General features: G+C 46.6%; 1 protein-coding gene and 1 long non-coding RNA gene across 3 annotated transcripts; both read left to right on the plus strand.

Moving 5' to 3' along the window:
• The first annotated feature begins 14,698 nt into the window (after window positions 1-14,698).
• Window positions 14,699-21,607, plus strand: LOC134367349 (uncharacterized). 2 transcript variants are annotated; one of them, XR_010022407.1, is made up of 4 exons: window positions 14,699-14,828; window positions 15,972-16,147; window positions 17,273-17,417; window positions 19,522-21,607. It is a non-coding gene; the product is annotated as an uncharacterized LOC134367349 (long non-coding RNA). The 2 variants fall into 2 exon arrangements; XR_010022408.1 differs by lacking the exon at window positions 14,699-14,828 and adding an exon at window positions 15,691-15,800.
• A 10,117-nt stretch (window positions 21,608-31,724) lies between these two features.
• Window positions 31,725-32,099, plus strand: LOC134367746 (large ribosomal subunit protein uL11-like). The gene has a single exon (XM_063084465.1). It carries the CDS (start codon window positions 31,725-31,727, stop codon window positions 32,097-32,099), a length of 375 nt encoding a protein of 124 aa, XP_062940535.1.
• The last annotated feature ends 39,522 nt before the right edge of the window (window positions 32,100-71,621 follow it).

Consider the following 71,621-nt stretch of genomic DNA (forward strand, 5'->3'; position numbering starts at 1 on the left):
CCAACAAACGTTTGTGGAGGACGATAATGCTACTAACAGCTACCATTAATTGAGCACCTATGTGTGCCTGGCACTTTCTATAGATGATTCTATTTAATCTTTTTGTTTTTGATTAAATAAATGTTACATATGCCATACTTTAATATGTTCTTTTTATAAAAAATAAAATTTAATGCATAAATAGTGAAAGTCTCCCATTCCACCCCGCATCCCCTTTACCCCACCACTTTACTCCCTAGAGATAGCCATCCTTAATAATTTGATCTACCAGATCTTTGTCTAATATTTATATACATATATACATATATGTAAGATATACATATAAGAGGGTACTTCAAAAAATCTATGGAAAAATTGAATTAGAAGATAATACGAATCTTTCCATGAACTTTTTGAAGACCCCCCTCACACGGTTAAAAATATATGTATGTGGAATTATACCATATGTACAGTGATTCACAGTTTAAACTTCATGAAAATCTTAAGAGAAGTACTATTTTTAGAGTTGAGAAAAACTGAAGCTGAGAGATTAATTACCTTTTTTCAAGGGCACACAGGCAGTTAGTGGATAGGCCAGGATTTGACCATGGCCTGTGCTTTACATTTGAGTTACTGTGGGGTTTTAGAGTCTCCTCTGGACTGCCTGTGTCAGAACACTTGGGGGGCTTATTCAATGTACAGATTTCTTTCTTTTTTTTTTTTTTTTTAAAGATGACCGGTAAGGGGATCTTCACCCCTGATTTGAAGCGAGCCATGGGCCGGCCCCTAAATGTGCAGATTTCTACCTGCTCCTCAGCCCTGGGTTCTGATTCAGTAGATTCAGGATAAGGTTCAGGATTCTGAATTGTAACAATCACCTCCAAGTGATTCTGATGTATGCAAAGGTTTATAAAAAAAACTGTGAAAGCATCCAGGGAAGACTCTTGCCTTCTAGCACCTGTCTATGCTCCCCACCTGCTAGAGGGACAGCCAGGGGCAGTAGAGTGGTGGTGCTGCCCTCGTGAATCAGACCACTTAGGTTCAAATCTTGGTCCTACTCCTTCTAACAGTGTAACTTGGGCAAATTAATTAACCTCTCTGGGCCTCAGTCTCCTCATCTGTAAAATGGGCATGGTAAATAAGAACACCTCACTCATAGTGTTGTTGTGAGGATTAAGTGAAGTTAATGGACATAAAGCACTTAGAATAGCACCTGACAGAATAACATCTATACCCATTGCAGCTGTTATTAGAGCTAAACTACTCTGGAAGCTTTCTGGGGAGGCCCTTAGGTCTCTCAGGCCAGTGTTTGACAGGAGGGTCACAAGTTGTGGGTTCTCAGTGGCATTCTCAGATTAGGTCTTTTTTGAGGGCAGCTGCCCAAACATCCTGCTTGTGAAACTGCCTAGAAAGAGCCACTTGAATTGAAACCATTCCCTGTGCTTCCACTCTAGCAACAGGCAGCTAGAAGCGGCTCCAGCCGCCTCAAGAGTTTTTTTCTTGTGTCTCTCCTACTTCTCTCCTGCTGTTGTTTCAGAGACCAGCCCTCCTTGGGTGCCGTCGTTGTCCAGCCAAATCCCAGAAGAATGGCTTCCAGTTTCAGCCTTCCCTGGGGAATTGCTCTCTGCCTACAGGAGCGGCCTCACCCAGGGACAGCAACTTGGGGCTTATGTACCCCATTGCCCCCATGAGGGTGGCCTGCAGTCAATCAATGACTGACTGATATGGGGGATATAAAGGCCTGGCCCCTTGTGTCAAGTATGGGGATGAATGGCACTAGGATGCCACTCATACTCCAGAACACTCCAGGCCCCCACTCCTCCTACTCTGCTTCTCTCCATCCTTCTCTTTCTCTCCTGAGAGCCCCCCTCAGTCAATCATGTGCACAGAAATCCCTGTCTGGAGCCCTGCTTCCAAGTAACCTGACCTAAGACACTGCTGGTCACCATAGTCTGCAGTAATAACCATCACAATGCATGGAGACTGTTACCAAGCCATTGCCTGGCCTCTCTGTCCCCCACTTAAGTAATTAGTTCCCTCTCAGGGCTTATTTTCTAGCCCTCTAATCAGAAGCTGGCATCAGAGGGAAAGAATGATAAATGAAATAGGGTTGGGGGTGCAGCATGAAGCTGAGCAACGCCGTCACCTGGGAGCTAAGAACAGCTGCAAGCTCATTCTCCAAAGCCAGTGTCAGGACCACCGGCTGAAGGCACTAATTTGCCTCTCCTTTCTGCACATTTGCACCCTGAGGTCAGGAGCCTTAATGCCAACAAAATAACATTAGTTAGTGCTACTCGCTGGAGATACATTAAAACCAACATAGTGAAGGCTGGATACGTGGGGGGTACAGAAGAGATGTTTAAACCCGTTCCTGCAGTTGCAGCATAGCTTAGGAGGGGCAGGAAGGAGTTCACGTCCACACTCCACATGGGCCAGGCATGTATAACTGCCTTGGTCTATTACAGAAACAAAACGGCTGCCAGGAACGCTGTCCTGCCCCACTGCCTCTTGGTTGAGCACTTTCTCGATAGATATCTATTGACATGAGAACCTTCGTGTTTCTCTCTGCAGTGCAGTTCCCTAACACTATCTCTCCAGACTGTTTTGTAGGCAGGTGATACCGCTGTAATGGTGGGCATTTGGTTTTTAACTCCTTTCACTAGTTTTCCGAACAAGGCAAAGTGATATGTGGCCTATTCCTTACCTAGGATGTCAGGATCTGCCAGTGGCTGGGGGACCTATGGCCAGATTTACTGCAATAGGGTAACTAAGAAGGCTTAGAAAAGGGGATGCCAGGTACAACTAAGGACGCTTTGATTCTCTGTGAAAATTACTTATGATTTAAATGCAAAATATGGTACACCAATTAGGGCAAAATGCCAAGAAACACAAACACCCAGGGGCAAATGTAGCACTTTCTGTGTGAATTTTAACTCACAAATAAATGCTTAGCAGTCTTCTAATTTTTCTTCTTTGGCTTCTAGGAGAAACTTTAATTTATTCCCAACTAGGTTTCACTGAATTTTGAAAAACGTCAGGCCTGGATAAATCTTCCCAGTTCCTTCATAACTGGTTGTGCATGTGTGGATGGTCCAACATTCATTCGATTAACCAAGTCTGTATACATGAGGGGTCTTCAAAGAGTTCATGGAAAGATTTGTATTGTCTTTTAATTCCATTTTTACACAAAGTTTTTGAAGTACCATTATGTGTGTGTGTGTATATATAAATATCTTAGTACTTCAAATGTATATAAACGCGCAAACACACACATGCATATATATGACTAATAGATTTCATTTTTCAGGGCAGTTTTAGGTTTACAGGAAAATTGGGCAGAAAGTTTAGAGTTACTGCATACTGCCCCCAGTTCCTGCTATTATTAACATCTTGCATTAGAATATTAGCTCCATATTGACACATTATTATTAACTAATGTCCATAGTTTATATTAGGGCTCACTCTTTGTTATATGTTTTATGAATTTTGAAAAATGCACAATCGCCATTAACAGTATCATACAGAGTAGTTTCACTGTCCTAAAAATCCCCTGTGGTCCACCCTATCCATACATCCCTCCTTGACCCCTCAGCCCTGGCAACCACTGATCTTTTTACTGTCTCCATAGTTTTGCCTTTTCCAGAATGTCATATAGTTGGGATCACACAGTAGGCAGCTTTTTCAGATTGGCTTCCTTCACTTAGTAACATGAATTTAAGTTTCCTCCATGTCTTTTCATGGCCTGAAGATAGCTCATTTCTTTTTAGTGCTGAATAATATTCCACTGTCTGAATGTACATACCCCTTGCTGTATACTAGACATTGACGTGAGTGCTAAAGAGATCCAGAGGAGGCTAATAATCAGTCTTCACCTTCGAGGAACTTCTATTCAGTTGGGGAGAGAAGACGTGCACCCTTGCAAAGTCAGCTAATAACATGAAATAGTAAGGCAGACATGTCGGAGGACACACATGGCACAAATAATGGCTGCAACAGTTAACGAGGAGGGGGGGTCATGGGGGGTTCAGGACGGGGTGGCGTGAGGCAGAGGACAGAGAGGGGAGTCGAGGAAGGCTCTGAGTGTCTTGAGGCGTTCTCAGCTTTCAACCCTGTGTCCTTTTACCCAGGTTGTCGACAGAAGAAAAGGGAAATGATACGCCCACAGTGTGTCCACTTCTCTGGCGTGAGCAGGTCCCCACACGGAGGTCCGCTGGCAATTAGCTTGCAGGTGGGTGGGCTCACTCCCTCTCTCAACAGGCCAAGGACAGCAGCAAGGAAGCCGGTGTCCTTGTTAAATTCCATGCCTAGGAAGCAAAGCCTCTCAACTCTAGCTGTGTGTGTGTGTGTGTGTGTGTGTGTGTGTGTGTGTGTGTGTGTGTAGTATGAAAGTTTACTTTAGAAGAGATCATTTTTATACTACTTTTTATTGTGGTAAAATATGCATAACATAAAATTTACTATCTTAACTGTTTTTCTTTTTTGGCAGCTGGCCAGGATCGAACCCTGGATCTTGGCGTTAACAGAACCATGCTCTAATCAAATGAGCTAACCAGTCAGCCCTATTGCAACCATTTTTAGGTGTATAGTTCAGTGGCATTAAACACATTCACACTGCTGTGCAAACATCACCACCACCCATCTCCAGGACGTTTTCTTCTTCCTAAACTGAAACTGTCCCCTTTAAGCACGACCTCCCCATTCTCTCCTCCCCCCATTCTATTTTCTGTCGCTATGATTGTGACTGCTCTAGGTACCTCATATGAGTGGAATTATGCAGGATTTGTCCTCTCGTGACTGGCTCACCGTTTTCTGCAGTGGCTGCACCATTTCACACTCCCACCAGCAGTACACAAGGGTTCCAATTTCTCCACATCCTCTCCAACACTTATTTTCTGTTTCTGTTTGTTTGTTTATTTTGGTTTTGATAATAACCATCCTAATGGGTGTGAAGTGACATCTTGTTGTGGTTTTGACTTCTTTAGCTAAACTTGTATTTGCTGGGGAAGAAGTTGAGAGATGCTAACTGTAGCAGACCCTGCTCTGCACATCAGAGGCCCGCCTTTCCACCTTCTCAGTTCATGCCTCCTCTGGGGCCTGTTGTATAAAATACGTAGAAAATGTTAAAATTCCTTCCCCAACCCTCCCTGTACTGCATTCTCCTTCCCCAAGGGTAATCAGTGCTATCCGTTCATATGTAAAAAGTTCTTCTTAATATTTAAATGCACATATATATTCACACATAGTTGTGTTTTGTTTTTTGTTAATTCTTTTTTTTTTTTTTGTCTGCTGGCTTATACGGGGACCCAAACTCATGACATTGGTGTTATAAGGCTGCTCTCTAACCAGTTGAGTTAACCAGCCAGCCCTTTAACTGATTTTCAAAATGGCAAGCAAGTTCAGAATACAGGGGCCCCAAAGCCTGGCTTGGAAGGACTGGGCCACCCCAGCAGAAGGGCGCGGAGTGCTGGAGGTGGAGGACGAGGGGACACAGAGTTGGGAGCCGTCCTCCACGTTTTCCTTTCTCCCACCTCCGGTAGCAAGATTTTGGTTTTGGTTTTGGTTCTTGCAACACATTCCAGTGTCTGTTGTCAAGCGCATACAAGCCAAGGCCAAGGCCTGGCTGATTTGGCTGGTAAAAATGCAGTGAACCATTTTTAGATTTGAACAGTTTATTACTTAAACAAACAGTGAAAGGAAGATTAGCCAAAGGTGCCAGCTCCCCGGGTCCTTGTCCCATACCAAAAAGGACGACACTGAAACGAAAGACACCAGATGAGTGCAACACAGGTTGCAGCTACCTGGCCACTGAGGGCTAACTGGAGACTGCGGTATAAAACCAGGCAGTTTATGGCCTGCAGCTCCGTCATGAGGGGGCGGGACAGAAAACCTCATACCGCCCCAGAACCCAGGGGAAACAGGGAGGCATTATGAGCTGAATTGTGTCCCCCCCACCCCCAACGCAATTCATACTTCATACGGTGAGGTCCTAACCCCCAGGACCTTGGAATGTGACAATGTGACTGTATTTGGAGACAGGGTCATTTTAGAGGTAATTAAGTTAAAGTGAGCTCGTGAGGGTCGCCCTAATCCAATGTGACTGGTGTCCTCATAAGAAGAGGAGGTTAGGACACAGACATGCACAAAGGGGTGGCCATGTGAAGACACAGGGAGAAGGCAGCCATGTGCGAGCCAAGGACAGAGGACTGGGACGGATCCTTCTCTCATGACACCTGCTGACACCTTGACCTTGGACTGCCAGCCTCCAGAACTGTGAGAAAATAAATGTCTGTTAGGCTGTGGTGCTTGGGTATGGCCGCCTGACCTGATGAATATAGGAGGCAAGGGGAAGATGGCCTCAGCAATTCCTCATAGGCCTCCTATCTTCTTAGGCTCTGCCGAGACTCAGATTAGCCGCGGTTCAAGCCTTTGCCTGCGTGGCGCATGTTGGATATGTGCAAGGTCACTAGGGTGCCAGGGTGGAGCCATTCCCCTATCTATCTGTTACCAGCTTTGTGGATCGGGAGAGAGAGTCTGCTAACTGTGGCTTCCAAATATTCCCATGCACACATATATTCACTTCTGTTTTAACTTTTTAAGATTTATTTTTAAAATGGAGCTATATGAGTACTATACCTACTTTTTGCACTTGACAGTCTATCATGGTCAGTCTCACAGTGACCTCCTGACCCCTGGTTCACAGCTGCGATAGTGTACTCTTGAGGCCACCATTTTCACGGGCTGTCCCCTGATTCCACCTGCCCCCACCTTCCTGATGGAGGCAGCGATGACTTGAGCTGAACCAGGAAAGAGATCATTGTATTTTCAACACTATAGTTCGTGGTAGCTTAATATAGGACAGTGGTAATGAGGGCGGAAAAATTTGAGATCCACACAATATATGTAAAATCTCTCCCCTCTTCTACCCTCATGAATTCCCCTTCCCTTGCTCATATGTGAAAAGGCCGTTCAAATATTTAATGCACACAAATCTCTACATACAAAGTTCTGTTTTATCTTTTGTCTGTTTACAAAATGGAATTACATTTATACCTATTTTTTTGCAGGACGCTTTTTTTCTCTTGATGATGTGTGTGCAGCCTTATGTACCAGAGCACACACTTGTTACTTGTTATGCATACTTGATACTTTTTTATCAGCTGCATACTATTCCAAGTCAGGATGAAGCATTAGATTTTTTTAAAGTCATATCATTACTAATGAGCACAGAGGTTGACACCACTATTTTTTAATGTTACAATAAACACCCTTGGACATGCAGTCTTGTGCTCGCAGGTGTTTCTATAAGATAAATCCCCACAGTGAAAGGGTTCTTAAAAGGTCTACACCCAGCAAAAATGTGTTTCTACAGGCACAAAAGACACATACGAGAATGTTCCTTGGAGTACTATTTGAAATAGTCCCAAACTGGAAACAACCCACGTGCTCTTCAACAATACAATGGAATAATAAAGTTTGGTCTATTCATGTGATGGAATTCTATGCAGCCACGAAAATGAACATTCTGCTTCATAGAGCTACACAGATGAATCTTAAAAATATAATATTGAGTGAAAGAAGCCGGACACAAAAGAATAGATATTATATAATTCCAGTTATGTACTGTTCAAAACCAGGCAAATTTTGCCAGAAGTCAGGATAGTGGTTACCTTTGGGGGATTTCCTGCCTGGGAGAGGGCACAAGGCGGGGTTCTGGGGACTCATAATGTTCTCTTGATCTACTCGAAGGGTACATGGGTGTGTTCAGTTTCTGAACCACACACACTTAGGATTTCTGTACTTCTCTATGCGCATGCTATACTTCAATAAAAAGTTTACCTACATTTCTTCATATGTATTTAAAATAATGATTGGAACTGCCAAATCACCCTCCAGAAAGTTTGCACCAATCTACACGCTCACCAGTAACACACGAGTTCTCTTTTCCCCCCATCCTCGCAACAGCAGATGCTATAAAGTTTTCTGGTTTTGTGCCAATTTGATGGCTTTAAAAAAATGTATCTTATTTCCATTTGCATTTTCCTGATCTTCAGTAAGTTGAGTACCTCTCATGTTTATTGACCATTTGAACTTCTTTTTTTTTTATGACTTACCTGTTTATACTCCCCCCCCCCCTTTTTCTATTGAACTGTTTGTCTTTTTCTTATTTATATAAAATGGATATTAACTTTTTGTTGGGTGTGTAACCGCATTTATTGAGTGCCTAGTGTGTGCTACGAGCTGTGCTAAGCACTGCATATATGCGACCTCACCTCCTTTAATCCACACGCAGCCTGTGAGGTAGGGCTACAACCGTTAAGTGATGGGGCCCAGTGTGAACCAAGCAGCATGCATAGCCTGGCCTCTCAATGTAAATTCCAGCTCAGTGCTTTCTGCGCAACCCCCCCACCCCCCGCGCCTCCCGCCAAGCAAGGCTGCCCTCCATTCCAGAAGCCCCTCAAGCCGGCCTTGCAGAGCCTTGGTCCCGTGTCTCCGCCCACGGGAGGCGTGGAAAGCAGTCCTGGGTACTGACTGCGCAGGCTCCAGGCTCGCTGGCCCCACCCTCTTATGCCTTGCTTCGGGGGCCCCGCCCCTTTTGCCTTCTCGCTTGGTGCTTCTCGTTTTCCATCTCTCCTCTGGTTGAGGGCTAATGAATGAGTCCCGAGACACTAGCTAATAATCCAGGTGTGAACCAATAATGAAGGTGCTGGATGGGAAGGGTTTTAAGGTGTGACTTCTCCAGGCCACTTGCGTTGGTAAAAAGCGGCACAGACAATACAGTTTATTTTTTCATTATGAAAGCTATTCATGCCCTTCACAGAGAAGTCAAAGATACAAAAAGATATAAAGGAAAAAACCTCATCCTACCACCTGGAGATAATCATTGTCAACATTTTCTGATGGTTCTTGCCAGTCATTTTCATATATTTTCTATATATATAATTGTTCAAATATATATAATTTTTAAACAAAATTGAGATCATTCTAGCAATATGCTTTTAGATCAGATCTTTCCACACATTGTATCACATGTGAGCACTTCTAAGAAGGACCCTTTGAAGGCAAAAATGTCCTTCTGGTCAGGGGTGGAATCAAGGGAAGGGGAGGGTTTAGGGTTTTTTTCCAGCTAGGGGGTTCCCTACCCGACCCAGGGCATGGTTGTTCCCGGGCCTCTGCCTGGGTAGATGGTGATGCTGTCTGCTTGGGGTGAGAGTGAGGGAAGATCCCTCTGCCACCCTCTTCAGTGTCACTTACCAGTTCTGAGGAAGGTGTGGAGCCTCCCAGTAACATCTGCCTTCACAGCAGGGTCACACCCCACCCCCATCCCCATTGTTAGCCAGCCCCCCCCGCCCCCCCCCCCCCCCCCCCCCCGTATACTTTGTATGTGTGTGCTTGTGTGTAGGAAGGCTGTCTTATGGAGGGACAAATGGGCTGGCTTCTGGTTCCTTGAGGCGCTCCTGTGGTGGGGGCAGGGCACCCTTGGCTGAGGCAAAACAAGCCGCGTTTTGGCTGTGACCACCGTGCTTCTGACCCCCATTAGCTGTTTTCCTAGAAGTGCAAATGGATTCGCTCTGGGTTCTGTTATCCCTTGTGACCCAGGGCTCACGGAAGCAAGGCCAAGAGCACAGGACTGGCCACCAAACGGAGCCATCCTAACCCACCCTTGTGAGTATGAGCACAGGACTGGCCACCAAACGGAGCCATCCTAACCCACCCTTGTGAGTATGCCCCCTGCTTCCCTCCTCCAACCTCCTGACAAAGACAAATCTCTAGAAACGTGAGGAGGTTTGGAGCTTCCCTGGAGAGCCGTCCATTCACTGGTGCCAGTGGAGGAGGCCCTGCTAGACGGTAGTGGTTAGAACCTGAGAGAGTCTCAGCTCTGACCTCAGCTGGGCCACCTTGGGCAAGTTACTTAACCCCTCCGAGTTCTGCTTTCAATTACATACATTCCACATCTCCCACAGTGCCTGAAACACAACAGCTGCTCCATAAATAATAATTGTTATTGCATCTTAAATTTACTCCTCATAACTCTTGGTAGGCAGTATTATTACCCCATTTTATGGAGGGTACTGCTGAGGCTCAGAAAGGTTCAACAGTGTTTCAGTTCCTTTTTTACTGTGTAACAACCATCCCAAACCTTAGCGGCTTAAAATGACAATGAATGATAATTTCTCATGATTCCATAGATTAATTGGGTAGTTCTTGGGCACCGTGTGGTGTCAGCGAGGATATTTCATGTGGATACAGTCAGCTGGCAGCTAGATTGGGCTGGGAAGTTCAAAGAAGGCCTCTCGCAAGACTGCGGCCTTGGTGCTGGCTGTTGGCTGAGTGGCCATGGGCTCTCTACCTCATGACCTTTTCACCTGGCTAGCTTGGGTTTCCTCGAGCATGGCAGCTGGACTCCAGGAGGGAGTGTTCCACGAGGACAAGCCTCAGTATGCAAGCACTTATCACTCTTCTGCTTTCCATCATGCTTGTTAATGTCCTACTGGCCAAAGAAAGTCACCTGGCCAAACCCAGAGTCAACGGGAGAGGGCACAAATACTGAGAGGCCTGGCACCTGGGTGAGGGATGCCCTTTTCATGGCCCTTCCTGCTCGCAGTCCATTGTTGACAGTGAGCACTGCTCACTTTCCTATGGCTGGAGCCCCACTCTCCTCTCCTCTTAAGGCCTCAAGAGAGTTAGCCATCTATTCAAGAACTTATCGTGAGATGACGGCAAAGCTGTGGCCTTGAACCTGGGGCATTGTCTTCAGCCATTATTCTTGCAGGATTCCCAATTCCCCCAGCTTGCATTTTTGGAGTCTGAGCAGGGCCCTCAGCTCCACAGCTGTTCTGCCTCAGCATGGAGTGGAGGCTGATGAAAAGCAAGGCCTCTGGAGAAAGAGGAAATGTTTTCTGGATGTTGAATTGGTGACCTTGGGGAGGTATTTGGCAGGGGTGGGGGGGGTGTCTGATTTGTGCCCAAAGAAAGGTCATGGTCAGTGAGAAAGTCTTTGATGGGAGACAGTCTGAGATGGAGCCCAGGAATATCTTCATGCAGCTGCCCAGAATGGACACGGGATCCTCTGTCAGACCAGGCCAGTTCTCTTGGTGTAAGATCAACAGGCCAAGGTCCTGGGATATGGAGCTCTCAGGAAGTGGACTGGGATGCCTGAGGTATCTAGGAATTAGTGGTGTCCTGTGTGGTCTTGCTGAAGGAAGCCAGGCAAAATCTGGCAACTCAGCTGCAACAGCCAGGACTCTTGGCTCCAAGCGACAGGAAGCAATTCTGGTTTATTTAAGCAGAGAAGGACTTTATCAAAAAGTTCTTGGGAACTCACAAAATAACCAGGAGGGCTGGAGAACTGGGTTTGGAAAACAGGCCAAACAAAGGAGGCTGCACGGCGGTCAGGACCATGGCCAAAGTCAGGCCAATCCAGTGATGACCCCGCTGCCAAGTCCAGGATGCCCAGGCTTACACTGCTACCTCTGGGCATGGGTGTGGTTCCTGCCACCCCAGGAAATGGAATGCCATTGACATAGCGATTGCCACCTTCCACCAGAATGGACTCCTGTGCTCCTTGTATCTACATCAACAGCTTCTGATCTCTGGTGGGGGCATCTGATTGGTTGAGCCTACATCAGGCACTATGCCAATTGCAATGGCAGCTGGGAAAGTGCCTATCTGGTGTTCTTTAGATTCCTCAAGCATGGTAGGAGAGGTTGGATGCTGGTCAGCTGTGCATCTGCCTCACCTGGAAAAATGTACAACAACCATCCCCAGTGAGCGTTAGAGAACCGTATGTCTCCAGGGACAGCCTGAGCTTATCTTCCTCTTCCTCCAGATGGTGATGGACGTCTGTGTGTGTGCACGTGTGCACGTGTGTGTGTGTGTGTGTGTGTGTGTGTGTGTGTGTGTGTGTGTGTGTAAGGAAAGGAAGTGCACGATGTGGGATTAGGAACCCTGGGTTTGATTTTGAGTCCCCTCTGCCTGTCCACCTTAGACAAGCTGTTCACAGGCTTGGGGCCTCAGTTCTACATCATCACCTGCTGTCCAGCATGCGATGGTGTGTGATAGGCTCTGCTGTAGTCTGGGCAATCTGGCCAAAGGATACCCCAAGACTGCCAAAGCCCCAGATGGAATTGAGGCCGTTGCTTCTGTGCAGTGGTTGAGAGTGCAGGTTTCTAAGTCAGTGAGATCAGGGCTCACCAGCCATGTGACCTTGGGTGTGTTCTTTAACCCCTCTGAATCTTAGTTTCCTTATTTGCAAAATGGAGGTGTGGTGGCAGGCCCTCGGCTCCATTCCAACCCATAGCGCCTCTGCAGTCTGCAGAGGCTGGAAGGCTAAAAACTACATATCCCAGATACCTTTGCAGCTGGGGCTGTGGATGAGAATTCCATTTCACCAATTAGATGCAGTTGTGTGAAGTTAGGAAGGCAGACCTGAGGCAGAAACTACTTGTGGGCTGCCCTGGTTGTTGCTGCTGGAGGCGCGCATGCGCGCGCGTGTGTGTGTGTGTGTGTGTGTGTGTGTGTGTGTGTGTGTGTGTGTGTGTGTAGGGGGGGGAGGGAGGGAGAGAGAGAGTGTATGAACATTCTAGTGTTTGCTCAGTCACCAGCTTTGTGGGTATTGAGAGGGGTGTGGTGGCAGTGGCTTCCTGATCCCTGGATTACAGTTACAATAGTATACTCTGGAAATCAACATCTCTGGAGGCGGAGCCCCTCACCCCCACCTTCCTGGTAGTGGCAAATGACGGCAGCAATCTTGGCAGACCAGTTCAGTGGTGTTGTTTTGAGAGTCTGAAGACTGCTCCTCCTGCACCCTTCCAATAATTTTGTAAGCACCTCATTTCCTGTATTAAATCTCTTCTCACTTAAAATAGCCAAAGAGGTTCTTTCTTTTTTTTTTTTTTTTTTTTTTTTTTTTGTCCTTTTTTGTGACCGCGCTCAGCCAGTGAGCCAACCGGCCATCCCTATATAGGATCCGAACCCGCGGTGGGAGCGCTGCTGCGCTCCCAGCGCCGCACTCTCCCGAGTGAGCCACGGGGTCGGCCCAAAGAGGTTCTTTCTTTCCTGCAACTGCATTGTCTCTGCTACAATATCTGCATTGTATCTGGGGTTGTTGATGAAATGCCATGAGATGGTGAGCTCAGCTTTGTAAACTGTAAAGCCTTTTACGTATGCTCGGTGTTTTTCAAGGAAGGGTATCTCTTTTCAGAGGAGACTAAATCTGATAGAACCCTTGTGAAGAGCTACTCTAACTTTTACAAGCTCCCAGTCAATTGTTTTACATAAGGTCACTAGGGCAGAAAACAACTTGAAAGAATTCAGGTTATTAGGGTGGGTTGCCTGCTTTTGAAGGCTGAACAGGTTCTTGTATGTATTTGGGGGAATTCCACCTCTCTGGCCACCATTAGAGCAAAGTGGTACCACAGGCATGCCACAGGCCGCTGGGAAAGGTGACAGGCTTCCTGGTGTGAGCCCAGAAGGCCAGTTGTGCCTGTGTTCCCACCATTATCACTACCAGTTTGTGTTAAAGCACATGTTTAATTCCTTACCCTGCCCAGTCAATCTTTGCACATATTTACAAAACCTTCGCCTCCTCTCTCATCAGATTTGAAGAACAAGCCGCCGAAGGATCTCTCCTTCTGTGGGGAATAGTGTTTTCATGGCTAGGGCATTGGTTCCGTGAATTAAGGGTTTCCAGAGAAAACACTGAGAGACTTTAAATTCTGTGGGGGCAGGGTGTGTGGGACGGAGTTCAAAATACAAGGCTGGACTTGAGGCGACTGGGCAACCCCAGCATGGGGCGCTGGGTGCTAAGGGACACAGAACTGGAGAAAGGGCATGAGAGTAAAGGGGGAACTTGAAGAGCCCTGTTCAGCAGACAGATTGCTTTTCTACCCTCCTAGATCCAAATCCCTCCTCTCCCCACCTCACTCTCTTGCTCTCCCTCCTGATCCCTATCACGAAACGGGGACCCTCTGTGGAGTGAGGGGCCAGGCAGGTGGTTCTGGGGGCCTTGAAGCTAGATGGAAGCTGGGCCAGGATTGGCTTCCAGAACAATCCAGGCTCCACTCCAGCCCATCAGGGGCCTTGAAGCTGAGTGAGCGAGATAAACCGTGGTTTTCAGGAGCCCTAATCAATTGCGAGGCAGGGCGAAGCCCTCCGCAGACAGATAAAGCCAGCCCTGCGCTCCCTGCCCGGTTGGGGTTTGAGCTTTTGTGTGGTTTGGACAAGTTCGCTGGGCTTTGCAGGAGCGGTTGACTCTGTTTCCAAACTGCAGTGGAGACAGGCAAACCGCCTTGGACACCACACGCCATCCCTGAAATGAGATAGGTGGCCAGTCCTCTCTGCCGCATCGTCCCACAGGCTCAGGGAAGAGAGGCCGGGCAGGTCCGGGCCACCCCCGAGCTCCCGCATTCCGCTAGTGGCGCGGGCTGTGGACGTTTTTAGAAACGCTCCCTCGCCCGAGGCAGGCGAGACCTTGGCGTCGGGGAGGTGAGCTGCTGCAGGTTTGATCGTCTGCTCCTGCTTCCAAACTAGAAAGACGAATGCCCACTTTCAGATACCATCTTCGGCCGCGGACGCCTCCGGGACGCGCAGTCGCCCGGCGCAGGGGAAGCCCGGGACGCTGGGGACACCGCCTGGAGCCTCTGCGCATAGCACCGGGGCGTCTTTCCTTCCAGCTGGCGGCTTCTCCTTTAACCTCTAAGGTGCCAGAAGATCCGCAACGCTCGCGGGCCGCTCTTTGGCTGGCCCCGGGAGAGGCTGGGTCCCCCAGATCCGAGCGCTGCAGATGTCTGTGGCGCTGTGTGCGGGAGAGGGAGGCTGCCCGGCGAGGCGGAGGAATGCTGGGCCCGCAGGTACCCATCTGACAATGCTCTGTCCCCTGGGAAGCCGGTGCGTGCCAGCCTGCGGGGGCCACAGCAAAATAGAACCAGGAACATGTGCTGCTTGGGAGGGAAGCCAGGGCGCCTGGCATATCTCAATGGTGCTGGCACCCTCCAGGGACCTTCCTGCCCCCACAGAAGGTGGGGACAGAGGGGGAGGCGAGCATGGAGAGAGAAAGGGAAGTGGGAAGAAATTGGTCACGGAGGAGGCTATTTTTATTCTTTGCTACAGCTGCGTGCATTTCTCTGACCAACTAGGCAGCGAAAATTAGACTGGCGCTGGCTGAAAACAGGCCCTAAACTTTACGGGGTGGGGGTGGGGGGAGGAGGAAAAGCAGTGGAGTGGGGAGTGGGAGGCGCACAGGAAAGGGGCAAAGAGCGGGATATGCCTGAGGATCCGGCAAACCACAGGCCCTCACTGCGTAGAACAAGCCCCCTGCCCTTCCCCGCCGCACATGCTTCAACGTTCCCTTTGGGTCTCAGAGGTGGGGCACCCTTTCCCCTCCGTGTGACATCTGGGGCATGACACAGCCAAGATTGGGGATTTGTTCATTGGTGTCTTCCGCTGTTAGACCTCGGAGGAGAGCCTGATCCCTTCTGGCAGGGGACAAGACCTCCTGGCTGGTGTCAGTCACCACTCAGTCACTCCAGCACCTGGAGAAATGGCAACTGTCCCAAACAGGAAACCAAGATTGGGTATGAGGGCCCTAGAGTCAGAATCTTTGGGGGCTATGATTGTCTAGGTCAGCAGTTCCCAAAGTGGTCCAAGGATCCCTGTGGTTTCACCAAGACCTTTTCAGACCGTTGTCTTTTCTAACCGCAAAGCTCCATGAGGCTGGACTTTCTACAACCAAAGCAACATATCACAACAGATGGAATGCCAAAACAGCTATGAGAAAGCAGTTGTCTTCTATCAAGCCAGATATTAAAGAGGTTTATAAAAATGTAAACCGATGCCACTTTTCTCCCTAAATTTTTTTTTTTGTTTTGGAAAATATCTTTATTTTTTCATAAAATTGTGTGTTGGTGTTACCATGTATATTAGTTATCCATTGTTATGGATAATTATACCCAAACTTTGTGGCTGAAAACAACTAACATTCATATCTCACACAGTTTCTGTGGGTCAGGAATCTGGAAGTAGCTTAGATGAGTGGTTCTGGCTCAAGGTGTCTCAGGAAACTGTAATCAAGGTGTGGCCCAGGGCTACAGTCATCTGGAAGCTCAACCAGGGAAGGATCCACCTCCAAGTTCATTCATGTGGCTGTTGGCAGACCTTGATTCCTCTCCAGGTAGGCCTCTCCATGGGCTGCCTCATGACAAGGCAGCTGGCTTCCCCCAGAGAGAGTAAAAGAGAGCACCCAAGACAGAAGCCACAGTCTTTTTATAACCTAATTTTGGAAACGACATCCCGATAGGACAATAGATATCCTGTTCTGTCTATTAGGAATGGGTCTATAAGTCCAGCTCGCATTCAAGGGGAGAGGGTTACTCAAGAAGATGAATGACAGAAGGTGGGGGTTATTGGACACCATCTTAGAGGCTGCCTACCACACATGTACTAAATTTTTTATTGTTATTTTTATATCAATTAATATATAAATATTTTAAAAATCTGTTTTCATTTTTAATATGGGAAATATTGATAGACATAGCTGATATAAATAAAAGCTTTTTGGAGTCCTCAATAATAAATAAAAAAGTAAAGTGGTCCCAAGACCTAAAGGTTTGAGAACAGCTGGTCTAGGTGTTATGGTATTTACAGGAGAAGTTCTTTGGTACTGTGTGGCAGCTAGTCCATCCACCCATCCATCCTCTCACCCATCTAATCCATTCATCCATCCATCCTTACTTGTATCCATCTACCCACTCACCTATCCACCTGTATATCCAATCAAGATGTTCCAACAACTGGGCTAGGGCTGGCGCTTTAACAGTGAAGACTGCCAGTGACTGCCCTGTGGAGCTTATAATATTTTAACAGATGACACAATTAATGATTTAAAAATAATAACTTCAGGTTGTGATAATTTGGGCCCCCAAAGCCTAAAGCCTAGGGAAGCAGGTACTCTCCAATTGACACCATTTTGGAGGGTGACATCACAGGTGGCTCAGACTACAGGGTCCAGGGAGAAGGGGATGTGTCCTAGCTGTGGTCAGATGGGTGTGAGGCCCTGATGAGCCAGAATGATTTGGTATATCCCAGGTTCTTCATGCTTTGTTCCTTTTTGACACCCCCCCCCCCCAAGTTTTTGATAAAAGCACAGCCTCCTTTGAGTCCCTAGGGCAAACCTGGGAGGGATCCATCCAGGCTTGCCTTAGAGGCCAAGCTATTGGTGACTGGAACTTTGGGTGAGAGACCCTCAAGTGGAAGATGCAAGAGTTCTAATCTCTTTGTTCAATTTCTCTTTTCTCAGTGGAGGGACTCCTGGAGCTAAGCTGACATGATCTGGCTCTTACTTTGGTCCTGGAGACCCTCCATGGCTTACAGTATCCCCTATGAATCTCTGTACCTGAAATGCCCCCATTTGAGATTCCCCAGGGAAAATGCTAAGATTCATGGTAAGTGCCTCAACCTACCACCCCCAAATACAGGAAGATTGGGTTCTTTTATCATCTTGTCACTGTTACTGTGGAAGCTGAAGCTGCAACCTTTTGACAGGAGGAGGTGGGGGAAGCCTGGGGCAGAGAGAGGCAGCAAAGGCAGGCTGGAGACCACGGAGGCTGGGCACTGGGACAGGAGAAGCGGGATGGGTGGCTGGAGTGGAAAAGTGGAGTGGTGATCTTTCCACTTCAAATTCTTGCCTAGGCTAGCCCTGCTCTGAGCATCAGCTGAAAGACTGGAGCATTTTAGAAATGTGCCCCCTGCCCACCCCCTCAGGGTTTCACAGTGTAAACTGTTCTCCATAAGGCCAGGCCCATCCCCTCGGGCACACTTGCTTTTAAAAAGTGACCTTGTCCCAGCCCAACCGGCTCCAGAAAGACCAGGCCAGGATTCCTTGGGATGACATAGGGCAGGAATACTGGTTTTTTTTGGAGGAAGGGTATAGGGGTTATTGCTTAAAATGTGGCCTCCCTGTGGCCTTAGCACAATTCTACTTTCCGAGCAGTGTTCTCTGTGGTGGCCTATTGGTGGCTTCAGGCCTCAGGTTCAAATGTAGGTGATATCACAGCAAAACGCTAAAATGATGTGAATATTTATGTACAAGTTCAATTTGGCTCTTGAACCCTTTTCAGGAGACAAGCGGTGTTACCTTTGGTTTCAGGCTTGGCGTAGATTAAATTTGTGAGCTAGTAATAACCAGCTCAATTGCCTGCGGTGTGAGTGGATCTCAAAGCCTGGCCCTGGACCAGCAGCAGCAGCAGCAGCAGCAGCGCCGGGGACCTTGTTAGACATGCAGATTTGGGGGGTTCACCCAGACTTAGAATCTTTGGGTGTGGGGTGGAGCCTGGGAATCTGTGTTTTTAACAAGCCCTCCAGGTGATTCTGATGCCCATTCAAGTTCAAGTTCAAGAGCCACTGTTTATTAAATTTATCTCCATTTAACAGACAATGTTTATTAAGATTATGACGTTTGTTAAGCTTATTATCTACATTTAACAGATGAAGAAAATGAAGTTCAGAGGGGATGAATAGCTCTACCAGGATCATGCCAGGACTCAAACTTGGGTCTTTCATTAAAGAAACTTTTTCTTTTGTCTTTTCCACCCCAGCCCTCTATCCTCTTTCAGTCTCTATCCTCTGGGGGAGGGGGGATTCTCAACTTGGCTTCATATTGATATCAGCCAGGGAGCTTTAAAAAATAATATTGATGCTAAGGCTCCAACCAAGAAAACTGAGTTCCGGGACATGGCTCTAGCATCTGTGCTTTTTATTCCTTGCTCACAGGCAGCCTTACCCAGATTCCACTGCCATTTAAAACGTTTCTGATAAATGCATTTGCACTAAGGTGCGAGTAACTGAAGGTGTTACCTTTCTTGGGGTATCTGCATTTGAAAAAAAGAAACCAAGGACATAAAATAATGAATTGCATAAGCATCCCAGCAAGCGGGAGAGACCAGCTTTTGATCTCAATTCTCCCACTTGCAGCAGATTGATTGCTCTTACACACCCTGCTAAGAATCTACCCCACGGAACTGCTCCTACCTAGTCTTGTCTGAGGTTTCTGAATATGCCATGTCTTTTTGAGGGGATTTTTGGAGTAGAAGAACTTGAATGAATCATTCTTGACTGCCCTTAAGCCATCAACCTTGCCCACGAGGGCTGAGTTTCCAAAATCAGTAACAGCCAGTCAGTTCCATTCTAACTAGTTAGCAAAACCAAAATCATTTAAAAAAAAATTTTTTTTTAAGCTTTCAAGAATGACTGTTAAGGATCTCCCCCTTCAGGTCTTTTCCCATGCTCATCCAAACAAACATACTGGGCCACAGAAATCAAGGTGGCCCCTAAGCCATAGATTAGATAAAGTTAATTTCCCAGACCCCAGTTCAACCAAATTGTGGGTGCCTTGGCTCTCTCTAGGATGTGAGAGGATTTAGATGTTGACCTAGGCTTCAGGACCCCCTCCCTTTTTTTTTTTTTTTTTAAATTGTGGTAAACCTTTGCTTTTTAAAAGCAAAGAAAAATAAAAGCCCACCCTAAAGTGATTTTTTTCTTTTATGGCAGCTACAGGCTCTACCCTGTTTCCTGCACCTGGCGGGAGACACAGAGCACCTCCGCCCTTCAGGAAACAGCCCACTTGTCAGCAGCTGGGCTCCCAGGAACAAAGGCCTAGGTTCATTACCACAGTATCGACCCTGACACGTTCCACCCCGGCCATCTCCCCCAGAGTTCCTCAATTCACACCCCAAATGAAGTGTAATTGGACCTGGGCACCTTTGAAGTCCCCTAGCAGATTGCCAGCATTTTGAAATGTCCTTGATTTGCATGGTGAGGACCTGGTTGGAGGTGACATTTTCCTTCCCCTCATCCCACAGTTTTAAAGACAGAATTATTTTAAATGACATTCCCAACTAGGAGGAGTTACCATGGAAGAAATAAAAATTCTCAAAGCCAAAAAAAGAAAAGGAAAAAGAATTGGATGATCTGATTAATCTCTAATGCACCCTTAAGCCCAGTTCTGGTTCTGTGAATGCCACATCCGAAGCCACGGTTTCTTCTCAGACTTCTCTCCAGGACCCCAACCTGGGGGATGACAAGGATCAAGGAGAGACTGGACTAGGAGGTTGTGAAGGCCAGCAGGCAGGCCACTGTGAGACCTGAAACCAGAAAACAAGCCCAGCTGCAGGCCAGTGAGTTGGCGAGGGAGGTGGGGTGTGACTGTGGGTCATCTATCTTCCTTCCCAGCTGAGCCAGGGCTTGCTCTGCAAAGTCACGTGCAGTCCCAGAAGTCAGCATGCCTGTGTGAGCTGTGGCTCTAAAGCTTGATGGTTTCCTGCAGGCCACAGAGGCAAGGGCCTGCCTGGCAGAGTCGTGCCTGTGGGCTCTCAAGGAGCCAGTGTGGCAATACACTTTGCCCCCACTTTGTGGCCAGCCCCCAACTTGTCTGCTTCTGTGAGTTTCCTCAGGGGCAGCTATTCTCTGAAGCAAATGACCCACTTTCCCCTAGAACAGCACTGTCTGACAGAACTTTCTTGAGGATGGAAATGTTCTATGTCTGCACCATCCAATAGGGGAGCTGCTAGTCACTTGTGGCTAATGAGCACTTCAGATGTGACCAGTGTGACTGAGGTGCTGAATTTTACTTTTGCTTAACTTTGATTTATATAAACAATATGGCTAGTGGCTGCCATATTGGATAGCACAGGGACAGATGATCAAGTAAAACCTAAGAATGAAAGCCCCAGTTTGGGGGATGTATGGTGTCGACTATCAATTCCCCAAAAAAGACCATCAGGAAAACTTCTAAATTAAGCAGAGCTTAGAACTACTCAGTAAGAAAGAATACCTCCTTAACAGTACTCATGTCTCAAAGTAGGGAAATTGGGGAAGGGTATTTTAGAGCCCAGACTGGGTGATTTTTAAGTTGGGTCTTTCAAGGCAAGAGAATGACTGGGACTGGGGAGAGTTTATGACAAAATAGCTTTGGGTTGTGAACACAGCCAGGCAAAGGTCTTGTAGTAAGTCTTGATGAGCTAGCTGTTGGTCTTGATAACAAGCTATTTTAGTTGGTTCAGCCTTATCTTCCAGAAGCAAGTATTTCTTAGGGTAAGTAGCTAAGTTATTTTTGCTTGTTCTCAGTATTATTTAAACATAGGACAGGAAAGTATGCCTGGTCCCAGTATTGTTTAACATAGGGACAGGGAATAACAAATTACCCCCAAACTTAGTAACTTAAAACAATAAACATTTATTATCTCACAGTTTCTGAGAGTCAGGAATTTGAGAGTGGCTCAGCTGGGTGGTCCTGGCTTGGGGTCTCTCAGGAGATTACGGCCAGCACGTTGGCTGGGACTGCCAATAGTCATCTGAAAGCTTTACTGGGGCTGGAGGATCCACTTTTAAGGTAGCTCCCTCGTATGGCTGCTGAAATGGTGCTGGCTATTGGCAGGAGGGCTGGGTTCCTTGTCATATTGGTCCTTCCAATGGGGCTGCTTGAGTATACCACGACTTGGTAGCTGGCTTCCCCCTGAGCAAGTGATTCAAAAGAGAGCCAGGCTGAACCCACAATGTCTTTTATCACCTAAGCTCAAAGTCTCTCTTCATCATTTCAACAATATCCTACTGGTTATACAGGTCAGCCTTATTCAGTGCAGGAGGTGACTGAGGGAGTTAATATCAGGGGGCGAGAATCACAAGGAGAAAGAATGATATGGTTTCAGGTCTCAGTGGTAACTGGGGAAAGTCGTATGGGGGTGGGGGAGGTTCCTGAGTTTCAGAGCTGAGAAGCAGCTGCGGCAGGTCTGAATTGTGGGGGGCTGACCCACCCACCAGCTGACCCAACCTTCCATCTACCATCTTGTGGCACCTTGTTTCCGTTACTATTGCTACATAACAAATCACTCCAAAATTTAGTGACTTCAAACAACCATTTAATATGCTCATGGACTCCCTGGGTCAGGAGTTTAGGCAGGGCACAGTGGGTGATGGCTTGTCTGTGCCCACCATGTCTGGGGCCTCAGCTGGAAAGACTCAGAGACCAGTGATGATGTGATGGCTGGGGGCTGGAGTCATCTGAAGGTTCCATCATTTACATGTCTGGTCCCTGGGCAGGGAGGACTCAAAGACTTGAACTGTGGACTGAAGAGTCGACAGGTGGCCACTCTATGTAGCTTAGGCTTCTTCACAGCATGGTGGCCCTAGCATAGTGGGACTTCTTGCACGGTGACAAAGGGCTTCAAGTATAATTATTCCAGCAAACGAGGAGGAAGCTGCATGGGTTTTTATAACTTGGCCTTGGGAGTCACTCGATCTTACTTCCACTGTATTGATTGAAGCAGTCGTAAGCCTACCTGGATTCAAGGGAAGGGGACACAGACCTTGTCTCTCAATGGGGAATGTCAATGTCACATTGTAGAAGAGCATGTGGGATAGATGATATTGTTACAGCCATTCTTGAAAAATACAGTCTGCTATGTACACCAGTTTCTCAAGACTTTTGTCTTTGATGGGTGGGAGTAGTGGGGGTGGGGAAATTTGGGCCCCTGGCATCCGACAGAGGCATCTTTGTTAGACAATGCTTCAGATGACTGAAGGTTTAGCTGGGGCTGGAGCATCCACTCCCAAGCGGGTTCCCTCACACGGCTGGCAACTTGGTGTTGGCTGTTGGCTGGGGGCCTTGGTTCTGTCCATGGGGGCTCTCCACAGGGCTGCTTGAGTGTCCTCATGGCATGGTGGCTGGCATCCTCTAGAGCAGGGTTTCTCCATGAGGGCAGAATCTGGGTGTGTCTCAATCCCTGCTAAATCTTCAGAGCCCAGCCTAATGTCTGGCTCAGAGCATTCCATGAGGTTTGAAAGACTGAGAACTGCTTTAGGCATTCTGTCCTAGTTCCTTTACATTTTTCTATGAGGATTTCTGTGGCTCTGCCTATGTTGGCAGTGGCCTCGAGGTTTTTTTTTTTTTTTTTTTGTCCTTTTTCGTGACCGGCACTCAGCCAGTGAATGCACCAGCCAGTCCTATATAGGATCCGAACCCGTGGCCTCGAGGTTTTAAAGAAGATCCGTACACCTCTTGGTGGGAGAACCTTGTGGGAAAGAGAAAACTCAGGCCTGCCGAATCTCAGGCCCAGCTGCCCCTCCTTATCAGAGGTTGTCCTTCCACAGCTCAGCCTTGGGCTTTTGAGTGCATTCTAAGAGAGTCCACGTTCATGGAAACCCGGATAACTGTCCTACAAGGCAGAGAGCTGTGCAGCCCCGAGAAAGGGAGGAATGTGTGGGAAGGAGCTGAGGGTGGCCAAGGGGCCCAGTGTTCCAGCTGAGCCAAGAAGGGCTGGGCAAAGTTGCTGTTCTGGTGAAGTAGCATGTGCAAAGGCCCTGAGGCGGGAAGGTATGGAGCAGGTTCTGGGGCTGTTGAGCAGAAGGGCTGGGCTGTGAGGGCAAGAACACAGGGATAAAGCCCAATCATGGGGCAGTGGGATAACTGAGGCAGCACAAGGACGAAGATGGGGCTGGGGTGGAGAAAATGAAACAGGGAGCCTGCAAGTGTCTGGGCAAAACTCACGAGGGTCTGAACCAAGGCCACAACCCTGGGAAGGGGATGAAAGGGAAGGGGAGAGGTGAGTTCCAGAGATATTTAGATGTAAACTTGACCAGATTAGATGCCCAGATATTAGATCAGACGGGAGGAGGTGAGGATGGTGGGTGAATGGTTTTCCCTCTGAATGTTTGGAGGCAACAGTGCTGTAAGGAGGCTTAAGGGGTTTGCTCAGTGTTGTGGAACCAGGAAGAGACCCCAGAAAGCTTGGGGTCCAGCAAAGTTTGGGCCATGATGGCGTTCACTCAAGAGGTCTGGCTGCAGCCTGTCTGGGGTGAAGCCCTCACTGCTGCTTGTCTCCCAGGCCACCTAGCCTGCCGAGAAACACGCACTAATGACCCTCTGGATTTGCAGGTTACCAAGCACTGGCACATATAACTTTCTCTTATTGAATTGGCCCAGTGGGAATTGTTGTCTCCATTCTACAGATGAAGCAACCGAGGCCTCAAGGCTCAGAGAGGTCCAGTATCTTCTCTCAGGCCAAGGAGTGGCAGAGCAAGGCCTGGAACCCAGTTGTCCCAACTTCCAGTCAAGGCTTCTCTCCAACACACTTCCCTGCTCCCTTCACAGCCACCTATACTGACTGAAGTTCACAAGTTTTTGCAGTGTTCCTCCCGGGCCTCTGTGAGGTGGGTGGGTATGGTAGTTTTGAGGTGAGGTTGCAAGCAGCTCTGTTATTTTTTGGGTGGGCAATCCTGATAGAAGTGTTACAAGTGTGGGTGTATGGTGGGGTGGAAGTGGGGGGGAGGGACAGAGAGATCAGAGTCGTCAATCAGAAACGCGTCCCTGAAGGCAGACTGGAGCCGAGTTCAGGAAGCCCATCATGATGACAAGGATCTTGGGCAAAGGCCCATCAAGGTAAGTGTCAAGTTCAGAGAGATCTTGATATCAGGGCTCTTTGCTGTCTCCCTTTTCTGGTGCCAGATGTTCAGGGGCTTGACCTCACTTTCCCGGTTTTGTCTTGTTTATCGCCCCTTCCGCATGGCTTGGGCCTCCTTCCCTGCTGCCACATCCCTTTGCTGGTTTTCTCTTCCAGGAATGGGTGGCCAGGATAGTACCAGGATCCAAAAAGGAGCTAGGAATTCCATCCTCTTAATTCCTCCCCTAGCTCCCCTTGCCTCCAGAACACCTAAGTGCTTTCTGCGACAAGCTCTTTAAGTGATTGGAACTTTCTCCCAAATCAGCACTTTTTCATGCTACATTAGCATTTATTGGTTTGATATTTACATTTGGCAAAGGAGCACCCAGTCCCTGGGTCCCTGGGAGACACACCTCAACGGAAACAGACGCTAATTGTCTCACTCTCCTCCCTTCCCCCCCACTCAGTCCCACCCCATCTGTTACCTGCTTGTCCTCCCCCAACTCTCAGTCCGTTAAAAAAAGTTTGGAAGGTTGGTCTTCCCAGACCGAAAGTGCTGCTGACAAACAGTGGCCCTGAGCAGAGGAGAGATGCGTTCCCAAAACAAAAGGCCTGGCAGTGGTAATCTAAATTTGTGTTGCAGTAATGTATATATACATAATAGCTTCTCTTTTGGAGTATAATCTCCTTGATAGCAGGGATCTATTTTGATTCTTTGAATTTCTCCAAGGACAAAGTTCTGCAAACAGTAGGTTCTCAAGGGCCATTTGTCTACTCTGGAATTAGTAGGAAGTCCCTCCCTCCTTACCTCTGGCAGTTGCAGTGGAGGAGGGTGCAGGAATTTTCCAGGGAACACAAAGGAAATGGAAGCCACATGGTAAGGAGGAAAGTTCTCCCCTTTTCCTTTCAAAATCCCCTACAGATTTGGCCAAGGAGTCCAGCCCTGGGAGGCTGTGGTGGAGGGAGGAAGCTGTGTGGTAATGTGGTTAGAGCTTAGTTAGAAGTGGCTGCGAAGGTCAGCACTGCTGTGTGACTGGTGCTGGGCTGTTTGCTCCACCTCTCTGGGCCTCAGTTTCCTTTCTCGTAAAATCAGGATTACAATAGTTCCTTCTCTCGTGGGCTGGTTGTGAGGATTAAGTGAGATCAGGCGTGTAATGGGCTTAGAGTACCCTGCAGGGCACACTGTAGGCTTAGGAGATGGCGGTTCCTGGTATTTATTCAGACCTGTGGCCCGCTGCCTTGTGAGAGTGAAGTCCTAAGTGTAAATCATAAGTCCCAAAGGCCTCTCAGTGTATTTATGCTGTTCCCTGTGGTTTTCAAAGGGAAAGCTCTCACATGAGCCTCAGAGCCTTGCTACTCAAAGTAGGGCCTGCTTGGCAGCAGCAGCAGCACCCAGGAGGCTGTTAGAAAGCAGACCCTCAGGCCCCACCCCAGACCTACTGAATCTGCATCTATATTTTAAGAAGATCCTCAGGTGACTCGTATGCATATTAAAGTTTGTGAAGTACTTTAGAACCCCCCTGTGAAATATGTAGTGTGGAAATGACTACTCCCATTTTAAGGATGAGAAATCTTCCTCAAAGAATTGATGACTTACTTTGTCCAAGCTCATGAGCATCTAAAAGAGAGAAGAGGGCTTGTGACTCATGTGTGTTCTGGAAACTTTTCTCTACTGGTGGCTGTTCCTTGAAGGCTCAGCACTCTCCAGTGAAGGGTGGAGATGAGTGGGTCAAGGGGCATGAGTCTCATGCGCAGCCCCAGCTTCATGAAGGGGGCAGGGGTTCCCGCCTGCTCTCTGTGTCTGGAGTTCATCCTGAGGAGTATGGAATATTGGTCCATGGACTTGAGTTGGGATGACAAGGCCAGAGAAAAATGTCATGTCAATGGATACAAGTATTTCATTATTAAAGTAGATGCTATGGTTTGAATGTGTCCCCCAAAAAGCATGTGCTAAAAACTTAATCCCCAGTGGAACACTATTGGGGGGTGCCTAATGAGAGGTGTTTAGGTCATGAGGGCTCCACCCTCATGACCGTTAATCATGAACAGATTAATGCTAATTATTAAAGGGCTTGAGGCTGTGAGTTCAATCTCTTCCTCTCACTTGCCCTCTCTTTGCCCTTCCACCCTGTGATGACACAGCAAGAAGGCCCTCTCCAGATGCCAGCACCTTGATACTAGACTTTCTAGTCTCCAGAACTGTGAGAAATAGATTTATTTTCCTTATAAATTACCCAACCTGTGGTATTTTCTTATAGCAGCACAAAACAGATGAAGACAGTAGAATTTTCAAAGGGTTAAAAAACTTGGCTCTCATGCAAATATAAAATAACCACATGTCAAAACTTTGATTTAATTCATTAATTAATGAGGGAACCTATAAGATGTTAAAACTGGTCCTAAAGAGAATGTGAGGAGCTAGGTACTTACAGGCAATTTAATAAAAGAAGGTTAGGATGAGATGGCTGGGTTAGAAATTATTTGCATCTCTACCAGACAAAAATCTAAAAGTTAACCTCTGCCCCTTTTGGGGGTTGTAGAATAGCCCAGTCAATAGGAAATTGATCAGAAGTGCAAGCCCAGCTTTGCATTGGAAGAACACCCAATAATCTCTTTTGCCTATTTGCAATTTGGGATAATTTTTTCTGACACTACCCTTTGCTAGTCCTTGAGAGTCCAGAAATAGCTGTTCCTTGAGAATTACCCTTGGAATGGAATGTGGGCTTGGAAGAAAAGAGAAAGAAAAGATGAGCAAGCCCCTCTTCTCCAGATCTGGAGTGTGCTTTCCTTGGTCCCACAGAGCATGGCACAACTGCTTTCAGAGGGTGTGAGTTGACATCATGCAGGGGACAATGACTGTTCATGGGAAGGAGACAAGGCAGCCTGTTCCTGACTCCCATTCTTTTTAACCTTGGCCACTGCATAGAGGGAGATGATGTATCTGCAAATATAGGCAGCCTTGTCCAAAATATTTTCCCCTCCTATATAGTTCCTGCCAATATTGTTAATCTGTGGGTTGACTTTAGACCAAAATAAATCTCCCAGCCCTGGCCACCAGCTAGCTAATTTTACTTTGTAACCAGGGAATAGAAAGTGCAGGCCCTCGGCCGATCATTCTGTGTTTATTTTGCTTTCTCTCTGCTGCAGTTTAAAAATCACATTCGGAAAAGGAGGCCCTTTGTGCAAATGCACAGACACGGAGAGAAAAAGCAACAGAGAGGGACGGATTGAAAGCAGCAAGTTCTGTCTCTTCTCTCTTCTCAGGATGCCGATCGTGTGTATTGCCCTCTTCCATGCTATCTACAGTTGCAAAATGTGCCAAAAAGCAGAAGGGTACATGGCCATTCAAGGAGTATTTTCTTAGGGACTTGAAGAAATTGCCGTTGACGTTTCAATAGGTAAGTGGGCTGTGGGTGGCCTCTGTCTTTCACCCTTGTCTTCACTACCTAAGAGAATTTAGGTAGAACCTTAACATGTGGGTGCTGGAAGGGACCCTGGAGGGCATCTTGTCCCACCCTGCCAGCTGGGAAGCAGGATTGCCTAGTGGTTAGGAGCACAGATTTGGAACCACACAACTCCAATTTGAAACTGACTCCACCACTTACTAGCTGTGTAACCTTGCATGAGCTACTAACCTCTGCCTCAGTTTCCTCATCTGTAAAATGGGGATGGTGATAATTGTACCTACCTCATAGGACCGTAGGTACAGACTAAATGAATTAACATATATAATGCATCAAGAACAGTGCAAGGCATACAGTAAGTGCCTGATAAGATAAGGAAATGAAGCTCAGAGAGGAGCAGCAACCTCCCTGAGGTCACACATGGAGTTGGCAGACTGAGTTGGACTTGATGAAAAAAGAAAAGAGGTTATTGACTCTTGGAAATTTTGACTAATAACTTGTTTTCTTTGCCTGTGTTACATCATCCTCGCTCAACACTTGGAGAGAACCCTAATGTGGAAGTCAGGGCAGTGCATTCTGGTCCAGGCATGCCTCTACTGATGGTGGCCCTACCGGTTGTTAGCTTTGGGCTGGGTGGTCTCTGGGATTCCTGCTGGTACTAACATCTTATAATTTGAAATTAGGGTCTGCAGCCTCTATTCAAGTCAAGCCTGTCTTTTTCTACAACACTCTTTTCAGTGTTTGGGTCCCCCTCCCCTCCATTTCCTCTGACACTTAGCCCAACTGTATCCCATGGGCATCAACAACCAGTTTCCTCTTGGCTTTTTTCCTGTCCCTCCCCCTCATTGCTCCCTCCCTTTCTCCCCCCTGCTAGGGCAATTATGGTCTTCAACTGCCCCACACCTGAGCCCCGCAGTTGCCATATTTAAGTTGCTTATACCATATCAGTCTTGTAGGCGCCTTGAAAGTAGGGACTTCATCTATCCTTATCACAACCCACTTTGAGGGCCTCATAGAGGGCCCTTGGCAGAGTGGCTTATTTATTACGGTTTGTCGACTGGCTCCAAATGGAGTTGGGATGTTGGATGACATCTTATATCAAGACTCCCTCTAGTACATTCAGTACAGCCCTCATAGATGTACTTTCTTTGAGAGCAAGCCAGTATCATCAAACTTCAAAATCTGATAAAAAGGGTATTTTAGAACAATTACAACTGCAGACTTGAAAATGTCAAGCTGGGACACAGGAATATGTTAGATACTTCCTTTGCCACCCTCCTTTCTCCCCAACTCCATCCCTCATCCCCTTTCCCTAAAATACAGACCCAAGTCAAATGTTAAGTTACCACCTATTGGTGAAATAGAGCATTGCAGGCCAGCTGTACAAAACATAGTGAATGCCTCTATGGAAGTGAGTGGAGATTGAAATGCTGGGAGCTGGGAAGGTAGAATCAGGTGTGGCCCAGAAAAACATCTTTTGGATTAGACTGATCCTTAGGGAACAGTGAGGAGAAGGAGGGAGTTGTCCCAGAGTAAGAGAGAAACTACTAAGCACTCTAAGGGCTGCAGAGGGAAAGTAAACAGTTATTTGGGGACACTAACTTCTGTACTGCGTAATACTACTAGTGCATATACTGGGCCTCGTATAACAAGGCCCAGTGTGTATGTAACATTACATGTATAACTGGGCTGACCACCAATGTAATCCTGCCTTTCCCAAACCTTTGTCCTTAGTCAGAGTTGTTGGAGCCCACTTTAAAATTCTACATTGGAGAGCAAGGACAAAAGGTTTCACATAAGAATTGAGATGGATTATATTTTCAGAAGATGGTTGCAACAATATCCCACACACTTTTTTGTAGTGTGACCTGCTATGCCCCCATCAAGTAGAAGAGACTATTTCTCCACCCCTTGAATCTGGGTGGGTTCTGTGACTATTTTGACTGATAGAACGAGGAGGAAGTGATGCTGTGTGATTTTCAGGGCGAGGTCACAGTAAGCTTTGCAGCTTCCACCTGGGCCGACTAGAATGCTTGTTCTTGGGACACACCCTCTTGGAACCCAACCATGATGCTATGAGAAGCCCTGTCTACATGGAAAGGCCACATATAAGGCACTCCAGTTCACAGCCTCAGTTAAGTTCCCAGCCAGCAACCAACATTAACTGCCAGCCTTGTGGGTATGCGATCTTGGATGTCCAGCTTGGTTAATTGTTCAGATGACTTAGCCTCAGCTGACTGCAAACATGTGAGACACCCAGAGTGAAAACCCACCAGCTGAGCCCAGTCCACTCACAGAACTCTGAGAGATAATAATAAATTGTTGTACTAAGCCACTAGGTTTGGGAACACCATGCAGTAATAGGTAACCAGGACAATAGCAACTTTGATTAGGCACACGAGTCATGGAATGACACATAATTAGGTTTATTTCTTAAATCTTGGATTCAGCTTTAGGGCAATGAGTCCCTAATATCACAGAACAGTACTATTTCAGTTCACATCTACCTCCTCTGATTGAAACACTATCTTGGTTCCTGATAGAGAGTGCATGCCTTTCCTGACAGATGTCCCCGTGCATCCTCATCTGTGCGACTGTGTAGTTCAGTGTCTCTTACACATTCTAGCACAGAACTTGGTGCCCTATTTGCAAGCCCTGAGGGAAGAACTCATGCTGTTGTCTTCAGAAGGTTTCTTGGGTGGGACTGTGCCATCTATAGCAAAAATCTATCCATGCCTTTTCTTTTAATCATCTTTATTGATGTACAATTCACATATAATAAAATGTACCCATTTCAAGTGTACGGTTTGATGAGTTTTGCAAGTATAAACCATGTAAACACCACCATGATCAAAGTATAGGACATTTTCATCACCCCAGAGAGTTACCCTGTGCCACCTTGCAGCCAATCCCCTCCTCCCACCCCCAGCCCCAGGCAAGCACTGATTTGCTTTGTCTCTATACATCAATTTTTGTCTTTTCTGGTATTTCACATAAATGGAATCATATAGGATGCACTCTTATGTGACTGCATAATATTTCAGCATAATATTTTTGAGGTTCATCCATGTTGTTGCATGTGTGTATAGTTAATTTCTTTCTTTCTTTCTTTCTTTCTTTTTTTTTTTGGTGACTGGCTGGTATGGGGATCAGAGCCATTGATCTTGGTGTTATATAGTTAATTTGTTTTTATCATTGAGTAGTATACCATTGTATGGATATGTCACAATTTGTCAATTCATTCTCCTGTTGATGAACATTTGGGTTGTTGATAGTTTGGAGCTATTATGAATAAAACTGCTATGAATGTTCATGTACAAGATTTTGTGGACATATGTTTTCATTTCTCTTGGGTAAATATGTAAGAGTGCTACTACTGGGCTCTAGGGTAAGTGTATATTTAACTTTATAGAAAACTGACAAATTGTTTTACATGCCTACCAGCAAAGTATGAGTTCCAGTTGCTCATATTCTTATCAACACTTGGCACTGTCGGTCTTTTAACTTGTAGTGTCCCTGGTGAGTGTAATGGCACCTCATTTTCCCACAGGTTTTTGACTGTCTCCCCCATTAGGATGTCAGCAGGGACTTGTTTCTTTACTGCTACATCCCCAGCACCTGGAACAGCCCCCAGCACCTGGAACAGTATGCAATAAATATTTTTGGAATGAATGAGTTCATGTTTCCCTGAGCTTTTTGTGTGTTTCTGAAATATTGATTTCTGTAGGGAGTACTGTGCACAAAGGATTTATACAGTCGTGGGATATGTTGCCAAATTGCTTTTTTAAAAAATGCTGAACTGCTTTTCGGCTTTTGGCTCAGAAGAAGCCACGGTGCAACTTTCTTCAGTCATCCCCAATCCAGGTTCATCCAACACCAGCCATCTAAGTTTGACCCCAGCAAGATCAAAGTCATGTACCTGAGGTGCACAGGTGGCAAAGTCGGTGCCACATCTGCCCTGGTACCCAAGATCAGCCCCCTGGGTCTGTCTCCAAAAAAGATTGGTGATGACATCACCAAGGCAACCGGTGACTTGAAGGATCTGAAGATTACAGTGAAAATGACTATTCAGAACAGACAGGCTCAGACTGAAGTGTTACCTTCTGCCTCTGCCTTGATCATCAAAGTCCTCAAGGAACCACCAAGAGACAGAAAAAAACAGAAAAACATTAAACACACTGTTTATATCACTTTTGATGAGATTGTCAACATTGCTCAACAGATGCAGCACAGATCTTTAGCGAGAGAACTCTCTGGAACCATTAATGAGATCCTGGGGACTGCCTAGTCTGTGGGCTGCAGTGTTGATGGCCTCCACCCTCATGACATCACAGATGACATTAACAGGGGTGCCTTGGAGTGCCCAGCTAGTTAAGTGCAAAGGAAAATATTTTACTAAAGGATCATTTGACCACCAAAAAAAAAAAAAAAATTTAAAAATGCTGAACAAGTTTACCCTTCCACCAACACTGGTTATTGTCAAGTGTTTAAATTTTTCTGCCAATTGAACAAGTTAAAATGGTATTTCACTTTGTTTTTAATTTTGTATTACCCCTATCATTGGGTGAAATTGAACGTTTTTTTCATATGTTCATGGGCCTTTTCTACTGCTTCATCTGTGATTTGTATTCCTGTATTTTGCTTGTTGGACTATTCTTTTCTAGTTAATTTATAGAAACTTGGTTTATTGGAGATGTTCTTGTTTTGTTTGTAATGTACGTTGAAAACATTTTGGGGAGTGACAATCAGAATGGTCCGATGATGACTCTAAGAACACTTCTCATGTTGCCTTCTGGAGCTCAGGGCCCCTCCGTGCCCCTGGCCGGAGTGTCTGTGACTGAACCTTCACATTTGCATTGGGCCGAGGGTGCCCCTTCCTCCAGCATGCTCTTCCCCAAGTCTTGACCATTTATTCCTTGCATGCAAAGCCACACCAAGTTTACATAATTAAAAGGTAGCAAACAAGGTTGGGAGGTGCAGGACCCCTCCCGTGGGTCACAGCCCTGCCGTGCATCCAACACAGCCCCTGTTTTTCTGTGGGCTGATGAGAGAACGGGGTCCTGTGCCTTATCTTGCTGAGCACTTACTTGAAAAATTCCCCAGTAAAACCTGCTCCTAGTACATGGTGGTGTTTGCCTTTGCCTTCTTCTCCACATTGCTTCTCTCAGTTTGTCATTTATCATAGACATTGTTTATGCTGTCTTTTTTCAAACACAAGGTTTTACTTTTATGTAGTCAAATCTATTCATCTTTTCTATGACTTCTGGATTTCACGGCTTGTGTAGGAAAGCTTTTCTCTTCCCTATAGTGTAAATGATTATTTTGTATTTTCTTCTAGTACTTTTATAGGTTTCTAATGTTTGGCTCCATCTGCCTGGAATATACTTGGATGTGGGGTCAACAGCAGAGTTTCTGTCCTTGGAGCTGCTCTTAGGATGTGATGTTAGTGTACTGCATTCATTATCTATTGCTGCATAACAAATTACACCAAAAATTAATGGCTTAAAAAGACAACAAACATTTATTACCTCACTGTTTCTGTGGGTTAAGAATTCAGGAGCTGCTTAGCTGGGTGATTCTGGCTCAGGGTCTCTCCTGAGTTTGTCGCCAGGATGTTGGCTGGGACTGCAGTCATCTGAAGGCTTGACTGGGGACGAAGGACTCACTTCCAAGATGGTTCACTTGCACAGCTACTGGCAGGAGGCTTACTCGAGTGTCTTCACAGCATGACAGCTGGCTTCCCCCCAGATAGGTTGATCCATGAGAGAGAGGGTAGAAGCCACAAAGTCTTTGGTAATCCAGCCTCAGAAGCCACACTCCGTCATTCACACAACATCCTGTTGGTCAGGAAAGGGATACATGAGGGCACGAATAACAGGAGGTAGGGTTCATTGGAGGCGACATTCTTGGCTCTGTGATTCCTGGCCCTGTGGGTCCAAAATACACTCAAGGACATAAAGAGTTATCAAAGTCAGAAAAGTACTCTAAATGTCTGAAGAGGAAATTGAAAATTCTGGCTATAAACATTTGGGCCTCAAAGAATCTTATTTAATTCTGCTGTTTTAGAACCAAAGAGAACAAAATTTTTCCAAGTGATTCAAATTGAGTGACAGATGGGGCCCAGACTTGATCCCAGGATTTCTACACAAACTCCATGATCTTCTCTGCTCTCCTACAAGCACTCACTGGTCCTTGCTAGTGTTATTGGTCAAAGTCCAGTCAAGAAAACAGAAACTACTTTAGGTACCTTGAACAGATGAAATTTAATGCACAGAATTGTTTACACATGTGATAGAAAAACTGAGAAGCCAAACAGGAAAAGGTGAGACAACTCAGAGATAAGCAGCTGCAGGGAGTTTCTAGCCCCCTAAAGCTGGAGGGATTTAGGCAAGAGCCAGGTCACTGGAGCCCTGCGCCAGGGGCAGCAGGCAGAAGCTGGAGCTGTCATGGGCCTGACCGCTGGGATCTGGGGCCACAGAGGAGCTCGAGCTACTGAGGCAGAAAGCAAAGCAAAGAAATACCCTGACTTTTCCTTTCCTCCTGTCCTCCAGTCTCCTTCTAGTGCCTTCCATTGTTGAACCCAGCTGGATACCAGGAAATATGCAGACAAAGCAGAGCAGAGGAAGGTTAGAAAGGGGAGGATTTGAGGGCATGAGGCCCAGGACTGGCACGCTTGTGCTGGGCATGTAGCAGATTTAATTTTTCCCAAATGGCCACTACAAAATTTCTGGTCTTCCATGCTCCTCTAGAAGCAGGACACTTCCATCAACAGGTGGAGTCTGAGTCCTCCTCCTTCATCCTGGGTGGGACTTTGTCATTGCCTGGATGTATAGAATGAGGTGGAAGTGCTGCTATGTGACTTCTGAGGCTGGCTCCGCCTGGCTCTCCCGTGCTTGGGATGCCCTCCTTTAGAACCCAGCCACCATGCTGTGAGCAAGTCCAAACCAGCCCCAGCGGATGGAACACATGGAGAGGCTCATGAGGAGAGAAATTGAGGGCCCAGCCAATGACCAACAGTATCCTCTAGCCCTCAGCCTCCAAGTCTTCCAGCTGAGGCCCTGGATGTCACAGAGCAGAGACAAGCTGTCACCACTGTCCTCCGTCTAAATTTCTTTTTTTTTTCTTTTTAATTTTATTTTGTCGATACACAATGTGGTTGATTATTGTGGCCCATTACCGAAACCTCCCTCCCTCCTCCCTCTCCTCCCTCCTACCCAACAATGTCCTTTCTGTTTGCTTGTCGTATCAACTTCAAGGAATTGTAGTTGTTATGTCTTCTCCCCCCCGCCCCGGTTTGTGTGTGTGTGTGTGTGTGTGTCTGTGTGTATTTATTTATTTTTAGCTCCCACATCTGCAGAATCTGTGGGCATAATCAGTTTGTTTTATTTTTTTGCCACAAAGTCTCGGGAAAATTTGTTACTGCAGCTCTTACAGCTGGGACAGCTAGGGAGAGGGGCAGGAGGGGTTTGGGTGCACAGTTGGGGCTCAGGGTACTACCAGCCCCTCGTGGGTCTTCTCTGTTGGGGCGGAATCCCAAGCAATAATTGGATTTGCTTTGTGAGCAAGTGGAACTGATCTCACCCCTCTGCAAATTCTTAAAACCTTGTTTTTGGATCCACTTCCTTAAAGAATTCATTCCTTCATTTAACATATATTTACTGAGTGCCTAACTTGTGCTAGGCAACGGGTATACACTTGAAAATAAAACATACACAGTCCCTAACCTCAGACAGAAAACATATTACCTTATTAGCAACTACATAATTACAAGTTGAGAAAATGCTATGAAGGAAAACTATGGGGTGCCAGGAGAGTGTGTAATAGAGGATCTGGGTTTTGTTTGGGGCGTTGGCAAAGCCTTTCTTAAGAAGAGACATTTCTCTCTCTCTCCTCATCTATCCCTTTGCTTCCTAAACTTACTTATTTCTTCAAAGCCATGGAATGCTTTATAATACACTTTTAAAAGTTAGCAATAAGAAATTTTTAATTGAAAGTGGTAATCGGACCTACATATACTGAAAAGCATTTACCCTCAAGAAACCAGAAATCACTGGGAGTTTTTGCTGGGAGACACATGAAAATTAGGGACTCCCCTCCCCCAAAGAATGCTCAGATGTACTAGTGCACTGAATTTGATGTAGAGTTTTAGGGCAGCAACTCTTCGTCCATAGGAGCTGGGGACTGCAGGTTATCGGTTATGTGTGTCTGGTCTTGGCCGTGACTCCTTATTTCCAGAAAGCAAGCGCAGCAGAGTGGGCGCCAGGAGAAGAGAAGTTGGGGGTGGGGGGGGGTGTTAGGTGCTGCAGGGAGACAGCAGGGAGCTGTACCTAGGAGGCCCAGGGGAGTGGGGACTGGGTTGCAGGCTGGGGGCAAGCCTAAGGAGCCTAAGTCAGGTCCCTGTCACAGCCACTGTATTGTGCCCCAAATCTGTCAGTCACTGCATATGCAGGTACTTCAAAGTTTGTAGAAAAATAGAATTAAAAGATAATACGAATCTTTCCTTAAACTTTTCGAAGTACCCTGATATAATAACTAATCATCCCCTAAATCTTTCCTAGTCAGATTAATAATCTAGTCAAATTAATAACTTTGATTTCCTTTCCACCAGTGCAGGGGGATTCCTGTGGAGATGGGACTGGGGTCTCCACCTCTGACATCTCTCTCCACAGGGTCCTCCTGTCTGTGGTGGCATCTCTCTGGTCAATGCACAGTCACCTCATGCACAGCCCTCTTCCAAGCGCCGTTCACACATGGACTTGATGGTGGGCAGTGATGGTTGGTACCTCACCTCTTCCGCTAGGAGCGGCTGCTGTGCTTGCCACTCCTGCCTGCATCCCCAAGGTCGGTACCAGGAAGATGCTCGCTAAATGCTGCTTGCAGAATGTTCCTCAAACATACAGCCAGACTTTTCCAGCTGCAGTCCTGCTTCCTGATATTGTGAAGAACAGACAGGAAGACATGGCTGGGGGCTTTAAGCTGTGACCGCCTTGACGGTGCCTCTTGGGCTCACCTCCGGGACTCTCTGCTGGCTTGCTCCATCCTGGTGTTCTCCCCGCTCTGATAACCCTTCCCTAGATAGGGAGACCAGGCTTACTAATGCATGATCGTCTTGGTAGGTTCGCCCCTAACTCTGTTGGGGTCCAGCACAGGAGTACACACAGAGGCCCACATGCCATATCTGTAAATATTTAACAATTAAAGTCAAACTTACAAACCGTTATATACAGTCTGTTGAGGATGATAACTTCACAGCCATGTGAAAGGCCAGGCTTGAATGTACACTTGGATTCCTCAGATTTCCACACTGGAGCAGAGCGATTGGGGAGAGCTGGCTCCTTCCTGGCTCCTGTCTGTCCCCCTTTTTCTTCCCACCTCTGGGGCTTGGTCTCACATTGGGAAGCGGCTTGCGTGCATACATGTGTCCCTCTTATGTTTCAACTCTGTCCACCTTCTGCACCCCCTCCCAGTACTCCCTCTGCAAACAGTCACCTCTTGGCTGCTGCTCTGACCTAAGGGTGTGAACAGATGGTGACATGTGCCCTTGAGACATGGGGAGGAGGTCTGCACAGTCCCTGGCAGTAGGCTTAGGGCTGTCTGGCGGGGAATTCTGGGGTCCTACGATCTCAGAGCATGTCCAGAAGGGGAGAACAGGTTCCGGGTGGGTGTACCTTTGGACCTGGGCACAGGTGTGACCAGAGCAGGGCCCTCTGGGGCATGGAACCTGGGCCAGGAGCCTTGACTACCCAGCTGAAGGGTCATTCTTGTTTTGTTCAGTAGAAGTGTTCTGTGTCCTTTGAGCTATCACTTGTTTCCTTTTATTTCTTCCTGGGCTGCTGCTAGGCACCTTCATTTGGGTTGCTCACCTAGCTGGCACTCATTTTTCCAAGGGTGATGTTTAGACTATCTCAGCACTGTATAGCACAGACACCCAGAGCAATCAGAGCAGAAGCCTGCTCAGTGCTGAGCCGGGATTCCAGAGGCCACTGCTGGGCCAGGCACTGACCCTTCTGTTGCTGGGCCATGGGGGGACAGAGGAGGGGCCAGGGACGTAAGGAGGGACATTGGGGATGTGGCTTGGGGAAGGGGTCATTTATTATCAGTATGGAAATATTTCAATAATTTAACAATAGTGCCACCATGCCCATGAATATCAGTTCTGCATTCTCCCCATCCTCCTTGGATTTTATTAGAGGCAGCATTGTGCTCAGCTAAGACTACACCCCCAGCCTCACTTGAAGCTTACAGGTGGCTGATGAAATATAAGGGCAAGTTTTCAAAGGGGCTCATTCAGGTGGGAGGAGTCCCTTTGTCCTTTGCCAGTGCTCCTTCTTTCGAAACCTGTCCTGGCAGGAATGATGATGGCTGGAGCTCCAGCAGCCATCTTATGACCCTGGGGAGGGAAGTCCCATGCTGAAGAAAGCAAAGCAGAAATACATCTAGAAGGAGCCTGGATCCCTGATGAGTGTAGCTGGCATACCAGCCCCAGACTGCCCACCTCTGGACTTTTTTTTATAGGTGACAATCAACCTCAAGTTTGTGTGAGTCTCTGTAGTTAGGTCGCTATTATTAGTATTTGAACTCAACTGCTAACTCACTTTGGTTCCAATCGTAAATGCCCATGTCTCCTCAGGGCTGGTTTGTCATCAGGGATGGAGATGGACAAAGAACCTTCCTTTGGCATGTGCCCTCCACGGGCTAGATGTGTTTTGTCAGCTAATCCTCAAAGCCCTTCTGGCCACCGGTGTTATTCTTCTCACTTTGACAGGTGACAAAACTGGTCTGAGAGGTTATGTGGCTTGACGGGGGCGGAAGTGGGTCCAAGGCCTAAGTCTCGCAGCCCACGTCTGCTCCAGCCACCTCTCAGTCTGTGATGCAGGACTGGGGTCCCCTTCTTGCCTGTCCCTAGGGGAGTGCCTTTGAAGCCCTCTGAGGCTGGGCATTGTCGGCTTTGACAGTGGCCCTTGCAGATCCTGCAGGGCCTCACTGGCACTCCGGTGGGCTTCTGCCTGTCCAGAAAAGCAGGGGGAGGGACATGTGTGTCAGAAAGGAGCCTTAAATATCTCCTGTCTTTCCCCAGTGTTATTCACCAGAGAAAATCCCAGAAAACTCCAGTAGGGCTACAGGCCAGAGGGTGGGGAGGAGCTGGGAGGCACGGCGGCAGCCTTCTGCCCTCCGTGCTCAGGGAATGGCAAATCCTTGGGCAAAGGGAAGGAGGCAGGGACCATATCTGAGGCGGGGGGCCTCCGAGGGGCCTGAGAAGGTTCTCAGACTTTGCAGGCTTGGAGGCCACATTGTCCTCTGCCCAGAACACTTGTTCCCCCCCAAACCCGAAAGTCCAGCTTCTGCGTGACCTGTGAGGGCGGCTGCAGCAGGAGGATCATTTTCTGAGGCAGATTTATTACCCCAAAGGTCACTAGCAGATGTCGGTGGAGCCCAGCACCAGGAGGACGTGTCCTCACCCGCTCTCGGACCCCTGTGCCCGACCCACTTTCATTCCTAGTCCATTTGTCCAGAAGCCCACAGCCCTGCCTTCCCTCAGATCTCCCCAAGTTCTACAGTCCCGTTTTTTCTCCTCGGGGGCCAGGGCCTCTCACACACCCCCACCCCATCTGCCCAGGGACTCACAGAGGGGAAGTGTCCCTGCGCAGGGGACAGGAACAATGGGGTTTCTGAGCACTGGAGAAAGAGCCAGCCAGACCTGGGGCAGGAGCACAAGCTGGAGGCTCAGAGGACCTGCCAGGGCCCTGGCTGCCTCTAACAGCCCCTCCCTGTCCCTGACTCCCCTCAGAAAACGTGACCCGCCGGGCCCTCCTGACAAGCCCCCGCCGCGCCTCCCCCTTCCCAGGCTCCCAGGCGGAGGAGATGGAAAGCAGACCCTCCCGAATGTTTAACTTCAGCGGAGATGATAATAACTTTCCCATGGACGCAACTGTATCCTTTCCCTGTGTTCCTTCGGGGATCCCAAAACTCCATACGGTTCTCATTTGCAGCTCGTTCCTGAGGAGGCCTCATTTCCTCGCCACACACCCCTGATGTGGCCAGGGTCTCCCTCCCACAGCCCGGGCAGGGGTGGGGTGGGGGTGGGGGCTTCCCTGAGCTTTTCTCTAATGGCTGCCTGCCCCCAGGACCCTCTCTTGGCCTCTGCCCTTTTCCTACCACCCTTCCCCCCAGTGCCACAGGCTTTTCGGTGCCTGCTCTCCATGCCCAGGGGCTGCTGTCAGGCCTGGGGCTGTTCCCTAGGCAGAACTGCCCTTTCTAGAAGTTTCTCCCACTCAGCCTGGTGGGCATGTCAAATGACTCCAGGGGTCACCATTAGCACTGTATCCTATGCGAATAGCGCCTCCTGGAGTTAGAAGACGGATGGCTCTACTCGAGAGAGTCCCAGAGCCCTTGCAGGCCAGGAAAAGACCCCAGGGGCTTTTACTTCCACACCTTAACCCCCTCTTGCTAGTCAGCTCTGCTCCCCAAACTACTCCCACCACTCACCTCCCGTAACTTTGATCTCACAGGAAGCCAAGAGGAGCAGAGAAGAGGAAAGAAAAGAACAATAGACTGTCACTTCTGCGTAGCTCTCAGGTTTTGTTGTTATTTTCACATTCCTGGTGTCTCTCAAGCTTCAAAACTCCCCCATGGGGCTATGGGGCAGGGCTTTGTAATCTGCATTTGATAAAATAGATGAGCAAACAGAAACCCAGGGAGCCTTAGATGACAAAGAGCCCGATCAGGGGCCATTGGGCCCTGGTTCTGTCCTGTCCCACCATTTCAGGTCAGGAGGCAGGAGGGGAAGAAACCGACGGTGAGCAGGCAATGGAACTGACTGCCTGGGTCTGAGTCTCCCACTGTACCCTTTGCCAGTTGTGTGACCTCGTGTGAGTCACTTAACCTCTCTGTGCCTCAGTCTCCTCATCTGTGAAATGGGAATTATGACAGCATGGCTATGGGTTCATAAAGGGAACGTTAAGAATGGTGCTGGGCACGAAGCGCTATTATTTTTGTTGTTATGAGATGTACAGGAGCCAAATGAAAGCCCATCGAGAACTCTGCTTCTCTCTCCCTCCCAGCTCCCTGCCCCCATTACGCACACGTGGAGATCTTTGAGGACAAGTAAACCTGTTGATGTTGCTGCTCTCGCTTCTGCATCTGGCTTCCTCTTCAGGTCTGGCCACCAGTTTCCGTCTTCCAGGACTAGTTCCAGTGGATTCTGTCCCTCTTTCCCTGTTGGCAGCTCCCAGGGTCCAGGTCAGCCAGGGTGCATGTGGGGCTCAGGGATCCCACCTGTCCTGCCTCCTTGGTAGCCCAAGGTCCCCAGAACCCACAGAGAAGCAAGCCCTTGTGTTGGCGCTTGGAGCGTCCTCAGGAGCTGGGCTTGCCCTCAAAGGCTGGCCCTTCAGGGCGGTTCTTTTGTTTCAGGCTGGACCCAAGATAAATAGATGTGATTAGGAGATCAAAGCACTTTCCACGGGTTTGGCCTGAGGGGATCCTTTGATCAGCCGCCATCCCTCAAAACCCCATCACCCCACCTCCACCCCATTGCTCTCTGTTCAGAAATCCTCCTGTTTTCCTTCCCTTCTTATCAGCCACGGCCACGCCAGGTCAGTCTTGTCTGTTGATGAGGAGCTGGGCTTCCCCCTCCGGGGTGTTTACTAACTCACCAGTTCGAAGCCTAAGCCGGCACACTGCAGCAGCCTTGGAAAACCCAAACGGTTTCATTTTGAGCCTCAATTGCAAAATCTGAAATCTTGATATGCTTGTAAATGATGGGCGCTGACTCATGCCTGCCTCTCAGGGTATCTAATTAGATGCAGGTCCTGCCCGGTCTCCCAGAACTTGGCCCAGTGATGGGAGGGGGGTGGGAGGCGTCATGAGCATTTTCTCTTGATCCTTTGAAAAGGGTAGAAGTCCCTGTAAGTGCTAACCTGTAGAGAAACTGTGGAATGTTCCTTAAAACTTCAGAGGTGACTCGGAAGGATTGTGCTGTAACTGTTCACAGTGTACCCTCTGCCACTTATGGCTGCTGCTCAGGCTGCTTGGCCCCCAAACTAGAAGGGAGGTGTTTTCTGGGCACATTCTGGAATAGGTCACCTTGGCCAGGTTTCCCTGCCATCAACACAGGCCATGGGGGCCTCAGCGGACCTGCTCTGGGGGCTCTTGTCCCTCTGTCTTAAGCTGCAGTTTTCCAGGCACTGCTCAGGGAGTTGATGATGTGCAGGGCACCTGGGTGCCCATAAGGGGAGAAGGTCCTTGTCAGTTGAATGCGGTCCTACAGCAGATGGAGGAGCATTTCAGGAGAGAAACTCCAGGGAGGACGGAGATCCCTGCCCTGAGTTTCCCTGGGGGGGGGGGGGGGGGGGAACAGACAGATGGGGGCTCTGGCTGCTTTTATGCTTTTACCTCCATGAGGGCAGGCCTTGGGGAAGCTGCTTTTTCTAATCCAAGAGGGATTGGCAACCTAGGTTTATTTGTTCAACAAATGTTTAGTGAGTGCCTACCGTGTGCTAGAAGCCGGTCCAGGTGCCGGGGTCTATCAGTGAACAAAATGGACAAAAGGTTCTGCCTCCCAGGGCCGGCCCATGGCTCAATTGGGAGAGCGTGGTGCTGACAACACCAAGTTAAGGGTTAAGATCCCCTTGCCAGTCATCTTTAAAAAAAAAAAAGAAAAAAAGGTTCCGCCTCTCATGGAGTTTACATTCTAGGGATGGGGGGAGACAAACAGGAACCACAGTAAATAAGTACACCATGTCATCTGTTAAAAAGGAGAGATGTGCTATGGGAAAACATAAAAGGACATAAGGGAAGGAGGTCAGGAGGGTGAGCTGCGGTGGTGGCTGTATGGAATAGGGAAGTCAGGAAGGGAGGTCAGCAGGCGTAGGCCAGGCTGATTATCTGGAGAAACAGCAGTCCAGGCAGAGGAACAGCCAGCGCAAAGGTCCTGAGGCGGGATCACCTGGAATGCTCCAGGAACAGCAAGGAGGCCAGCATGGCTAAGGTGGAGGGAGGGAAAGGATAGGGATGCAGGAAGAGACGTGAGGGGTGGGGCAGCTTGTTGTACCATCTTGGAAGCCATTGTCAGGACTTTGAGTAAAACGGGGACCCAGTGCAGGGTCGCTGAGCAAAGGGGTGACATGATCCAACTTAGGTTTTTTGGGGGGGGCTGGCTGGCCAGTACAAGGATCCGAACCCTTGACCTTGGTGTTATAACACCATGCTCTAACCAACTGAGCTAACTGGCCAGCCCCGACTTAGGTTTTGAAAAGATCACCTTCCCAATATGGACATTCCAAAATTCTCATGCAGAATAAACGGGGAATATGCAATATTAAATTTCAATATTGAGTCTCTAATATGTGCTGAGCATTGTGTGTCCCAGTTGCTAGGAGCACCGCAGGCTCTTCATTCAAGGAACTTGTGGTACGTGTGTATGTGTGTGTGTGGGGGGGTGTCCTGTTAGAGACATGAAACAAATTCAGTGACAACACCAAGTGAAGAAGCACGGGGGTGACAGGTGGAGAAAGTAAATTACTTCCTGGAAGGGGAGGAGTTGAGGAGGACTTCCTGAAGGGATGTCTGACCTGAGTTCTGAAGGCTGAGTAGGAGTTTTCCAGGTGGACAAAGGGAAAGGGGTCATTCCAGAAGAGGAAACAACCTGCGGAAAGGAACGGAGGCTTGAAAGAACAGGGAACCGTAAGTCATTCAGGGACTGAGTGGACACTGTACTGTGGAGTGTGCTGGAGGGAGCTGACAGAGTTGGGAAGGAAGGAGAGGCAGAGACAGAGTGAAGGAGAAGGGACGCCCATCTCTTTCCACGGCAGTTGAAGACGTGTTTTCTGCCCGGCTTCACATGTCCACAACCATGCATCTAGTTTCTGAGATTTTCCCTGATCAAGTCTGGTATGTTCTCTGTGCTATGGTTTGTCCTGCTTTGGGTCCCCCAGAAGCAGACCCCGAGTGCAAGGAGTTTCTTTGGGAGGTGATCCCCAGAGGCACCAGAAGGGACCCAAGGGACCGAGACAGGGAAGGGGAGGAAAGCTGTAGAGGGCGAGTGAATAAGCAGGTGGGAAACAGCCTCAGGACTGCCGGGGTCCTCTGGGAATCAGGGAAGGTTTGCCCCAGAGTTGTCTCACCTGAGGGGTGATGGAGCTGGGGTATTTATCCCTCTGCTGCCTAGGGGTGGTGACTCCTGGGCCCTCAGGTCTGCCCTGCAGCCAGGGAAACCCCTGGGCAAAGTGCTGGAGATATGAAAGTGAGAACCAAGGTCACATGCACAGGCACCTACAGTGGTGAACTGAATCTACAGTTTACAGGCTGAATAATATTCCATTGTATGTATATACCACATTTTGTTTATGGACACTGGGGTTGCTTCCACCTTTTGGCTGTGTGACCTCAGGCAAAGGGCTTCACCTTCCTAAGCCTCAGTTTCCTTCTCTGCACAAATAAATCAGAAGAGGAACAGGGTTGGGGTGGGCAGTCAATGAGGTAGTGCAGGTCCAGGGCTTAGCCAGGGCCAGCAGATGGCATGTGCTCTCAGGGGGCGCCACTGCCATTATGATCCATTCCTGGGGATTCCTCTGAGGGCGAGACTCTTGGTGGCAACTTAGGCACCCATCTCATGGTGCCCATTACTGTGCTAGGATTTGGTGATGGAACATCATGGTGGACTCTGTAGTATACCACCCGGACCCCCCTTGCTTTCCCAGTTTGTGGGGTGCTTTCAAAGGCCCCCTCCAGGAGTCAGCACCTTCAGGGTCTGCCTCAGCTACAGTGTGTTGCTCAAAGTCACACCCTTCAGGTGACCTTTTCATATGGGAGAATAAAGTCCTGGTCACCTAGACCCATCTCTGGACAACTCTGTGGTAGGCCAAATAATGCTCCCGCTTTCCCCCAAGATGGCCATAACCTAGTTCCTGGAACCTGTGAATATGTTTGTTACTTTACATGGCAAAAGGAATTCTGCAGATGTGATTAAGTACCTTGAGATGGGGAGTTTGTCCTGGATTATCTAGGTGGGACCAATGTAATAATGAAGGTTCTCATGGGAGAGAGGCAGAAGGGTCAGAGTCAGAGAAGGAGAGGTGACAGTAGAAGCAGAGGTCAGAGTGATGTGACTGCTGGCTTCAAAGGTGCAAGAAGGGGCCATGAGCCAAGGAATTCAGGAAGCCTCTAGAAGCTGGAAAAGGCAAGGACATGGATTCTCCCCTAGAGCCAACAGAAGGAACCAGCCCTGCCACCACTTTGGTTTTAGGCCACCGACCTCTAGAACTGGAAGAGAATAAATGTGTGTTGTTGTAAGCCTGTAAGTGGGCAGTCATTTGTTTCAGTCCAACTCTGAAGGGTGATTCTGGCTCCAGAGCTCCCCGGGGGCTGGGGGTCAGCAGAAGCTGTCGCTGGGCCTGCTTCGCAGCTGTCCGCTCCCTCTGCCCGCTCCTGCTCTCTTCCCCTCCCATCACCAGGGCTTGGTGCCAAGGGCTCTCCCTACTAAACCTCCTGCCCTTTCCTCGGGAACCCAACCTGTGACAGTTGGCATTTTCCTGATGATTTGTTATGGAAAAGTTCAAACTTGCACAAAAGCAGCGAGAATAAGATAGCATTGTCCCATGATCCCATCACCCAGCTTTGACAACGGTGTTTGATCCTTATGGGAATGGTAACTTAATGGGCGAAGCAGAGCTCCTGCCCTGGAGACTTGCCTGGCAGATGCTTCGGAGGCCAAGGGAGTGCCAGCAGCAGCGCCCACAGCAGCCAGGGGCGGACCAAGGGCAGAGAAGCAGCCTTGCAGACAGCAGGGAAGGGGAGCTGGCAGGGCAGGCCACATTGTCCTGAAGGAGTGGCTCCTGCCATCCTGGCAAGCTAAAAGGGCCCTGAGTCCAAGACCGGAGCAAGGTGAGGGAGGAAGGGCCAGCGGCAGGGAGCCCTTGGGGAGAGCAGAGCATCACCTGCTTCTGTGTTTCATTCCCTTGTTTTTCTCATCTGGTTCTCTTTTTACTGGCCCTTCACCTGCTTCTGCACAAGGCCGATGATAACAATAACACTGCTAGAATAGAGTTGTGCCAGGTACTGGGCTAAGCACTTTCCACAGCTTATCTCACTAATCCTCACAACAACCCGGGGAGGCAGATACTATTTTTGTCCCTGTTTCACTTATCCCCATTTCACTGAGACTCAGCAGAGAAGGCCAGTTGGCCAGGGTCCTACAGATGGTGTATTAGTTTCCTGGGGCTGCTATAACTAAGCACCACAGACTGCGGGGCTTACGGCTGCAAAACTGCTTCTGTCCCGGGTCCCGGGGCCAGGGGGCTGCGCTCCCGGGGGGATCTCGGGGAGAAACCTTCTTCGTCTCTTCTGGCTTCTGGTGGCTCTGGTGTTCCCTGGCTGTGGCTGCACCACTGCAATCTCTGCCTCTGTCTTCACATGGCCTTCTCTTCTCTGTGTCTCTCCTCTGTGTTTCTTCTAATGACACCTGTCACTGGATTTAGAGCCCACCCCGGGGAATCCCGGATCATCTCATCACAAGATCCTTAATTACGTCTGCAAAGACCCTTTTCCCAAATAAGCTCACATGCACAGGTCTCATGGGTTAGGACATGAACATAGCTTTTGGGGGGCCACCAATCAACCCATAACAGATCATATGAGGTGGATCGGGGGTCTGAACCTAAGAAAAAGGATCTTCTGTCACTGGAATGTGATATGATCTTGCTGAGAAGAGCCAGACCAGTAGGAACACCCTGTGGTGCTTTCATTTCTTTTTCTTCGGAAAATTTTTTTTTGGAGTGCAGCCTTGTAACGTCAAGGTTGAGGGTTCAGTTCCCCATATGGGCCAGCTGCCAAATAAATAAATAAATAAATATTTTTTTCTTCATCATTGGAAAAATAGCTGAAGTTGTGGTGGTTTTAAAATGTGTCCACAAATTCTATGACACTCCTCCCATTGAAAGGCAGTGTCTCTGCCCCTCCCCTTGAATGCTGAGCTTGTGACTCACTCATAACCCAAAGAACGTGGCGAAGGGATGCCGCATGACTTCCAGTCAGGGGTCAGAAACGGCAATGCAGCGTCTGCCTTTTTTTGTGGAAACATTTGCCCTGGAAGCCCCGAGCTGTCATGTGATCTCTCTGGCTGCCCTCAGGCTGCCATGCTGGGAGGAAACCCAGGCCACATGGAGAGGTCACATGTAGGTGCCCTGACCAATAGCTCTAGCTGAGGTCCCAGAGAAAGCCAGCATCACCTACCAGACCTGGGAGTGAAAAGGCCTCCAGATAACTCCAGCCCCCAGCTGTCCAGTCTCCCCCAGCCTTCGAGTCTTCCCAGTTGAGGCCCCAGACATTGTGGAGCAGAGACAAGCTGTCCCATCTGAATTCCTGACCCATAGAATCTGTGAATCTTATCGAATGGTTGTTTGAGGCCACTAGGTTTGGGGGTGTCTTGTCACACAGCAATACTAAAAAGAACACCTTGTCTAGAGAAAGAAAGCCCCAAATCAGGGGTTAGCAGTTCCTGAGAAATCGATCTGATTCAGAGAGAGACAAAGAAAATATCTCCTGTCTGAACAACCACCTCCACCCCCACCCCCAATTCCCAGTGGTTCCATGATGAGAGGTGAGGTGAGGTGGGGTGGGGTGGGGCACAGTAAAGGAAACGGCTCCTCTCAGCATGAGAAAACGTCCCCCGCTAAAGCCCACTCGCAGACCGGCTGTGCAGCCTGAGACTGCAGCCAGGCCTCCCACCAGCTGCCTTCGCTCCAGCCTCTGCCAGAGCAAGGCTCATGGCACCTGAATGTGGGCTGCCGTGGAGCTCAGCTGCAGTCGCAGCTTCCCACGCAGCTGCAGCCGACTGCAGGCCCCCAGCCACATCCCTCCCCAGGCCCTGGCCACCTGACTGACCACACCGCCCCCCGGGGCCCAGCCTCCCCTACCCCAGGGGGCTGGCTGCTCCCCAGTCCTGCCTTTGCTTAGGGCCCAGAGTCGTCTGCAACCCTGGCTGCCAATTATAGCACAAGCCACTTCATTCGCTGGATTGAATTTTTGGATTTTGTCATTTGCTATGCGGAGGTTTTCTTTCTGACTAATTTGTTTACCAGGTTTAATTCTTCAATCATGTTTTCATTTTAAGAGATTTCAGGGTAATTATGAACTTTGAATAAATCCATCTGAGGCACAGAAGTGCTCTGAGCACAGCTTTGTTCGGGCCTGCCATTCCGTTGCTGCACTTGAGATTTGGTGTGAATAGGACCTTTCCCACCCACCCCCATCCCGACGCCTGCAATTGAATACAGCTGGGCCTCTAGGAGCCCAGGTCAGGATTTGAGAAAAAGCCACAACTGAAAACCACACTGGGGCTGGGGAGAGATGGAATCAGGCTGGTGTGTGAGTGAGGCTGCAGAACCTGCGAGAGTCTAGGCTGCTCCCCGCCCACCTTGCCCAGCTACTTCCCAGGGCGTCAGGCTGAAGGGGCAGAGGACCGGGCTGCCCATCACCTCCAGCTGAGTGTTTGTCGAAGCAGGGTGCAGGGCGTTGGCGGGGAGGGAAAGATGGCTTCCCTTTACCTTTCTAGGTTCTTTGGCTGGGCTATGAATTGAATTGACATAAAACAGATTAACAGTAGAAAAACCATTTTAATTATGTACATACGCATGGGAGTCCCACAAAACTATAAGGCTCAAACAAGGGCCAGATGATTGAAACTTATATAGCATCCATCCTGAGCTACAGAAAGGGATAGGGGCTTGGGGCTTCTGGGGGGTGGTGGTGTAGGCAAATTATGGGAGGGTGATGGGAGGAAGTGAATGGTGAATAAAAAGGTCGCCTTATTATGCAGATGAAAGTCTCTCAGGTGATAAAAGTTGAGCAGCTCTCTTCCTGATAACAGATACCTTTGCTAATGAAAATTTCCTTTACAAAATGGGAGTTTTTAGAGCTACTCCTGTATCTGCAGTTTCTCAAAATAACCAGCTCGAAAGAATCAATATGTCAAGGAGGTATATTCTGGTGTGGCATATTCTGGTTTCCTACAGTTATATTTGGGGCGGGGGGTGTCCTAAGCCCCAGCAGTGTACCTGGGAGAGGACCAAGCATAGAGGCCAAAGGCTGTGGCTCTAGTTACAGCAACATAACCCCTGGGGGGGGGGGGGCAGAGGCAGTTTCTGAGCCCTCACAAGTAAAATAGAAATAGATCAAGGATGATGACAATTCCTGTTCCATAGGTTTGCAGGCTTGTCACGAAGGAGCTGATGTAGGAGGAGGCATTCTGTAAATTGTATCACGTGGCACAGCTGTGAGGTGGTTGTGCGGAACAAGGTCTCTTGGTCATATCAGCAGGGTCACACTGACAGGCTGGAGTGATGTGACACCCAACCGACTGATCTAAAGGCAGGAAACACCACCAGGCCCCCAGATGTCTGGACTCTCTCACCATTTCTCAACCCGTGTGTCTGGCTCTGGGGTGCGCTGCGATGGTCTCTATATAGAGTGTGATTGTTTGAATTGTGTTTCAGCCTCAGCACCTTATCAACACTACACAGGAGGGCTGCCTGTGTCCGGCATCTTATCAGTATTAAAAAATTAGGGTTGCTTAATTTGCATATCCACATCAAACCTACAGCCAGCTGGGCAGGGGCGGGGGGTGCAGAACTAGCATGTGCACTAATCACAACTAGGATCAGTGTATTAAGCTTAGCTAATTTACATGCAGCCAATCATAGCAAAGGTAGAAAGAACAAAACTGCTAGGAGAACCAATCACATAAAGGGAATTCTTCACCGTGGAGTATAAGACCCTCGAGCTCCCAGAACTTGATGGTGCTCCTTCCCACCGCAGAGGATAGGCTGTGTGGGGACTCTGGGCTTGCTCTGACAAGAATCCAGTAGTAGGTCCGATCCACAGTGACAGCCTAGGCAACCGCTGGCAAGATGGAGGGAGCATCCATATGGTTAGTTTGGGTTCTCCCAGAAGCAAGCCTGAGACAAAGAAACACCAGCAGGGGGTGCAGTGTAAGGGAAGACGGCTAATGAAGGGTGCTTGACCAAACCAGGCACCTCTGTGGGTAACTGTTTCGGGCCAAATTGTGTGCCCCTCAAACTCATATGTTGAAGTCCTAACTTTCAGGACCTCAGACTGTGACCCTATTTGGAAATAGGGTCTTTAAAGAGGTAATTAAAGTTAAAATGAGGTTGTTAGGTTGAGCCCTAACCCAATCTGACTTGTGTCCTTATAAGAAGAGGAGATTAGGACATAGACATGTACACAGGGATGACCATGTGAAGACTCAGGAAGAAGGTGGCCATCTACAAGCCAAGGAGAGAGGCCTCAGAACGAACCAATCCTGTGACACCTTGATCTTGAATTTCCAGCCTCCAGAACTGTAGGAAAATAAATTTCTGTCGTTGAAGCCACCCAGTCTGCAGTACTTTGTTATGGCAGCCTGAGCAAACTAATACAGCAAGCAAGACTCATTTCCCTTCGGGAGACAGCATAAAACACAGGCTTCTGAGTTATCCCACCTGAGGTGTGAAGAGGCTGGGGTATTTATCCACCAACTTGAGCCAGTCATTAATCAGGGGGCTGTTCCTAGGGGGGCATTAATTCCCACATTTCCAGCTTGCTGCAGGGGCAGGAAAAGTGGCTTTGGCAACCAGTAGAAGATGCCAGATGAAGAAACGCAGGCGTCGGCTGTTTGGAAGTTGGGCTGGAATGCAGTAAGTGGTTAACAGTGAGTGGCTTTGGGAGAGGTAACAAGGATGGTATCTGCTACACAGACCTATGAGACGAATAACAAGTTGTCTTAGGTACCTGCCCAGAGACTAAGGTGTTGCGTGGACTTTATCTGCATGCATGTGGTGTGTGTATTATTGGGAAGATTTAGTCTAGATAGAAGACAGACTTTTATATTAGATAATCCTATGCAATGTCCTATAACACTACGATGTCATTCGCAAAGGTTAGCTCTGGTTAGTTTCCATGCCAAAGCCAGTGGAGTGAACAGAACGTGTACTATGGCCCACTGTGGTCTTGCACACCAGTAGCTTTGATGGTTTCCCTAGTGAGGCCTGGAGCACCTCACTGTCTCTTGCTAATTTTTGACTTGAGTACTAGGCACAGCTAGGATGAAGGTGCTTTGAGTCAGGGTTCTTGATTTCAAGCAACCGAAAAAAAAAACAACGATAGCTGACCTCAAGAGGAAAGGGATTTCTGGAAGGCTGCGAGGTAGTCCACAGACTTGAGGGAAGGTAGCAGGAACTGCTACCAAGAACTGGTAGCCAAGAACACTCTGGTCGGTTGCGGGGGACAGGTGCAGAGGAGACTTATTAGCCCCCTGTGCCACAGTGTCTGTAGGACACTGTCATTGCTGGACCCCTGAGGTTGCCACCATGGAACCATTGTCCCTGCCTCTTTATGACATTACCTTTGAGACTCAAAGTCGGGGGTGGGGGAGCTGTCCTAGCTGCTAACAGTTGGGGCTTTAGGGACAGGAGCTTGGCCATGATCTTTAAGTTGGAGGCAAGCCATGTGTTCCTCCAGTATTACCCAAACCAGGGTATGCCTCCCAAATGGGGGAGGCACTTCTCCTTGGCATATAGGTGGGGGAAAATTCTAGAAGTGGGGAGGAGTAGGGGGTGAATTTGTTCCTGTGAATCCTGGCTCATTTGCTCAGTCTTGGGCAAGGCTAGTAGAGACTGTGGGTAGACTGGAGGTTTGGCTGGACTTGGGATGGGTGCCACTGACCAGTGATCCTTGTGGGCCTCAGATGGCACCAAGAGGCAGAAACAGGAAGACTGAGGGATGCTGGGTGTTCTTATCCATTACTGCATAACAAACCACTCCAAAAACCACAGCAATGACTTACATTGCTTACTAATCTGGGGATTGACGGGACTCAGCCAGGCAGTCCTCACTAGGGGTCTCTTGGGTGCCTAGGGCTGGAGTCATCTCAAAGGCTCCTTCACTCACATTTCTGACTCCCGAGCTGAGAAGATTCAAATGGCTAGGGCTCTTTGGGCCTCCCTCTCTATCTCTGGGTACTTTCCCCAGACAGCCTTTCCAACATGGCAGCTCAGGACAGCAGGACTTCTTATCAGCTCAAGGCTTCCAAGAAAGAGAACCAGACAGAAGCTGTATTGCCTTTTATTATTGCCTTTTATGACCTATCCCTCAGCATCACTTCTGCCATATTCTATTCCTTTGCTGTGAATCAGGAAGGCCAGTCACGGGAGGCCTCTCAAAGAACTTGCAGGTATGTTTAAAGCCATCACAGTGGGCTAGGAGATGGCAAACAGCACTTGGCTTGACTGTTTAATTGGACCAATTCATTTTTCATTCTCAGTTTTCTAACTTGGCTGCTTGTTTTTCATGATGCAGAAAGACCAGGGCTCAAACTCCTGGCAGCATGTTAGTAACTAAAATGTTTGCACCTAGTGAGCTGGACTCTCGTTAATTCCACTTCTTCATTATGCCAGGAGAGCTCATTCCAACTGAAATTTGACTATTGGTTTTTAATTTTGGTGCCATTTTTCAAGCTGATGGCTCTTCTGGCTGACAGTGAATTACCCAGGGTGCAAATTAAATACAATAGAATTGCTAATCAGGCCATTAGAATACAGGGACAGGAGGAAATCTACAAGTTGTTAGATCTGGGTGGGCTCTCTCCTTGCCTTTTGGACAGAATTTGTATGACTTTGAATGGGCCTGTGCATAGGACCAGTACAAATATTGGAAATAGATGCCTGCAGGCAGCCCAGGGGACTGAGCAAGTGGCTGCAAAGCCTGCGATCCTACACTGATTTGGCTGGTTCCCCTTTGCAGGAAAAATCTTGTCCTGTAAGTACTCACGTCCCTGGGGATTGCTGTCTAATGTTCCATACACTTTTCTCATGCAAGCAAGTGTTGAGATTTAATTCTCAACCTCCAGGCCCACAAGGAAGGCACCAAATATCTGGCATAATGAACAATATTTTCAGATTTCTAAATTTAGACGGAAGGTGAGAACGCACTAGCAGTTTTTCTCTTGTGTCTAATTCTAAGTAAAGATAGAAAGACTTATCTGTTGAAGACTTCATGTTGCACACTCACATTCAGTCAGTTTTTTGTTTGTTTGTTTTTTGATTTCTTTAATCCCCACAAAACTGACAGAGAGGAAATAAGTTGAGGAGCCACTTCCTAAGGGGGCAATGCTTGATGCCAAATGGTAGTTGTGTAGATCTGGAGACGTTCAACCTTCAGAGAAGACCAACTGTGGTCTTTAAGGGTGGACAGGCGATCCGGGACACTGTGCAGGGACGCTTTTGGGAGAGGGGTGTGCTGGGGACCATTCACAAGTGACGGAGGCCTCCCACTGAACCAGTCCCAGGGAACGCCTGTGGAGGCCTGCCAGCCTCGTCTGACTGCTTGAAGTGCTTGCAACATTTAATCTTCATGGCAGTCTTCTGAGGTGCAGATTATGATCACCCCCTTATAATGGATATCAGTCTTGAGGTTGGGTAACTCTCCTGGGGTCACCTAACAAGTTAGTGGCAGGGCTACTGCTATTAGATTGGGTTCAGCTGCCAGAGACAGCAGAAAAACCTCTCATTTTAACAAGGCTTAAACAAGATAGGTATTCTTTCTTACAAAAAAAAGTTTGGAGGTAGGTAGTCTAACTCCAGCACAGCGGCTCCATAATCATCGGCCACCCAAGTGCCTTCTGTCTTGTTACTCCACCATCTTCAACACATGGCTTCTGCCTTGGGTTGCCAAGACACCCAGCTGAATTGGAATTTCAGAAAAACAACAAATAATCTTTTTTAGTAGGAGTATATCCCACGCAATATTGAACAATTAAATATAATCTTAAATTTTTTAAAGTATTAAAAATTACAAACAAGTAAATGAAAATTAAGTAAAAATAAAATATTCTTATTTGCTACATCTGGCCATCCTAGCTCAGCCTCATGGTTCAAGATAGCTGCTGTGTACTGGCCCTCAGCACCACACTCCAAGCAGCAGGAGAGAGGAGGGTTAAAGAAGGGCCTCCCTCTCTTTAAAGATGACTCATGAAAGTCACACCCCAAACTATTGCTCACCTCACATTGGCTACACATGGCTTTTAGGGATGCTGGGAAATATGGCTTTGATTTGGAGCAGCCATGGGCCCAGCTAACCATCGGGGCTTCTATATTAAGAAAAATGGATAGCAGGGGTCAACTTAGTCACTGTCACAGCTGGGATTTAAACCCAAATCAGAGTGGCTTTCGAGTCTTGGGGCTTAGTCACCCTGCTGTCCTGCCTTTTCTCCATTTCATGAAAGAAAGGGTGAAGAAGACACTATTCTTGCGTGCCTCTTCCCTGACATCTCTGCTTTTGCCGCTAGCAGCCTGCATGTGTGACCCGCTTCAGAGGCCTGCCCTCAGGCTACTAGAGCCATGTTACCCATATCTGGAAATTTGGATGGCCCTTAGCCAATGGTGGGAGCATGAAAGCCCAGCTCCCATGGCTGGGTCGGGTGAGCACTACAATGTGATTTACACTCCAGAGCTCTGCTGCAGGATTAGACGGAAGCTGGGACCCCCCTGAGTGTGCACCCTCACTCGGCTTCTTCCCTTCCCCTTCCTGTTTTCCCTGTTCCCTTACTGGTTTCTCCTGGAAGCACTTCCTTTATAAATCACTTGCACACAAATCTTTGTTGCAGTGTCTTAGCGGCCTATGATAAGAGTTTTTGCTGGAAAATATAAATAGGAAGTGGGTCAGCACTTTTGAAGACAAAGCTGTTCTGTTGTCGCATGCCCCTCCATGATAAAGAGGCCAAAGTGACAAGCAAAGCCCTTGAGCTTGAATTAGGTCACACCCAGCCTTCCCGGCAAATCCTGAGCTGTGACAACCTGTACTGAGTTGGACATTTAATATTTAATTCAATCTTCCTCCAAGTTGTATGTTTTCTTAGGGAATGTGTATTAGTCAGGATCTGGTCAGGAAAACAGATGGCACCCAGAATTTTAGATAGGAAGGGATATAATACTGAAGATTAGGTACTTACAAAACAGTTGGAAGATCTGGAAAAGCAAAGGTCTAGGAAAGCTGATACCAGCTCTCAGATTTCCCCTACACTTCCAGAGCCTCAGGAAGTACAGTGAGGAGCATACCAGCCTGTGTGACCAAGATAGGTGATTCTTGGTAATGTGCCTGGAGGTTGCCCCAAAAGGTGCCACTTACTGTACCCTTTGTGTGGGCTGCCAATGCTGGAGAAGCAAGAACCATCGTGGCTTCTTGCCTCTTTGGCCTTCTGGGTATAGTACAAGTATAGTCGATCCTCATCATTTGTGGATTCCGTATTTGAAAGTTCACCTACTTGCCAAAACTGATTTGTAACCTCCGAATCAATACTTAAGGTGCATTCGCAGTCACTTGAGGACAGAGCAGTGAAAAACTTGAGTCACCTAAAGTACACGTTCCCAGCTGAGGCTAAACAAGGTGCCGTTCTGCCTGCTAGTTTCAACTCTCCTACTATAAACAAGCGTCGTTTTAGCAGTCTGTTTAGTGCCATCTTTTTGAGATTTCTGTGCTTTTTGTTGGAGATTTTGCTGTTTTAAGTGGCCCCTAGGTATAGCTGTGTAGTGTTCCTAAGTGCAAGAAGACTATGATGTGCCTTACAGAGAAAATATGTGTAGGTAAGCTTCATTCAGGCACGAGTTATAAAGCTGTTGGCTGTTGAATTCAATGTTAACGTACCGAAAATAAACATTAAATAAGGTGTCTTTAAACAGAAACAAACACAAAACAAAGGTATGTATTGGTTGGTTCACAAAAATATTGTGACCAGAGGCTTGCAGGAACCTAACTCTGTATTTCCCCTAGGAGCAATGGTTTAGTATTCACTATCTCAGTGTTTGCAGCAACTTTATAGAACGTAAGCACTGTGAACAGCAAGAATCAACTATACGTCTCACGGGTAGAATCTAACTTGTAACCCATTTGGCAAGGAAGACTGGAAAATGTAGTTCACAAACTTCCAGATGCTGGAAGCAATACATGGGAGAGTGTCAGGCTGGGTTACAGACCCCACTACTCAGTCCTGTGCAGGTCCTGAGTCAGGTAAGCGAAAGAAAAACAAAGTAGCCGCTGGCAAAGCAGACATGCTTTATTTCAGACGCGAGCTCCACCACCAGCAGTTCGAAGCCCTTGTCTTTTATACCAAAAGTACACAATAGTGGCAACGAGCCAAGGGGTACATGGGCGCACATGCGCACTAACACTACTCTTACGTAACTTGTTTACCACAGATATGCTGACTCATACCCAGCCGGATATGAGGCAAGAGGTCCTGACTAAACTAACTCCATTTTCCTCACAGAGAGCATAGAAGCGGGAACGACGATGCTTAGTTACTGAGTCCATCACAGTATGTTAAGGCATCTAACGTTTTTAAAATGTGTTTAATGGTTGCCCTAGGGTTTACAATATACGTCTTTAATTAAATCAGTGTCTACCTTCAAATAAAATTATACCACTTCACATGGAGTATAAAGACCTTATTCAAGTGTACTCCTAATTCCTCCCTCCTGTCCCACATTTTACATTTACAAATGCTATACACACAATGTGTTGCTGCTATGCCGACTTTAGGCAGTTATCTTTTAGAGCAATTTAAACATTTTAAAATAAATTTTTATTTACCTTTATTTGTTCCATTTCCAGCCCTCTTCATTTACTTGTGTAGATCCAAGTTTCTGTATTACATATTCCTTCTACCTGTAACATTGCTTGTAGAGCAGCTCTGCTGGCAGTGAATTCTCTGTTTTTGTTTGCCTGAGAAAGTATTTCTTTTTTACTTTTGAAATATATTTTTGCTGGGTAAAGAGTTTTGGGTTGACATGTTCTTTTGTTGTTGTTGTTGTTTAACATTTCAAAGATGTTATTTTACTGTCTTTTGACTAGTATGGTTTCTGATGAGAAGTCTGCCATAATTCCTATCTTTGTTCCACCATAGGTAATGTTTCTTTTCTCTCCGGCTGACTTCATGATTTTTCTCTTTGGTTTTGGTTTTCAGCAGTTTAACTATGATATACCTAGGATTCCTTTTTTGCTTGTTTGTTTTGTTTTTTAATACCCTGTTTGGTCTTATTTGAGCTTTGTAGATCCATGGTTGGTGTCTGCCATTAGTTCTGGAAAATCCTCATCCATTTTTTTTTCAAATATTTCTCCTGCCTTGTACTCTTTCTTCTCCTTCTGGAATTCCAATGACGTGTATGGTAGACTGCTTGATAATGTCCCACAGCATGCACTTTCATGCTCTGTTTCCCCACCCCCCATTCTTTTTTTTTTTTCCTCTTTGTGTTTCAGTTTGGGTAATTTCCATTGACTTATCTTCAAATTTGTTGATTCTTTCCTCAGCTGTGTCAGTCTCTTGATGAGCCCATCAAAGGCACAGTAGTGCTTTTCATTTCTAGCATTTCCATTTGATTCTTTCTTATAGTTTTATTCTCTTTACCAAAATTACCCATCTGATCTTGCATGTTGCCCATCTCTCCTTGGAGGGACTTATCTTTCCTTACAGTTTAGTTTGGTTGGTAGCCCTGTGACTTCAGCTCTCTGGTAAGTTCAAGGAAAGGTGTGATTTGCATATCATCTAGCTTTTTTGTTGTTGTAAGGTTGGGCACAATGCTCTTACCAGCCTTCTGTATCCTAAATGGACTGCTGCTTTTTTGAAAGATATGCTGTAGAAAAAGTACAAGAATTAATCTTGTGTTTAATTCTTGGTTTCTTTCAGATCCCTGTGCTGTACACATGCATCCAAATCAAGACACTAGTATTTACTTGATGGAATTCAAAAAGAAATGCTCAATCTCTGGCTGGCTTATAGGCAGTGGTAAGTGGTATAAAATGATCAGACTTTACCCCCAACTGCATCTGTGATAGATTCTTAAAACAGCCCCCAATGAATCATGTCTTCCAGAGTTCACACCCCTTTGCAATGTTTTTTTGCAGCTCTTTTCATCATGAGGTGGAGTTACTTCTCCACCCTTTGAATCTGGGCTGGGCTTGGCCCTTGCTTTGATCAATAGAATGCAGCTGAAGTGACATGTGTGTGTTGGGGTAGGGGGGAGGTGGACATCTGAGTCTGGGCCTTAAGAGGCCTTGTATCTTCTGCTTTTGCCCCAGGGTGGACTTCTAGTCACCATGTAAATTAAGGAGCCTGGGCTATCCTGCTGGAGAGAGAAGCTGCTTGGAAGAGAACCAAGCCCCCATACATTGTAGTGAACCCTGCCAACTCCAGGACAAGAGAGAAGATCCAACCATCTCAGTCAGCCCCAGTCATTGGAGCTACCCCAAACTGGCCATCAGATGTGTGGGTGTAGCCATTTGGGTTTTCCAGCCCCAGCCAAGATACTGCAGCCAACATCATGAGGAGCAGAGATGAGTCATCACACCAGCTCCAAAGGCCTGACCAACAGAATTATGAGAAACACAAAGATAGTTGTTTTAAGCTATCAAGTTTTGGGGTGGTTTGTTGGGCAGCAATAGCTAACTAATACAGCAGGGACTTCTAGTTGCTCCACAATGTCCCTTCTCCCCTTTTTCCTCTTTAAAACAATGGCCGAGTTTTTTAGCTAGATACACAGCCACCTGAAATAAAAATTACATTTCTCATCCTTCCTTGCAGCCAGATACGGCCATATGATTCACTCTGGCCAGTGGGATATAAGTAGAAAGGGTGTGCGCAACTTCCAGGGTAGTATTTATTTTTGAGGCCTTTATCTTACCAATATATCAGAGTCTAGCACTGTTGTTGGAGAGATAGGAACATTTTGTACCATGAACATCTTTGTTTCCTACCTTACCTGAATAAGATGTGGATTGCTTTGGTGTCTATTAGGAAAATAACAAGAGCACAGCAACCAAAACACTGTAGTTTAGCAGAACATAAGGATCAGAAAGTCACTGGAGAAAAAAAGGAACTAAAAATGACACAATGAGCACCAATTGGAAAGACTAGCTTTTTTATTTTATTTTTATTTTTGGCAGCTGGCTGGTAACAGGGATTGAACCCTGGACCCTGGTGTAATCAACACCATGCTCTAACCAACTGAGCTAACCAGCCAGCCCAGAAAGACTACCTCAACCCACTAATAATCCTATCATAGTTTGAGTACCTTGAAAAGTAAGTTGTGAATCTTCTCATTGAAATGGATTTAAATGAAGACGTTTGGCCCTTTGCCTGACTTTAGGCATGGAATGTTCTCAGGGTAATAACACAGGCCTGGTACTTGTACCTCAGTTATCCATTCACAGTTTATGATTGTGATCTTGCTGTAGTAGATCTTATGAAAAGCTCCTTGCTTTGATTAACTTGCTCCAGGTAAACACTCGTTCCAGGTATGGTAGAAAGTTGAGAGGTTTAGTTAGCGCTCTGGATGGGGACTCATGACTGGCATAGACGCCCCTCCAGGGCTCTTCTTCCTGTTGGCCATTAGGCCTTGTGCGTTCTTCACCTCTCTTGACTCTGTCACCTTCTCTGTCTCTTCATGGCCACTTCCCTGTGTTCAGGCTTTGCAATTTCTCTCTAAAGCTTCCTGCCCTCAGTCCTGTCCCCTCAAATTCATTCTCTGCTTTGCAGCCACAGGGATTTCTCTAGAAAGTATATCAGATTCATGACATACCTGTGCTTACAATCCTAGCAAGCCTCCCCAATCCTTCTGTAAGAAGTAGAAAGCCTCATTCAGGCTCTGGTGATCTAGCACCACCTTCTTTCGCTACCTTATTTCTTCATTCCTCCTCTTTCACATGCTTGATGACATATGTAGCCACCCTAGATGACTTGAAAACTCCTGAAGCAGCCCAGCTGTCAGAGCCTCAGACACTCTGTCCTGGCCCCTTCTTCTAATCCAACACTTTCCTGCCTTTTAAGACTCAGCTCGTGTGTTAGGCCACCTCCTTTAGGAGACCTCTCAGATCAGGGCTTTCTTTGTGTTCCAAGCATGCCTGTGTCACTACATTTGTCAGGCTGTTTTCTGAGGGGCAGTCTCCCCCACAAGACTGTAAAGTGTTTGATGTGAGTGTAGTACCCACCGCTGGTGTCCCCCTTCCCGTACCCCATGGCCTTCCGGCACTTACCCCTTCTGTGCCCAGCAGCCCAGGGCAGGCTGAAAGTTCCAGGGACTTAATGCCTCCTGAGAGCAGCTCTCAATCAATGACTGATGGGAGTCGGTGTATAAATACCCAGCTCCCTTGCCCCTTGGGCGGATAACGCTGAGGCCCGTGCTCTACATCATTACACAGAGTTTCTCTGTGGGAAGGAGCTCCAGTTCCCTCAGTGGTGGCCAGCAAAGCCCACCCTTCACTGGCCGACTTTCCTTCCCTGTCTCACTTCCTACTTCCCTTTTGGTGTTCCTCGCGCCTCCCAAATAAAGCCTGAACTACCTACCACTCAACTTCCTATCTCAGGATCTGCTCTGGGGAAATCCCAGGCTTGGCGGTTCTGGTCTGGTTTGTCCTTGCGTTTTTCTACAGCTCCTAGTTTAATCTCTGGCACAGAGTAGGTCCTTGATAATAACTTGTTCGCTGGCTGGCTGTGTCTGTCTGCCTTAATGAATAACTGAATCAATTCATGGTTGGAATGATGACTTTTCCAGTACTATCGCCTGTCTCTCTTGTGGTAGACACAGATGTCACTGGATTCCCCTTCAAGGAAGTTCTTGTTACTCATTCAAGGGGTGTGCAGAGAGCAGACAGCGCCCAGCCGTCAGCTCTTCTAGTCTGCCTCAGCTGCAGAGAGCCACCTCGCTCCAGGTCACGCCCTCCCCAGAGCAGCCCACACCTGGTGACTGAGTGGAAAGGCATGCTTTTTAGTAGAAATTGTAAAAAGGAAGTAATGGTCTGGCCTATCGCAGGAAAACTCTGGTGGGTGATCTTTGCTCCAGAGCTCTCCCCTGGGTTGGCCGAGGCTATGTTGGGCTCACATCACAGTTCAGCTTCAGGATTGCCCTATCCTGCCTTCCCCCACTTCTTGTCACAGGACTGGATCCCTAATACACATCTTATACTTCCAAAGCCATCCCATCATCTGCTTCTGGAGTGCCCAACCTGTGACACCTCTCTTCCATAGTGTGTTAGTCAGGATTCTCCAGAGAAACAAAACCAATAGGATATATACACATACACATATCCTTTTATTTATTTAGTTTTTGGCAGCTGGCTAGTACAGGGGTCCAAACCCATGACTTTGGGGTTATAAAGCTGACCTCTAACCAACTGAGCTAATTGGCCAGCCTAGGATATACATATATCCTGTATATTATATATATGAGGAGATTTATTGTGGGAATTGGCTCATAGAATTATGGAGGCTAAGAACTCTCATGATCTGCTGTCTGCAAGCTGGAGACCCAGTAAAGCCAATGGTGTAAGTCTTGGTCCAAGTCCAAAGGTCCAAGAACCAGGAGCATTGCTGTCCAAGGTCAAGAGAAGATGATGTCTCAGCTCAAGGAGAGAGAGAGGTAAGGTAATTCGCCCTCCCTCCACCTTTTTGTTCTATTCAGGCCATCAGGGGTTTGGGTGATGCCTGCCCACACTGGTGAGGACAGATCTTCTTTACTCAGTCTACCAATTCAACTGCTAACCTCTTCCAGATACACCCTTACAGACACGTCTGGAAATAATGTCCTATCAGCTATCTAGGCATCCCTTAGCCCAGTCAAGTTGAGATGTAAAATTAACTGCCACACATAGATTTTGTGCCTTAGTCACCCTGATTCCCTGATTCACTGTCGCTTTCACAGACTTTGTGCTTTTCTGACTCCACCAAATTGTTCACACTATTGTCCACTACTCTCTGCCCTTCAGTAATATCTGGATAATGCTTTGTAGTCTACAAAATATTTCTATATATCAGATTTAGTCCTCACAATAGCCCTGCAAAGTAGGTGTTCATATTCCCATTTCTCAGCTGAGGACACTGAAGTTTAGAAAAATATAGGGATTTGCCCAAGGTCCACAGCTACAAAGTGGAGAACAGAACTCAGAAGCCATTGATTCAGCAGATGACCTTCCTCCCTCCTGGTGGGCCTAGGGGATATGGGTCCAGCAATGACAGTGTCTGCTACAGGAATTACCTGCAGTATTTGCCTAGGAGGTGGGAGGTAATTCACTATCTCATTCCTTTGGGCTCAGACCCTGAAGATCCCTATTGAATATTCACTGGGAACAGTAATGGCCCCTAGTTCCTTAAGCCGAATTAATATGTGCGATTTGCTCAGGAGTCATCTATGCAAGTGAAACCATTGTGGGGAAAGGCAGAGAGGTCCAGGGCTGAGGGCTTAGGGAGGGACAGTTGCTGGTGGAGGCCTCCAGTGCTTGCAGAATCTGGGGCCATTCTGCAGCCTCTCCATTATCCGCCAGCCCCTCCCCTTGAATGAGTGATGTCTTCTGGAGAGGTTAAATATCTATAGCAGTTAACTTTTTTGAATGGGGTGAAGGGTTAAGGAACAAAGGTGCCTCTTGGCTTCCCCCAGGAGAGCCCAGATGGTTCTAGCTTAGAGAAGAGTGAGATCAAAGAGAAGCTGGTGTCCGGGCCAAAGGCAAGTGGACTTTTAGGTTAGGTGAGAAGTCTCCAGTGCAGAACTGATTGAACTCTGAAAATAGCTGGATCAGGACTCCAGTGGGTGCATTTACCCCTGCTGTGGCCCTGCTTGGGTACTTGTTATTCCTTTAAACTTTATGTATCTTATTCTTTTTAGGCCTGATTGTTACTCTCCTTCAGAAACAAGATGGCTCTGGGAATGGACTCATGTTAATTAAAATCACATGAGATTGATATAAAACCCCAGGAAGTCATTATTAATTTACAGTGAGTAATCCAGTCATTTATTCATGTATTTATTCCATAAATATTTATTGAGTGCTCACCTAAGCCAAGTTGGTCATGCATGACCCTAAAGTTCTTTCTGGAATCTAACATAGCCTCCTGTATCAGGCAGGAGACAAGAACCACACCAGTTGTTTTAACAGAGAGAATTTAATATAGAGAATTGTTAGCTAGGCATAAGGAATTATTAACTAGTCACTGAAGAAGCAAAAAAGCAAAAAGAAAACTCTAAGGTATCGTGGTGGTAGCAATTTCAGGAAGCGGCTACCTAACACCCCTGGGAGGACAAAGGGGAAAAAGTTGGAATTATTAAAACCTAGGAGCTTGGAAGAGGGATCACATGGGGCAGAAGCTCAGAAGCCTGAGGAAGAGGCACTTGCTGGCTGGTGATGGTGTCTCTGATCTCAGAGGAGGGACGCCATAGAGCTGGGACCCAGACCTCTGCAGAGGGGATGCTGGCCAGCTGGTGTCTCTGAGGTAGGAGGTGATGAGGCTGTTTCTGTGGGTTTTAGAAAAACTGCAAACCGGATTCAGCTGCTGCTGCAGGAAGGAAGTGCTGTCGCCAGAGTGAAGAAGCATGGTGTGGGGGGTGCCGCTCACAGGATCGGGACGCTAATAGGAAGAAGCCCCAAGAAGCCAACAGAAAGCCAGGAGAAGCCCAAAGGAAAAAACAAGTCCCTTCATCCTCTAGCCTTGCATTTTCTTCTAGCATTTCCTATGGGTAGAGCATATCAGGGAGCACCTGGCAAAGCTGAAATATGTTTTGCAGAGTCCCAGCCCCAGCATCATAAAGAAGGGTGGGTGTGGAGCTCAGAGACAATCTCTTAGTAACAGACACATGTCCAAACAATCTTGAGGTGAGTGAGGATTAGCTAACCCCTCCCCAACAATTCACCAGCAGTTCACACAAAAGCAAGTCTCTGACCAAATTCTAGCATGTTTATTAAACAAGCATTCATTAGCAACCCAGCACAAAACAGTTCATGCAGTCTATTCTCTAGGCTCAAGGAAGTCCCAGCTCTCAGCCTACCCTTGCATGAAAGCTCCATTTGAGGTAGGTGCAACATACCAGAAGCATCAGAGAACCAGAAATCTTCCAAAACTAAAGGTTGAATCAAACCTCAGATGCCATCTCTAAGGTGCAAGGCACAGGCCTTGCTAGATTCTTATAACTTTTTCATATAAAGGTGAAGAGTATCTTGAGTGCATTTTAAGCAAATCTATAGATCCTGAAAACATATAAAATCACCAGCAAGAGTCTATGTCTAACATTCATCAGGCTAATTAACAAGTCACCAATTTCATCAATGAAAACCCGTTTCTGACTTTCACTTTGCCAGTTAGCAAAGCCTCAGGTATTGATGAAGCCCTTGTGATCTTGCACTTGGATGTGGCCTCTCTGATTCGAAGCTGGCTGACTAGTTGAAGAGGGGAGTTTTGATGAGGGCAAAATGACTGCCCCTGGAATTGGAGTTTTAACTAACACAGACATAATATCACACCGTTCAGGTGGAAGTACTTCAAAAATAAAATGCAGACATAGTAATAAATACTGTTTATACCAGGCACCACTGAGATTCAGTGGTGGGCAAGACACAGTCCTTGCTTTTAAGGGGCTGCGCAGCCTGGGAGGCGAACGACAAATAGGCGATTGCAGTGAGTACAGAGTGTGCTGATGGGGTTGGCCAGCTCAGGCTAGGTGCTTTTCTAGAAACCTCAGGAGGACCAGGTTCTGGCACTCAGTTGTCAGCAAACCTTCCCTGTAGTTCAAGTTTCCAGATAAAATACAGGATGTCCAGTTCAATACGCTTTTCAGGTGAACAATGAATACTCTTTTGGTATAAGTAATGTATTTTATTTGCTAAATCTGGCAATCCTAGTTCTAGGCAAAGCTAGAAAGCAAGCCAAACAGGTCAGAAGTTGGCTTGGTGGGTGTGAGATTAGTCAAGGCAGGAGAATGAGATAGTTTTAGGTTTTGTGCCTGAGTTACTCATTTCCATCTGCCTCCCTAGACAAGCCCAAGTGTTTTGGAGGTCAGGGCATCTGCTCCCCTGAGCAGTGCTGGTCCCAAGCTACACATGATCTCTCTAAGCTCCCCATATATAAATGTCATGCACTTTCTTCTTAAGGAGATCCCTTCTGCCAGCAGATTCTTTCTTAAGCAGACCCTGTGATGGTTAATTTTATGTGTCAACTTGGAGAGTGTTTTTGGATGAGATTAACAGTGAAATCAGTGAGCAAATTGCCCTCCATAATGTGGGTGGGCCTTGTCCAATCAGTTGAAAGCCTGAATAGAACAGAAAGACTGGCTTCCTGGAGCAAGAGGGAATAATTCTCTGGCAGACTGCCTTTGAACTTCGTCTGCAGCATTGGGTCTCCACCTATCTGCCCACACTGCAGATTTTGGACTTGCCAGCCCCATAATCTGTGAGCAAATTCCTTATAATTAATCAATCTCTCTGTGTGTGTCTCTGTTTCTGTCTTTCTCTCTCTTGCTCTCTTACTCTCCCTCTCTCTCTTGCTATATTTATGTATATATATATCTATCCTATTGCTTCTCTTTCTCTTTTTCATGCAATCTGTTCTCTAGGCTTGAGGAAGTCCGGGCTCTCAGCCTACCCTTGCATGAAAGCTCTGACTAACACAGACCCCCCAGAGAGCTGATTAGGTTTAAGCTTTCATAATGGCAACACTGTCTTACTTCCTTCCTCTAAACAGGTCCCCTGAATGGGGTTTGTTTACTCACAGTCTTCATTTTTTTCTTACTAATGGCTGATCTTATTTTTCTATTAACACTCAGAAAGGTTAAAAAACTTGCCCAAGGCTAGCAAGCTGGGATTTCATCTCACCTCTGGTTTCAAGGCCTATGTCGTTTCTGCTGTTTGGTGTCAGTCTGTGTCCTGGAAATTGTGTCTGTCATCATAGGGAGACGGCTGTTGGGTAAAGTAAAGGATGCTAGGCTTGGAGTCAGAAGACTTGAGCCTTGTTCAGAAATGGAGATACCCCAGATGGGGTCAGCAGTCTGGGGAGGGCTTTGATGCATAGGGGTGACACATGTTCAGCAACTTATGCAGGTTGATCTGACAGAACCTCTTAATATACCTGAACTCAGGGCACGTAGTGTGACCCAAGGCTGGGCTCCATTAGTGATATCCCAGCCCCAGGTGGCACAGCAATTAAAGGAGAAACTTTTTAGGTCAAAAGCAGAAAATCCTGGGAAGATGGGGGTCCTACCTCACCTGTGCAAAACCAGTCCTATTATTCTAGCCCTGTCACCAGGCAATGCCTATATTCATCTGAAAGATTCAGGGGGATGGGGGACAGGTTCATGATCCACCTGAGGCATCATGGTCCTCAGATCCACCAGGCCGGGGCCAGGAACTGATAGCAGGACTGAGGGCAGGAGTTAAATGAGCACAGGATTTATGGCTAGCCAGGTAAGACTTTACTTTCTTTATAACTGTGTTCTAGGGTATTATGGACTGAATGTGTCCCCTCAAAATTCATATATTGAAGCCCTAACCCCCAATGAGATGGTATTAGGAAGTGAGGTTTTAAGAGGTGATTAGGTTTAGATGAGGTCTTGAGGATGGGGCCCCCAGGTGGGATTAGTGTCCTTACACACACACACACACACACACACACATACGCACGCACGCACGCACGCACGCGCGCGACCTCCCAGCCACCAGAATGGTGAGAAATAAATGTCTGTTGTTTAAGCAACCCAGTCTGTGGTAATTTGTTATAGTAGCCTGAGCAACTAATACATAAGGTGAGTAGACAATCTCTTATTAGCAGTTTTCCCATGTCAAAATCTCTTAGAAAATGTGCATTGCTTTATGTATGTGTGTTTCTTTTATTTTTAAAATCAACTTTATTGATATGTAATTTACATACAATAACCTGTACCCATTTTAAGTGTACAGTTTGATGAGTTTGGAGAAATGTATATACCTGTTTAACCACACCCAGTGAAGATATAGATTATTTCTATGACCATGAAATTTCCTTTGTGTTTGTTTGCAGTCAATTCTCTCCCTCCACCCTTGCCCTAAGCAACACTAATCTACTTTTCCCACTGTCGATTAGTTTTGTCTGTTTTCACATTTCATAGACATAGAATCATATAGTGCATACTATGTTGTGTCTGGTTTTTGTTAAATATGATGTTTTTGAGACGCATCCGTGTTATCAATTGTTTGTTTCTTTTTATTGCTGATTAGTATTCTATTGTATAAATATACCATGATTTTTAAAATCCATTTTCCATTGGTGTATTTTAAATTTATGTCTACTCTGTTACATATCTCATTCTGTTTGTTAGATTTTTCACTAAGCATAGCGTTAAGATTCATCCGTGTGGCTATATGTATTGCTCCTAAATGCTTCAGATCACTCCGTGGTGGGCAACCCCAAGGTTTTACCTAAACACTCCCTCCGTGATGGAGCCCACGTTGCTCCCCACCACAAAATACACTGCACTGAGGATCTTTTTACATACACCCTGTGGACCTCTGAATTTGCACATAATACATACCCAGGAGGGGATGTGCTGGGTCACTGGTATGTGTTTACCTAATTTACATCAGAGGTGCCAGCTTCTTCACCAGAATGGCTGCACCGCTTTACATTTGTACCAGCAATGCCAGCAGGCTCTTACGGTCCCACAGCCCTCCAACTCTTAGCATTATGCAGCTGGCTAACTTTTGCAGCCTAATATAGAAGTGGTATCTCACTTTTGTTTTGATTTGCATCTCTCTGATGGCAAATGATTTTGAGCATCTCTTCAAGTGTGTTTCTCTTCTCTAAACTACCTATCCATATTCTTTGCCCAGTTTTCTATTGGGGATACTATTTTTCTTCTCGTTGATTTATAGGTCTTTCTTTATATGTGACATGCTATCTCTTGTTGCTTTTAGAGATTAAAAACATTGTCATCCATTTTGGTCATATATTTATTCCCTTTGTCTGTGGTGTCCTTCAGTAAACAGAAAACCTTGATTCTGAAGTAATCAAATTTCCTCTCTCGCCTTATAGTTTTTGTCTTCGAAGTTTAATTTAAAAAGTCTTTCTCTGCCTGTACAGATCATAAAGATATTCTTCTACATTTTCTTCTATTAACTTTATAGTTTTCACTGTCATATTCAGGTCATTAACCCACAGGGTCCCCACTTACTGAAGGTGTTAGATTGGGATGCAGTTTTAATTTTTTCCATTTGGCATGCCAATTTTTTTCTCAGCTCCATGTAGCTCATCTCCAAAACCTTGGGTCTAACATGAGTAGTTTGAAAAAAAAAAAAAAGTCTCTTAACTAGAATTTGTTTGAACTTTTAATTTAAGTATGGCACACGCACACACAAAAGTGCTCAAATCATGAGTGATTTGATGAATTTCCAAACAACGAAAACAGCACTGAAACAGAACATTACCCTTACCCCAGAAGGCCTCCTCCTGCCCATTTTTATCCAATACACATCATAGATTAGTTTTGCCTTTTTGTGTGTGTTTTTTTTTGGTTCTTACAAATGGAATCATACTTTATGTACTCTTGTGTCTGATGGCTTTCACTCAATATTATGTTTGTAAAATTTGTCTATATTTGTTCATTCTCATTGCTATACAGTGTTCCATTATATAATTATACCACAATTTATTCATTACACTGTTGATGGGCATTTGGGTAGTTTCCAGGTTTTGGCTATAACAAACAGGGCTGCTATGAAAATTCTTGTACACATCTTTTGGTGAAATGTCAAAAGATTTGTATACATTTGTATATCCATTTCTACTGGGTCATAGGGTATGCATATGTTTGGCTTTAGTAGTTTCTGCCAGACAGTTTTCCAAAGTGGTTGTACCAATTTTCACTCCCACAGAACAGTGTGAGCGTTGCAGTGGCTCCACATCTTTGCTAATGCTTGGTATTTTCCATCTCTATTTCATTTTAGCCATTCTGGTGGGGGTCTAGTGGTATTTCCTTGTGGTTTTAATTTTCATTTCCTAAATGCCTAATGAAGTTAGGCACCTTTTCATATATTTACTTGCCACTTCAGTATCTTCTTTTGTGAAGTGTCTGCTCAGGCCTTTTGCTTTTTTTTTCTTTTAGGTTGTCTGTCTTTTTCTTATTCATTTGTGAAACTTTTTTCTATAGCCTGGGTAGAAATCCTTTGTTCAATATACGTACTAAAAATATACCTTTCACTCTGTAGGTTGCCTTTTGCCTTTTTATTCTCTTAATTTCAAATAGTCCAACTTCTTTTTTCTTTTTATTCATAGCTAGTGCTTTTTTGTGTTCTGACACCAAGTCATGAAGATGTCTTCTTCTAAAAGGTTTTTTATTTTATCTTGCCTATTTATATCTGCAATTCTTCTCAAATTGATTTATATGTATGCTGTGAGATACAGATCCAGATTCATTTTTTTCTCCATTTAGGTATAAAATCAACCGAGTTCCATTTATGTAAAATAGTATCTTTTTTCCAGTACACAACAGTTTCACACTGTAATAAATCAGGTGAACTGAACATGGCTGTTCTAGATTCTCAATTCTTCTCCATTGGTCAGTTTATCCATCTTTGTGCTGTTACCTCACTGTATTCCCCAGAGAGGGCTCGTGTATTCTCGATTAAGTTAATATTTACACACTTTATAGTTTTGTGGGTATTGTGAATGGTATTCCATTTTTATTACATATAGTAATTATTTAATAGTTTCTAGTTATTTCTGGGGTAAAGAACTGCTACTGACTTTTGTTCATTTTCTAGCTGGAAACTTTATATACATTTTCTATTAGAGTTAAGAGTTTGTCAATTGTATTTTTATTTTTATATAGATGATCATATCATTCGCAAATAGCAGTTTCATCTTTTTCCTTCCGAAAACTATACCTCTGTGATAGTTAATTTTACATATCAACTTGGCTAGGCTATGGTGCCCAGTTGTTCGGTGAAACACCAGTCTAGATGTTGCTGCAAAGGTATTTTTAGATGAGATTAACATTTAAATCAGTAGACCTTGAATAAAATAGATTATCCTCCATAATGTGGGTGGGCTGCATTCAATCAGTTAACAGCCTTAAGAGAAAAAAGACTAACGTCCTTTGAAAAAGAGGGAATTCTGCCTCCAGACTGCCTTTGGACTTGAGCTGCAATGTCAGCTCTTCCCTGGGTCTCCAGCATGCTGGCCTACCCTGCATATTTTGGACTTGTCAGCTCCCCAAATCACATGAGCTCCTTAAAATCTCCCTCTCTCTCTCTCTTCCCCACTCCTCTCACTATCCACATAGATCATATTGGTTCTGTTTCTCTAGAGAATGCTGACTAATACAACCTCTTAATTACTTTCATTTTCTAACATTGGCCAGGACTTTCACGCTATATTAAACAGTAACAGTGATGAGGACATCTTCGTCTTATTCACAGTCTTAAAGGGAATGTATCTAAAGTTTCTCCAAGTATATTTGTTGTAGGTTTTGATACATAATCTTTCTCAAGTTAAGAAAATTTCTTTATACTCCTAGGTTGCTAGGTTTATTGATATTGAACCATTGTTGAATTTCTGGGATAAAATTTCATCATGATGGATATTTTTCAAAAATCCCATTGAATTCAGTTAGCTAACATTCGGTTTGGGATTTGTACATCTGTATTCATGAATGAAAAAGCCCTATAAGTATGTATTTAAAAATTTTTGTCACTAACTAGTTTTGAAATTAAGATTATACTGGTCTCCAACAGACACACGAAAAGTGCCCATCAGCGCTAAGCATCAGGGAAATGCAAATCAAAACCACGTTGAGATATCATCTCACACCAGTTAGACTGGCTATTATCAAAAAAGACAGAGAATAACAAATGCTGGTGAGGATGCAGAGAAAGGAGAACCCTTCTACACTGTTGGTGGGACTGTAAATTAGTGCAGCCATCATGGAAAACAGTATGGAGGTTCCTCAAACAACTACAGATAGATCTGCTACATGATCCAACAATCCCTCTGTTGGGTGTATACCAAAAAGAATGGAAATCATCATGTCAAAGGGATATCTGTTTATCATAGCTCTATTTACAATAGCTAAGAGTTGGAACCAACCTAAATGTCCATTGACAGATGACTGGACAAAGAAAGTGTGGTATATATACACAATGGAACACTACTCAGCCATAAAAAGAAATGAAATTTTGCCGCTTGCAGCAACATGGATGAACTTAGAGAAGAGAAAATTATGTTGAGTGAAATAAGCCAGGCACAGAAAGAAATACCACATGTCCTCACTCATAAGTGGGAGCAAAAAAGAAAGAGAAAGAAAGAAAGAAAGGACGAAAGAAAGAACAACACAATGTAATTCATTGAACTCTCAAAAGGACAGTATAGAACTGAGGCCACAAGAGGTGGGAAGGTGGGGAGGTTAGTGAGAAATTGGTAAAGGGCCACAAAAAATGATTACATTGTGTAATGATAAATATAGTAATAAAAAAAATTTTTTTTAAAGAGATTACACTGGTCTCAAAATGAGCTGGACAGCTTTAAATTTTCGTCTAAACCCTGAAACAATATGTACAAAATAGGAATTAAGCACTTCTTTTTTGTTTGTTTGTTTTGGTGGCTGGCTGGTTAGGGGATCCAAACCCATGACCTTGGTGTTACGAGCACCACTGTCTCCCAAGTGAGCTAACCAGCCAGCCCAGAATTAAGTATTTATTTGAAATTTTAACTCACCTATAAAACCACCAGAGCCTGAAGTTTTGAGGGAGGGGGTGTCTTTGACTATTATTTCAATCTCTTTATACTTGTTGACCTGGAATTAGTCATCTTCTTGAGCAAACTTTGGCATTTTTAATATAGTTCTAGGATATTGTTTCATTTTTGTTTTCAATTTTAGTAGTGCAGTTATTCATAACGCTTTTTTAAAAAATCTTCAATTTTGCATCTGTAGTTATTCCTTCCTTTCCTTTCTGTATTTTATTTATTCACATCTTCTCTCTTTTA

The sequence above is a fragment of the Cynocephalus volans genome, chromosome X (genome assembly GCF_027409185.1).
Source record: "Cynocephalus volans isolate mCynVol1 chromosome X, mCynVol1.pri, whole genome shotgun sequence".
NCBI lineage: Eukaryota > Metazoa > Chordata > Mammalia > Dermoptera > Cynocephalidae > Cynocephalus > Cynocephalus volans.

Coding starts and splice junctions, on each gene's coding strand:
- LOC134367746 (XM_063084465.1), top strand. CDS start 31,725: ATGTACCTGAGGTGCACAGGTGGCAAAGTCGGTGCCACATCTGCCCTG.